Consider the following 72,089-nt stretch of genomic DNA (forward strand, 5'->3'; position numbering starts at 1 on the left):
TTTATACAGGTTTGTAACATCATGAGGGTGAGAAAATGATGACAGAATTTTCATTTTTAGGTGAACTGTCCCTTTAAATTGAATGTGTGTGTGTGTGTGTGTGTGTGTGTGTGTGTGTGCGTGTGCATGCGAGACAAGAATATGGCTGTGCTTGCAACTCAGTGGTTTTTTATTTTTATATTTATATTTGTTTTTTATATATATGTGCATCCCCATAAACGATCCATAGGCTTTTCACTCAAAGCCTAACACTGAAGACCAATTATAAGTGCTATTCCAAAAAAGCTGACATTTCCACATAAACAGTGACCAACCATTTACACTACATTGCGCTTGCAAAGAATTTAATTTGGTAGAACTTTGTCATTCAATTGTGAGCGATGTGGTCACATACTGCTGTTCTTCTCTTCTCATCTTGCACAAAATCCCGGTACCCGAAATTAATTATTTTTGGTGTCGCGCCTTCCAAGTTTCGTCACGACTGTTAAGGTTTATTAGTGCGCGCGCTCCCTCTGCTTGCCTGCTGCGTCACGTGGTTAGATTACGCTCTGGCGTGCGTTTAAAAACAGATTAAAAAACAAAAAAACAAGTTATTTCGAGTCATTTAACTCAAGTCCGAGTCAAGTCTCAAGTCATGAATGTCAAGTCAAAGTCAAGTCGAGTCTTTTTTTAATATTTGTCAAGCAAGTCTCAAGTCTCAAATGTGCGACTTAAGTCCGACTCGAGTCAAGTCATATGACTCGAGTCCCCCATCTCTGCAAATAACTGTTGTGCGTCCGGTAAGAGAGTTTACTTTAGAACTTTTGTACAATATACAGCAGCAATAGTGTGTGTAACATATACATATAATGCTGATGTAACCGAGCGTTTAACATCTGGTTCGCCTATACTGAAGTGCCACTAAAATAAATAAGAAGCGGAGGCTCATCGTTTGATCATCAACTCTTTGTTTTATTATTATTATCCAACGTGGTCCGCCATACCAAACTTCCCGAGAACACTGCCCTCTTGTGCGCATGCCCACACGCCATCTACGGCGAGCCCCGAGGGGAAAATGTATTACACACACAAATCACAATGCTCAGCATAACATCAACATGCACTCCAACTCACAGATTAGGTCTGTTACATACGTCCCCCCGACAAAATAAACGTCCCCGTTTACACCACTGAACAATAAACATTATACATAAACAAAACACTGCTGTATTAAAGTGCATAAGGAGCATATTGCAAGGCACAGTTCCATACTTTAACATTGCATCACTTTCAAGCACTCTTCAAACAGTACAATACTTTGAGCAAACGCTCAAACAATTGCAAACCAGGAGCATAGCACCACTATACCACTATAACAGTATTACCAGTGATATTAATACAGAACAAAATGCTTGAAATGACCCGGAGGTTTCAAAACCCTCCCTGCTCGGCTCACATTTGGTTCTGACTGTCTGTCCACACAGTGCTCTTCAGGCAGAGCACTCAGGTCACTCTGAGGGAGAACACACTCCTGTGTACCCGGCATATACACCTCCGGGGAGGATGATTTGGGGAAGGAGTTAAACGCATTAGGCAATGTCTGGTTCCGCGTCAGAGAAGGAATAGTCAATGTATAAGGCCGTATCCTGTCGTAATGCACAACCTGCGCCCTCTCATCTGAGTCCAGAGGATTGACAATCCGATAAGTCAAGCCCCGTTCACCGCACGAGCCCATGACCTGCACAACTTTATAAGGTCCCTTCCAATGGGGTGCCAGCTTCATGCGACTTTCAACAGGATTGTTAAGCCACACCAAAGCACCCACAGTGTAAGGTTGGTGACGCACTCCTTGATCATGATACATTTTCTGACGTTCATGAGCAGCCTCGCTATGCATGCGCGCACTGCTGAAAGCAGAGTCCAGTTTTTCTCGCAATGAATGAAAAAATCAGTATGGGATCCTGTCATGTTGGGGGCAAGTGCCCGAGTTGGTAACAGTACGTCAGCAGGCACCCGCGCCTCCCGCCCATGGGTCAAAAAGTACTGTGTAAAATGAGTGCTGTAGTGAGGTGACGTGTTGTAAGCGAAAGCAACATGTTTCACATACTCATCCCATTCTCCTCCATGGGCTAGCAGTGTCTTAGCCAACTGGTCAGTCAGTGTCCTGTTAAAGCGATCAACCATACCATCCGACTTTGGGTGGTAGGGAGTGGTGCGTGTCTTTTTAATGCTTAGCCACTGGCAGAGGCTCTGGATTACCTCCGCCTCGAACTGGCGGCCCTGGTCTGAATGCAAAGTCTCCGGAACACCATGCGTCAAAATGTAATCCTCAAACAGGCAGTGTGCAACAGTTAGTGCAGTCTGGTTAGGTAATGCATACAAATTGACAAATTTCGTGAAATAGTCCTCAACAACTAACACATACCGATTGCCTTTAGTGGTCACCGGCAGCTCTAGAATGTCCATAGCCACTCTCTCAAAAGGACGGACAGTCTGGGAACCTCCCATAGGTGCTCGGTGGGACGGAACAGGACCCCGACGTGTCTGACATGCTCTGCACTGCTCACACCATGCTCTGATGTCCCTGTACATGGAAGGCCAGTAACAGAATTTCCTTGCCTGTTCCCACACATGCTCAGAAGAGAAGTGGGCGGAGGCTGGGGCCCCATGCAGCTGTAAAAGTATGTCAGGAATCATAGCGGCGGGTACAACAATTTGTAATATAGCATCACCGGTGAGTGAACAGATGACAGAGCGGCACAACAGTCCATCAATAATTGAGAGGCGATTGAACTCAGTCCAAAGTTTTTTAAGCACTGAGAGGCACCTTGTAACTGTCTCCTAGCAGGCTTCTGTGACTGCTCCGCCCAATCCAAAACAGTTCTGATGTCAGGATCGGCCTGTTGCGAGGCCCTAATGTTCCGTGTATTGAAAGATAGCGCGTTCATGGAAATCGTATCTAAATCAGGAATGTCAGATAGGTGCACAGCAGTACCTTCCTTTGCAGAATCAACAACTTTAAAGGGACATAAATTGTCACTACTCAGTTGACCTGAACTCACCACATTGACTTCTGCCATCCCATCATCATTGGACTCCGCGCCAAACTGGTTGGCTGCTACCGGGCGACGTGATAGAGCGTCTGCATTCTTGTGACGATTCCCTTCCTTGTGAATGATGATCCAATTCAGTGGATCGAGTTCCATAATCCATCGACCCCTCCTTCCTGTAGGGTCGTTTTCAATAGACATACGTCGCAAAGCCAACAGGGGCCGATGGTCTGTGATAATGGTAAACGAAGACAGTCCAATGTAATGCCTGAATTCTCTTACCGCCCACACAATGGCCCACAGCTCCCGGTCGAAAGTGGACCACCGCCTCTGTGTGGAGTTCAACGCCCGGCTGGCATAGGCGACAACATGCTCCAAGCCGTCTCTATCCTGGGCGAGCACAGCACCGACAGCCAGATTGGATGCATCTGTGTGAATTTTAAACGGCACGTTGAAGTCAGGCAGAATCACTATAGGCTCAGATGACAACACATTTTTCAGGAAATTAAAAGATTCGTCACATTCAGTAGACCACACAAAGGGCACATTCTTACCAACAAGCTGGTTCAGTGGAGCGGCATATTTCGAAAAGTCTCTGACAAAGCGCCTGTAATATGAACAAAGTCCCACAAACGCTCTGACTTCAGATGGGGATTGGGGAACTGGCCAGTCCCGAACCTTCTCCGTGTTCCTAGGATCAGGCTGGAGACCTTTCCGAGAAATAACATGACCCAGAAAAACCACATGATCCCTCGCAAGGTGGCACTTTTTCGGATTTAATTTCAGGCCGGCAGACTGAATTCTTGAAAACACTTCCTGTACGCTCGACAAGTGTTCGTTAAACGTTTTGTTGTAAATCAGAATATCGTCCAAGTATACCATGCAGACGTGCCATGGGAGCCCCATGAGGACTAATTCCATCAAACGTTGGAATGTAGCAGGAGAGTTTGAGAGGCCCATTGGCATGGACCGCCACTGATAGAGTCCCTGTCCGGTCGTAAATGCTGTTTTTTCTCTGTCCTCCTCAGCAACCTCCACCTGCCAGTACCCATTAGAAAAGTCCAAAGTACTGAACCACACCGCGCCTGCCAACGCATCCAGTGTATCATCTACACGAGGTAGAGGGTAAGAGTCTTTCACAGTCACGCTATTTAAGCGTCTATAGTCAACACAGAAACGCCAGGTGCCACATTTCTTTTTAACTAACACCACTGGTGATGCCCAGGGGCTGCAGCTCTCCTCAATTACACCATCTGCCAGCAGCCCCGCCACTTGTCTCTCTATTTCCATACGCTTCTCAGGGGACACACGATATGGGCGCTGTTTAATAGGAGCCTGCTCGCCCGTTCTAATGTGATGTTTGATCAGTTTGCATTTCCCTGAATTTTCCCCGGAGGAGCTAAAGATGTCATTGTATTTTAGCAGCAATTCGGAAAGTGCCATTTTTTCCAACTCCGACATTGGTGACTCATCCAGTGATACCGGGGGTGTTACTCCCATTGTTGATGTTGCAGCCACGTCGACCGGAGCCAGAAGCAACTGAATATCAGCGCCATCCACAGAGTAAAACTCGCCCAGGTGCATACCTTGTTTTAATGAAATGTCCTGTCCTGTAGGATTTATAATCCGAGCTTTCGTTAGTCCATTTTTAACCGAGGTTACTGTATGAGCCACCACCAAATTGGACGAATCTGCCACATTAGGCTCCAAATAGCCATCGAAGTCCTTAAACATTTGAGCCACATAAGGTGAAGAAACTCTAACAGGTACCACTGACTCACTGAGGGGAGGTAAGGAAATTGCGGTTGCCAGGGACACATTGCAGCATAAGGGAACAAAGTCTTTGCTGGTAAGGAGAGGAACAGAAATGCCCCACAATTGTAACCTGGCCCGGTTGAGGTCCAGTAAAGCATGATTCTTCAACAGAAAGTCCCACCCCAACAGCACCGTCTGAGTAGTTTCTCTCACCACATGAAATATGTGTTGCCATGACTCCGTGCCCAGTTGAAATGTCATTGTTATAGTGCCCAACGTATCCAGCATCTGTCCATTCACGGCACGAGCAGCTACATACTCCCTCTTCAGTGGACGATTGCGCAGTGCTGGGATGGACATGCGAAAATTAGCACTAATGAGAGACACACTGGAACCAGAGTCTACTAAAATTTGAACCTCCATGCCTTCAATTACTCCCCTCACATATGACACCATCAGGCCTAGTTCAGTGTTAGTGGCTTCATCAGAGTCTTTGAAAATAGAGTTACTGCCAGTAGTATTGTAAATTTGGGAGCCCTCAATCAACATAGCTGGTGTTCGGGCCTTAACATCAGCTACAGTCCGTTTCCCGGCCCATTATGTCGTTCCCCTGCACTAGGAGAGATAAAAAGTACTCCACGCTTACGTGAGTCATCCTCATAGCTGTTCCGTCTGCGTGGACTAGGACTTGGACTGCGTCTAGGAGGGTACCGTGCAGAGTACGAGTCATTAACATAATCCGTACCTGACCTATACTTGTCGCTGTGTTTGACCCACTCTCTCTCAGGTGAACGACCTCTCCGTGACTGGCATCCACGGCCCCCACAGCAGCACTGACATATTCCATTAGATTGAGAGCGGCCCCAGTGCCAGTCCTCCATCGTTTTAGAATTCACTTTGGCATTGAGTTTCTGGTTTTCATTCCCTAAACGTCTCAATTCTACCCTCATGTCCCTCATTTCGTCTGCCAATCTTTCTACTGCTCTGTACAGTCCAACATTGTCTCTCCCAGACTGAATAGCAGCCACTGCCCCTTCGTCACCATCGCTATGAGCGGCATTCACAGCCATATAATCAGTCTTTATCACATCTCGGGCATTTTCACACCGACCTGCAATTATGACGGCCTCCTCCAAATCCGTAGCTCCTTGCTCATGACATTTAGTTCTGAGCACCGGATCCAGGCCAGCCAAGAAACGACGAAATTTTTCCTCCCTTTGAGCTCTCTCTCCATATTCCGGAAAGGCGTCATCGACAAGCCTGCTAATCTCAGCTGCATACACTTCCAAACTTTCCCGCGGAGCTCTGGGCCGAGCTGAAAGGCTGGCTCTGAAGCGGTCCATAAACTGTCTTTGCCCGAATGCCTCTTTGAGTTTATCTTTAACAGCTGTGTAATCCGACTGAACAGCACCAGGGAGGCTGTCCCACAGCAGAAACGCCGCACTGGACAAACGTGTCGGTAGAATTCTCGGCAGTTCATAATTGTAGGATGCAGCGCCATCATCCTCCGCGAGCGCTCTGACCGCGACTTCGAACTGACGTGCCCAGCACAAAAAAACTCTGCTTTTCATCACCGGAAAACGGCGACGGTAACTCGATCCTAACGTGTCTGCTGCTTTGTTCACGTCTCGGATAAACACCGAACTCTTCCTTACACCACATGATGTTCTCTGTGGTATGAACTCGTGCACCCTTACTCACTAAAACTTTGAAAGCTAAGCTAACTAATAAAACATGCGTCGCCACACTGTACCACGCGAACACTACCACAAAACAAAACCGCTGCCACCAGTGTAACCGAGCGTTTAACATCTGGTTCGCCTATACTGAAGTGCCACTAAAAATAAATAAGAAGCGGAGGCTCATCGTTTGATCATCAACTCTTTTTTTATTATTATCCAACGTGGTCCGCCATACCAAACTTCCCGAGAACACGTGCATGCCCACATGCGCATGTGCGCATGCCCACACGCCATCTACGGCGAGCCCCGAGGGGAAAATGTATTACACACACAAATCACAATGCTCAGCATAACATCAACATGCACTCCAACTCACAGATTAGGTCTGTTACACTGATAATCTCACTGCATTTTTACTTTTTATGTTTAATATCAAAATTACAATTTATTTTATTTGATACTAAATTTATTCTTAGTGTCTGCACTTTTATTTAGAGTTATTACATAGAATTATTATTACTTTTTAGAAATACTGATAGTTATTATTCTTTTGTTATTATTAAATCAAATCTCAGAATCAAGACTCAAACCGTGATCTCGTATAAATGATTAAATTCTATTAATTTTATTCTTTATATTTTCCACAAATCACAAATCATTGTTATTTAATACATTTTAAGGCAAACCTCTGAAGTGCTAAATTATTATTATTGTATGTAATATTATTAATTATTAATAATATAATACATTATATATTATTATTATTATTACTATATATTCATTTTCTACCGCTTATCTGAACTTCTCGGGTCACAGGGAGCCTGTGCCTATCTCAGGCATCATCGGGCATCAAGGCAGGATACACCCTGGATGGAGTGCCAACCCATCGCAAGGCACACACACACTCTCATTCACTCACGCAATCACACACTATGGACAATTTTCCAGAGATGCCAATCAACCTACCATGCATGTCTTTGGACCGGGGGAGGAAACAGGAGTACCCGGAGGAAACCCCCGAGGCACATGCAAACTTCACACACACAAGGCAGAGGCAGGAATCAAACCCCCAACCCTGGAGGTGTGAGGCGAACGTGCTAACCACTAAGCCACCGTGCCCCCTTCATTAGTTATCAAAGAACATAAAATCCTTAAGCACTTTGTGACATTTTCTCTGTTTTTGATGACTTGTAATTCTCTTTGTTCTGTTTTGAATTGTACGTATTTGTCATCCCACTTATATTCTTGTTCGATTCCCATTTAATTATTACTATGTTTCCTTTCTTTTTTATCCTTTACTTTTTTTCAGTTGCAGTGTTCTGAATGTCTGCTTGTCTAGATGTTGTGCACTATTTTCTGTTTCCCAAGCAATAAAAAAACAGCAAATGTAACAGCATAGCATATACATCAATATGTTCAAATTCAAATTAATTTGTATAGCGCTTTTATCAATTGACATTGTCTCAAAGAAGCTTTACAGAACATAAACATAAAACAAAAGTTTGATATATAGATAAATATAATACAAAAATTCAAGATTAATATTAGATATATTTAAATATGTGTTACTGATTATATAAATAAACTGAAATGTCCACCCATTGGCTACAGCGCATATATATTAAACCAAGCAGAAAAGGAACAACACATCTTTATTTATAATTTTTGCTTTTACAGCCCACTCTGTCATGTGTGCTCTATGTCGTAGTGAGACATGTTATTATACAGGTGACTTCCTGCTTTCACTTTTGAACTCGCAACAACAAGAATTGATGGAAAATGGCGTCAAACAAAGGTAGGGATTTATTTATTCCTTAATGAAACTACTTTTATTACATTTGTGAACCGAAAAAAACAGGAAGATCAGGTGTAGAGGAGAGCTTGTTATAACATGACCATAGATAGACCATAACATTACAATCCCCCCTAACAGTTATTATATTGTGGGGCATGTACTAACAGCCCTGTGTCAGCACACCTGAGGTATGGACATAAATACTCAACTCTCTAGTTTAGGATTTAAACTGAGAGATTTTAGATTAAAATTAATTTAAATTTGCCTTATTTCAAATTAACACTAAACATAGAGCTGAAAATGAATGTATCATGAAATTTTGCTTACTATGATTCTATTCTTAATATCATCAGAAGGTTTGTTCTTTTACACACACCATTGGTATATGCAAGCAATAAGAACAGTGAGTTTCATCGTACCAGTGTGTGTAGAAATTAGACTATGTGACAAGTTTTTTTTGCACATAAGTGCATAAGTACATAAGTGGTGCAATGTATTCTGGTATACTGGTGTTAAAGAGGGCAGAATAAGAAACACTATCAGCTCGGGTATGTCCATGTTGTTATTAAAATCTTTTGTAGTCTTAACATAGAAAGCATAAACAGCTAATAAGAATAACCAAAGATAAACTCTTGTTCGAGTTTACAAACTGAGCATGTAGTGTCATTTATAAAGTGTTCCGTATGTGGCGGGAAGACATGTTATTATACAGGTGACTTCCTGCTTTCACATTTGAACTTGCACAATTGATAGAAAATGGCGTCAAACAAAGGTGGGGATTTATATATCCCTTAATGAAACTACATTTATTACTTTGTCCTAATGGTTAATATGCCATTCTTTTGCTAGATAAAATGAAATATTTAGTCTATTTTGGAAAAAACAGATTCGTAGTGCACTTTTATGAACCACTAAAAACAGGAAGCTCAGGTGTATGGGAGAACTTGTTGTAACATGACCATAGATTATTTTACAATCCACCTCCAACAGTTATTATATTGTGGGGCATGTACTAACAGCCCTGTGTGCACATCTGAGGTACGGACATAAATACTCAACTCTCTAGTCTAGGATTTAAACTGAGAGATTATAGATTAAAATTTGCCGCATTTCAAATTAACACTAAACACAGAGCTGAAAATAAATGTATCAGTGAAATTTTACTTACTATGCTAAAATGAACTATTAAAATCCTCCAAAGTTTTGTGTGATTTATCTTTATACACAGTGTTGGTAATGCAAGCAGGAAGGACAGTAAGTTTCATCGTACCAATGTGTGTTTAGAAATTAGTAAATAAAGTCTGCTACAACGTGCTCCATGTTAGATTGTACCCTGATCATCTGCCATGCTTCCATTCTATTAACTTAGATCTCCACCATTTTCTATGTTTCGCTTGCAAAAAACATGATCCTTTTCCTGTATTGCAGTTTTTTTCTATATTTTAACTAAAAAAGTATATACTAAAATTTAATACAAAAATATCAGAAAGAATATCCATTCATGCATTTGATTTTAAATATATGGGTACTCTGTTTTAAGTTTTATGTAACAAAATATTTTTTAAACATAAGTTTTTTTTTTCATTATTGCATTTTCCCCCGGGTTAAAATGATCAGGATTAAAAAAACAAGGTTGAAGATTACTTGTGGCAAATAATAACTTTGCAGTGTCAGGTTTAAGTGTATGATAATAATATTACATAATGTTATGTTTATTAAAGTAATATGTAACTAAACATCTGGGCTAGACATTACATTATAATAAATAGGATGTTCACAGTACTGCCTAACTGCCATTATATCAAAACTATATAAATCAATGTTAAAGAATTAGACCTCTGATATTTTGAGTAAAGTGTGGTCTGATTTTTGCATTGTTTGATTTTTACACAGATGCAGCAACACCTAGGAGTAAAAGAAGTATGAGTCCACCCCCTGAAAGTAAGTGATACTACATTCATTTTGAAATTCTCAGGCCAAAAGTATGTATGCAAGCAGTGTTGTAAAATTATTTCACAATTAAACCAACATTCCAAAAGATAATATAATAAAATTATTCACTGGGGCTGTCTGTGTGGTGGAACAGAAGAGCATTTGCCCTGTTGAAGTGTGATGATAAGTTGAGACTTATTTCAAACTGTTGACCATCTTCAGTGTTTTTAAGCTCAGGTAAACTATATGGCATAATGTGTACAACCATGCCTAGAGCAGTGTCTGTGTGCTAATGTATGAGGTTTAATTATATTGCCTTAGTTGAGACTGCCTTATATAGACCATTTGTTGTTGCCTCTCCTGAACCTGGCTCAAATTCTCTCTCAGTAAGTGACCCATGTTTGAAGCTCTGCTTTAGGTCCATATCCAGTGCACCCTGGAGCTTTTGCTGATGTATTTTCAATATTCAAAATAGAAATACTCCGGGAAGGCCTGGGAAACCTCAGACAATTTATGCTGATATATTTAATTATAAGTGCGATGAGGGTCTAACTAAGCTGGTTCAGACCATCTAATCTCCAGTGCATTCTGACCCTCAATCAGCTTCCCAAAACAATCTCTAGTCACAAATTTAGACAAAACGGTCACGATTGACTGAAAAAGACTTATTTTGTGTAGCTGACTGCTTTGAATTATACTGTGATTTTCTCAACCTTATTTCTGCTTCTGATTTCCACAAATTAAAGTCTATCCAAGTTCCTGTCACTTTGTTTTTTCCTTTTGTTTTCATTGTCTTTCTCTATTTGTGCTAATCTACTTTTTAATGCAACGGTCTCATACTGACTCACACTCAGTCACACACCACATCTACTGTGACACAGACTCAGTACCTTAATTCTAACAGTGCTAAGGGACTAATTTATTATTTATAGAAGGGGTTCAATAGCTACTGAATATCAGTTTAAAGAAACCTGTAGGTAAGGGATCCAGTATGCAGGTGGATAATTTTGAGGAAGAAATCAGTGAAATTAAATCAGTCTGTCACGTGCGAATAAAACGTGGGAATAAAAACGTGCGAATAAAAACGGACCCAAATGCAGGATAGCTTAACGAAACAGGATTTTAATAATTAAAAAACCACATAACACACAAACTAGCACACCGACTAGACAGGACGACAACCGAAGACAACAGAACAAAACAAAGGCTTGACTAAATACTAATAATAATTAGACACATGAGGGACAGGAGTGCAGAGGCAGGTAGGAAGAGACAAGGGCGGGGCAGACACGTGAACATGGAACGTCAACAAAAAGCACACGGCCAAAGTCCGGGCTGAGTCCTGACACAGTCTCTTGAAGGGGAGTAAATAAATTGTCTGAATTTTCTGCCTGATATTCTGAATTTTTCCACTGAAATAATTTAAGAAGTCTTTGCTGCTGCACAGTGTTGGTGTGTGTTTTTACAGTGTTTTATTACTAGTAAATTTTGCTATAGTATTAAGTAATAAAATTAGAGACTTTTAAGTGAAGCTACAATATCTAAGGTGTAAAGAAACACTGACTTTGTCTGATCATATTCTGTGGGGTCAGACTGTGATCTATGTATGGATTATAATTTTAGGAGACTATTGGTAAATCTCTCTGCAGTACAAGATGTAAATATATGCTTAACACAGTAATGTGGCAAATTGCTTATATTTTGTTCAAGATGCAATTTAAATGAAATGACATAATGGTCTGGGATTTAGTCACACTTCTGATTGTGGACGTGTGATCATATTTTATATGTTTAATCCCAAGTTTAGAATGAAATTAAGAGTATGACCTCCATCATGAGTGGGTCCTATTTCATTATGATTAACCCCTACTGAATCTAAGATGGACATAACTGCTGCTCTCTGAGGATCTTCTAACTTATCTAAATGAATTAAATTATTCATATTAGATATTAGATATTAAATTCTCCCTCAATTAATAATCTAAAGAAACAACTAGGTTTGAAATTAAATCTGCAAATTCAGAGAGGAATTCAGAATATGACCCCAGAGGTCTGTAAATAACAATTAGAGGAATTGACTCAGTCGACTCAGTACAGGCTGGAATAGGTACACACATGGACAAAATTGTTGGTACCCTTCGGTCAATGAAAGAAAAACTCACAATGGTCAGAGAAAAAACTTTAATCTGACAAAAGTAATTCTATGAATGTTAACCAATAAAATTCAGACATTGCTTTTCAACCATGCTTCAATTTCAATTTGAAATTGGTTTTCAAACCAAAATTCAATGGTTTCAATTTCAACCATGCTTTTCAACAGAATTATTTAAAAAAAATAAACTCATGGAACAGGCCTAGACAAACATGATGGTACCCCTAGAAAAGACTGAAAATAATGTGACCAAAGGGACATGTTAATTCAAGGTGTGTCCACTAATTAGCATCACAGGTGTCTACAATCTTGTAATCAGTCAGTGGGCCTATATATAGGGCTCCAGGTAGTCACTGTGTTGTCTGGTTACATGGTGTGTACCACACTCAACATGGACCAGAGGAAGCGAAGGAAAGAGTTGTCTCAGGAGATTAGAAAGAAAATTATAGACAAGCATGATAAAGGTAAAGGCTATAAGACCATCTCCAAGCAGCTAGATGTTCCTGTGACTACAGTTGCAAATTATTCAGAAATTTAAGATCCATGGGACTGTAGCCAACCTCCTTGGACGTGGCCGCAGGATTAAAATTGATGACAAATCAAAGAAACGGATAATCCGAATGGTAACAAAAGAGCCCAGAAAGACTTCTAAAGAGATCCAAGGTGAACTTCATGCTCAAGGAACATCAGTGTCAGATCGCACCATCCGTCGTTGTTTGAGCCAAAGTGGACTACATGGGAGACGACCAAGGAGGACACAAATCATAAAAAAGCTAGACTGGAATATGCCAAACTACATTTTGAGAAGCCACAAAGCTTCTGGGAGAATGTCCTATGTCCTTTGGACTACTTTTTGCAAAGGCACATCAGCTCTATGTTCACAGATGGAAAAATGAAGCATACAGTATCAAGAAAAGAACTCTGTCCCTACTGTGAAATATGGATCTGTTATGTTCTGGGGCTGCTTTGCTGCATCTGGCACAGGGTGTCTTGAATCTGTGCAGGGTGCAATGAAATCTGAAGACTATCAAGGGATTCTAGAGAGAAATGTGCTGGCCAGTGTCAGAAAGCTTGGTCTCAGTCACAGGTCATGGGTCTTGCAACAGGACAATGACTCAAAACACACAGCTAAAAACACCCAAGAATGGCTAAAAGGAAAACATTCTAAAGTGGCCATCTATAAGCCCTGACCTCAATCCTACTGAGCATCTTTGAAAGGAGCTGAAACATGCCGTCTGGAAAAGACACCCTTCAAACCGGAAACAACTGGAAACACTTATTCAGGAAACACTTCAACTAGCACTTCTTTCCCTATCTAAAAAAACTTTTGACACTTTTTCATTGTAACTTTGAACAAATGTTTTAAACTCATGGTATCTTAAGTATGTAACCTTGTGAACCAGCATTAATGTATTCAATGCTAGAGATTTAAGCACTTATGTACATCGCTCTGGATAAGGGGGTCTGCCAAATGCTGTAAATGTAAATGTAAACTGGAGCAGTTTGCTCATGAGGAGTGGGCCAAAATACCTGCTGAGAGGTGCAGAAGTCTCATTGACAGTTACAGGAATCGTCTGATTGCAGTGATTGCCTCAAAAGGTTGTGCAACAAAATATTAAGTTGGGGTACCATCATTTTTGTCTAGGCCTGTTCCATGAGTTTATTTTTTAAATAATTCAGTTGAAGCATGGTTGAAAAGCATTGTCTGACTTTCATTGGCTCAGATTAAAGTTTTTTCTGTGACCATTGTGAATTTTTCTTTCATTGACCGAAGGGTACCAACACACACATTCTCAGCTCACTGAGGAAAGAAAAGAAAGAGTGAGAGATGAACCTATGTTAATTAGGTCATTCTCCCACACTCCTGCAGTGAAGACCCCCGCTGCGCCTGATAAACCAAGCATCCACCTGCTAGACAAATTATCAATCATTTTTTTCACATATGTCCAGTTATGAGTCAAACTGAAAAATGTCTAATAAAGAAATAATTAAGAAAAAAAAATCATCAATTCATGACTAAATCTGGGAATCCATCTGCCCAATACTTTATTTAATAAAACCATTTTAACTATTAACTGCCCTTTTTATTATGTATGTAACTAATGGATTGACTTTATAATAAAACATGCTGGTGTCATGCATCCTGGTCATAGTTTTTATTCGTTTGTTTGTTTGTTTAGGTGATTTCTGTTGCCATTTTTCAAACTCTGTCTGAATGTGGCTTTAATAGTTATGGACTTGTAGCTTATGTATTTTTAATATCATTTGTACAGTGTCTGAGCTGAGGATCGTTCTGTTGGGGAAGAGACTCCAACACACCAGTATGGTAGGAAATTTTATACTGGGAAGAGATGCATTTGAGACTGAAGCTCCTCCAGATTCAGTAAAGCAGCGCAGTGAGAGAGCCTGTGGACATGTGGAAGGAACGAACATCACCATCATCAATGCAGCTCATTTATTTAACTCACCATTAAAACCTGAGGAACTGAAAGAGTGTGTAGATCTTTGTGCTCCAGGACCTCATGCATTTTTACTTGTGATAGAGGCTCATGACTTCACAGAGGAAGACAAGAACCAACTGGGATCATTACTAAATTGCTTCAGTGAACAAGCAATAAACTATGCCTTTGTGATTGATATAACACAGGATTCTAAAATTGAAAAGTCTGGAGGACAGTCAGACGCTTCTCAAAAATTAATAGAGGAATGTGGTCAGAGGTATCGTAAATATTAGCAACTACAGAAAAATAAGAATTCACATGGTCAGATTTTTGATGACATCAGAAATGTGGTCAAAGAGAATGGAGGAAATTGTCTCATATGTGAGCGTTTTAAAGATGTGCATGAGAAATATTTCCAAACTGATGAAAACCTTGAGAGAGAGGGAGAGAGGACAACACAAGATCTTTCTGATGACACAAAGGAGAAGCCATCTCTTATGAGAATTGTCTTGAATAAAATTGGTAAGTTCACAAATCTATTTTGTCATAAGCATTAAGCCAAATGAATCTTTAGGAAAATCCATTTTCCAAATACAGCTGTGCTAGAATGTGCAGTACTGTCTTGGGTTTATTTATTTATATATAACGTAATGTGTTAATGTTTATCTTGTTATTTATTTAATTAAAGGTTTTAGTAGATGGCATTCAGAGCAAAAGACTGGAGAACACTCGAAAAGGAGTGAGTGTTTATTAATATAATACAATACATTTTCTTTAGTCAGTTTGTTGGACTTTTCACTTTAATAGATACACCTGTTTATTTATTAATCATCATGTAACAGCACAATACATAAAAGCTTGCAGATGAAGGTCAGATACAGGATTTTTCCCATTTCAGGATTTTGGTTTTTGCCTAAATTATTTAGACAATAGAATGTTTTACATGAGCGCTTCAGTCAAAACAAAAGCATGTACATCACAGCAGTCCATAAGGTTAATTAGCTTAATTGACAGAAATCTAAAAAGAAATCTAAAAAGAAATCTTAAAATCTAAAAAGTCTCTTCTATTTCAGTGCAAGGAAGTGATTCCTCATTGCCACTGTTGAACTTGGTCTTGTGTGGAAGTGATGAAGCACTAAAGACCTCCATATCAGAGCTCATATTGAGCCAGAGAGACGTGAAGACTGGAATAGTCGACAGATATCGTCTCAGGCTGGAGGTGATGCCAAGTCTCTACAACACTCATCTCTCAGATGAAGAAGTGATGCAAGAGATTCTTCGCTGTATCTCTCTTGATAATCCTGTCCACACTTTTCTTTTCATCATTCCTGTTGGTCCTCTCACAGATGATGTCAAAGGAGAAATAGAGACGATTCAAAGAATCTTTGGTTCAAGAGTCTGTGATCATAGTTTAGTTCTTTTTACCAGAGAGAATTTTGATGAAGCTGCTGCAAGTAAATTTGTAGAGAAAAGTTCAGAAATGGAAGAAATTCAACGTATGTGTGGGGACAGATATATGATCTTGGAGAAAGAAAAAAAAAGGAGATACAAACAGGTGACAGAACTGATAGAGAGAGTAACAAATATGAGGAAGATTTATACTCTCCCAATGTATATTGAGGCACAGAAAGATGGAGCTAAACAGCCACTAGAGGATGAACTGGCTGAAATGAAGAAGCAACTTAAAGCAAAACAACAGGATGCAGGTGAGTAGTTTAATATCTGTGTAGACATTAATTAAACATATACATTACTTATATATATATATAATCTTGTAATTACTGTATAGTAGATTATTATATTTTTGTTACTCTATTTATGTAAATATTTACAGGAGAAAGACACTGATTCATAGTGAAGTCTTTACATATACCAAAGTTGTCAGTTTTATTCTTCTCAATATATTTGTAGTTCTAATAACCAAACACAACATTTTAATTTAAGCCACAATTTACATTACAAGAACAATCAATCAAACAACAACATAAACAAATAATTGACCCAACAAAGTCAAAAGTTTCCTATCAAGGATATTTGTTTCACACAAATAATAATTTAAACAAACTAATACAAATTGTAGATTTTTCTTTAGAGTATTATAAATGTTTAAATAAGAAATAAGTCATTTAATTAACAAGCCACTGTCATTTTTTAGGTGCAGAGGGTGAAAACTCCAACTGTTTGAGATTATTACTGATTGGGAAAACAGGAAGTGGAAAGAGTGCAACAGGAAACACTATTCTAGGAAGAGACGAGTTTGAGAGTGACCTGAGCATGAATTCTACGACAGGAATGTGTCAGAAGGGATTTGGAGAAGTACAGGGCAGATCAGTAGCTGTTGTGGACACTCCAGGACTCTTTGACACCACACTCTCAAATGAAGAAGTAACACAAGAAATTGTGAAGTGTGTCTCAATGGTGGCACCAGGACCACATGCCTTCATCATTGTGCTGAGTTTGGAAAGGTTTACTGAGGAAGAGAAGCAAACACTGAATCTGATTAAGAAGATGTTTGGTCCTGATGCTATAAAGTACAGTATGGTGCTGTTTACTGGAGGAGATAATCTGCAAAATAAAACACTTGAAGATTATCTTAAAGCTGGTAATAATCCACATGTGAACAATGTAATCAGAGACTGTGGTGGAAGAGTTCTCTTGTTTAATAACAATATAGAAGATACCAAACAAGTTAGTGAGCTTCTCCAAATGATCGAAGAAATGATAAAGTTCAACAGGGACAATTACTTTACTAATGAGATGTTTGAGAAGGCAGAGATGTCGATACAACAGAAACAGAAGGAAATGCTAAAAGAGATAGAGGAGCATATGCAAGCTGAGAGAGAGGCTCTGAAGAACAGATATGAAGAAGAACTGGAACAGATGAGAAATAATATGGAGAAAGAGAGAGAGAGATTGGAAGAGGAAAGATGTAAAAGGGAAAACATGTTTAAGGAGAGGGAAGAAGAAATGAGGCGAGAATATGAGAAGAAAGAAGAAGAAGAGAAAGAGAAATGGTTAAAAGAGAACCAAAGAAGAGAAGAAGAGGAAAAACAACAGACTGCAGAAAATAACCGCATGATGGAGGAGATGAGGAAAGAACTAGAACATCAAAAAGTTACATTTCTCCAACAGCAAACTGAAAGAGATGAGGAGGACAGAAAAAGGGCAGAGAGAGAGAGAGAGGATAAAGAACGCTTTGAACAACAACAAAAGGAAACAATTACACAAATAAAACTCAAACAGGAAGAAGAAATCCAAAGGAGACATGAGGAAGAACAAAAGAGAAGAAAAGAACAGGAAGAAGAGAGAGAAAACTGGAAGAGAAAAATGAAGGAGGCAGAAAATGATAAAAAAGAAATTAAAGAAGAAATTGAAAGGAAACTGAGAGAACGGGAGATTGAATGGAAAGAGCAGATGGGAGAGAGAGATGATGAATACAGGAGAACAAAAGAGAGACACGCTGAAGAACTGAGAGCACAAGAGGAAACTCAGGATCAAATGAGGAAAAGGTTTGAAAAGGAAAGAGAAAAAGAGAGAAATGAGTGGCAGGAGAGAGAAAGGAGGAAACGAGAGCAAATAGAGAGAGAGTATGAGGAAAGTAAAGAGAAAATAATGCAGGAGTATGAGGAACGGGAAAAAATAAGAAAAGAAGAATGGAATAAAAGAATCCAAGAAGACAATAAAAGAAGAGAAGAGGAGCAAAAGAGTCTACAGAGACTGAAAGAAAGGATGGAAGCAGAAAGGCAAGAGGAAATGAAAAGGAGAGAGAAAGAAGATAAAGAGAGAAAAGAAAAAGCAGACAAAGCCTATGAGGAAATGAAAAATGACTATGAGAAGAAAATGAAAGAAATGGACAGTAAATATAAAGATGAAGCTAGAAAAAAAGCTGAAGAGAGAAATGATTTAGAGAAAAAATATAAAAAAGAAATAGAAGAATTAATTAAAAAATATAATGCTTTAGGTTTTCTCAAAGCTCAATGCAATATCTTTTAAAAACCTAATTATACCTGAATGTTTACATTCACACAAGACAAAATAACCTACATTATTGAGAAATCATACTTCATACACTTTTTATCACAAGAAAGATAGAGACTTTTTATAGATAAGTTGGGTTAATCATTTAGCTCTATTTCACTGATCCTAACCACCAGTGAAACCTTTAACAAAGTCATCAGATGCTACACTTTACTGCTTCTTAGCCTTGTACACAGAGGAACTGTAGCCCAACACTGCACACTGTCACGTCTTCAACTACTGATACCTCTGAGGATATACGTCATGTCCCTGCTTTAGCTGTGCAGGTTGCTTTGCTTGTAGACTTCAGAACAAAGACACATTCCTCCTGCTGTTATCATGGAGATTTATATGCTTTTGTTCCTGGTCTGAACTCAACTGAAACAGAGAATCTGAATGGTTCATGAATTAAAAGGAGAAATGAAGTGACATTAATGTGAAATGAATGGTTTATCATTGAGTAATACAAGAAAAACTTATGACGAGAGTCTGTGTAACTCTGTTAATCATATCTGTAAATATTGTAATGTGTCATTATACTGTAGAATTAGAACCCTTTCATATCAGGCCTGTTATCCAGGAGGAGATACACTGTACTATGCTTATATTAACTATCATCATATTTCATTTATATGTGAGGGTCTTGTGCCAGAGTAAACATGTCTGATGCTCCACTGCATTTTGTTCTTGGGGAGTGTTTTGAGTGTTGTTCAGTATATTTTTATTCTATTATAATTTGGTATTATGCAGTATATGGGTATTATATTGTTGTTTAGGGGCAATGTCAATCAGGAAGACAAATCATGTCAATTTTATAGTTGACTATTAATACATGGTATATTCATTATTCTGTTTTAATAAATCATATTAACAGATGACAAGCACTTCTATCTGTTTTCCTTTACATACTCTTTAGTCTCTTTAAGCTAGTGCCTCTGACTTAGCTGAAACATATAACTCTGTGTCATCAACTTAACAGTGTAAACAAATACTATAAGTTTGTTATACCGCAAGATTTTTCTTTGTGGTGAAAAAGGACAGCCTTATTCCATGTATTGATTACCAGGGCTTGAACTCAGTCATGGTACGCTACACTTATCCACTCCCATTAGTCCCAGCAGATCTCGAACAACTACAGGAAACTTGGATTTTCTTGGAAACTGGACATAAGGAATGTGTATGTAGACATCGGAGAGGGAGACGTTTTCTGCATGTCGATTTGGTTGGCTGAGTATTAAAGATACAATTATTCTACTTCCACCGTGTCTGTAAGTTCATTACACATATATTCAATTCAATTTATTTGTATGGTGTTTTTAACAATTCACATTGTATCAAAGCAACTTTACAGACGTATAGAAAAAGAATAAAAATAAATACATAAATACATACATTTTAAGTTTAAAATAAATTAAAAATACTAATTTCAAATACTATGTATCTCTAACATCTCTATCCTTAATGAGCAAGCCTGAAGTGAGGGTGGTGAGAAAACACTTCAGGAGATGAGGAAGAAACCTTGAGAGGAACCAGAATCAGAAGGGAACCTATTTCACATTTGGGTGACACTGGACAGTTCTTCTTTTTCTTCTTCTTTCGGCTTTTCCCTTCAGGGGTCGCCACAGCGAATCATCTCTCTCCACCTAACCCTATCTTCTGCATCCTCAACACTTGCACCCACTAGCTTCAAATCCTCATTAATTACATTCATATACCTCCTCTTTGGCCTTCCTCTTTGCCTCCTGCCTGGCAGCTCCATGTCCAACATTCTCCTACCAATATACTCACTCTCCCTCCTCTGAACATGTCCAAACCATCTTAATCTCGCCTCCCTAACTTTGTCCCCCAAATGTCCAACATGGGCTGTCCCTCTGATGTACTCATTCCTAATCCTGTCCAATCTTGTCACACCCAAAGAGAACCATACAGCACGGCTGGTCTCACCACTGTCCTGTACACCTTCCCCTTGATTCTTGCTGATATTTTCCTATCACACAGAACTCCTGACACCTTTCTCCACCCAATCCAACCTGCCTGCACTCGCTTCTTTACTTCTTTACCACTCTCTCCATTACTCTGGACTGTTGACCCCAAGTACTTAAACTCCTGTACCTTCTTCACCTCTTCACCCTGTAACCTTACTATTCCACTTCCCTCCCTTTCATTCACACACATGTACTCAGTCTTACTACGACTGACTTTCATTCCTCTTCTCTCCAGCGCAAACCTCCACCTCTCCAGGTTTTCCTCCACCTGCTCCCTGCTCTCACTACAGATCACAATGTCATCTGCAAACATCATCGTCCAAGGAGACTCCTGTCTGACCTCCTCTGACAACTGGTCCATCACTATAGCGAACAGGAAGGGGCTCAGAGCCGATCCCTGATGCAGTCCCACCTCCACTGTAAACTCCTCTGTCTGACCTACAGCACACCTCACCACTGTCCTGCTCCTCTCATACATGTCCTGCACCACTCTGACATACTTCTCTGCTACTCCTGACTTCCTCATACAGTACCACAGCTCTTCTCTTGGCACCCTGTCATACGCTTTCTCTAAGTCTACAAACACACAGTGCAACTCCCTCTGACCATCCCTATACTTCTCCATCAACATTCTCAGAGCAAAAATTGCATCTGTTGTGCTCTTTCTCGGCATGAAGCCATACTGCTGCTCACAAATTTCCACCACCTTCCTTAACCTAGCTTCCACTACTCTTTCCCACAACTTCATTGTATGGCTCATCAACTTTATCCCCCTATAGTTGCTGCAACTCTGCACGTCACCCTTATTCTTAAAGATCGGCACTAACACACTCCTTCTCCATTCCTCAGGCATCCTCTCACTTTCTAATACCCTGTTGAACAAACTAGTTAAAAATTCCACTGCTGCCTCTCCTAGACACTTCCAGACCTCTACCGGGATGTCGTCAGGACCAACTGCCTTTCCGCTTTTCATCCTCTTCAAGGCCTTCCTGACTTCATCCTTTCTAATCTTATCTACTTCCTGTTCCACAGAGTTCACCCCTGCTACTCTTTTTTCCCTCTGATTTTCCTCATTCATCAGCTCCTCAAAGTATTCCTTCCATCTCCTCTGTACACTCTCCTCACTTGTGAGCACCCTTCCATCTCTATCCTCAATAATTCTAACTTGCTGCACATCCTTCCCATCTCGATCCCTCTGTCTAGCTAACCTGTACAAGTCCTTCTCTCCTTCTCTAGTGTCTAACCTAGTGTACAACTCATCATATGCCTTCTGTTTGGCCTTAGACACCTCCCTCTTCACTCTGCGCTGTAACTCCTTGTATTCCTGTCTATTCTCTTCAGTCCTGTCCATATCCCACTTCTTCTTGGCTAATCTCTTCCTCTGTATACTATCCTGAACTTCCTCATTCCACCACCAAGTCTCCTTATCTTCTTTCCTCCTTCCAGATGACACACCCAGCACCTTTCTCCCTGTCTCCCTGATCACTTCTGCTGTAGTTTCCCAGTCATCCGGCAGCACTACCTGACCACCCAGAGCCTGCCTCAACTTCTGTCTAAATTCCTCACAACATTCCTCCTTTTTCAGCTTCCACCACTTAGTTTTCTTCTCTATCTTTGACCTCTTCCTCTTACAGACCATCAGAGTCATCCTACACACCACCATCCTATGCTGTCTGGCTACACTCTCTCCCACTACCACTTTACAGTCACTAATCTCTTTCAGATTGCCTCTTCTACAAAGGATGTAGTCTACCTGTGTTCTCCTACCTCCACTTTTGTAAGTCACTCTATGTTCCTCCCTCTTCTGAAAATACGTGTTAACCACAGCCATGTCCATCCTCTTAGCAAAGTCTACTACCATCTGTCCTTCAAGGTTAGTTTCCTTAACTCCAAACTTGCCCATCACCTCCTCATCACCTTTATATTAAGTCTACTGTGTTCCCCTCACCAACATGTCCATTAAAATCCGCTCCTATCACCACTCTCTCACCCTTGGGAATACTCTCAATCACCTCATCGAATTAACACCAGAATCTCTCTTTCTCCTCTAACTCACAACCTACCTGCGGGGCATAACCACTAACAACATTCAACATCACCCCTTCAATCTCTAACTTCAGACTCATCACCCTGTCTGACACTCTCTTCACCTCCAGAACATTCCTCACAAACTCCTCCTTCAGGACCACACCTACCCCATTTCTCTTACTATCCACACCATAATAAAACAGCTTAGTCCTGCTCCTATACTACGAGCCTTGCTACCCTTCCACTTGGTCTCCTGTACACACAGTATATCCACCTTCCTTCTCTCCATCATATCAGCCAGCTCTCTACCAACAGGTATCATAGTACCAACATTCAGAGTCCCTATTCTCAGTCCTACACTCTTACCTTTCCTCTTCTCTCTCTGTCTGTGCACTCTCCTCCCTCCTCTACTCCTTCGACCAACAGTAGCCCAATTTCCACCCGCGCCCTGTAGGTCAACGGCGCCGATGGAAAAAGTCTTCAAATGTTTGCTGATAAAGACCAGACCATACAGCTGACTGATGCAACATTGGTTCAAAGAAGGCATGATAGTCTCCAGGCAGCCCCATCCACAGCAATCCCATGAGTCACTGGCTGACCATGAAGATCAATACCTTGCAGGGTCACCACCGGGCGACTAGACTCCAACCAGGGGTAGAAAGTCAGGATTGACGAAGTAGATCTGTAAGAAGAGACGACAGAGAAAGAGAGAGAGAGAGAGAGAGAGAGAGAGAGAGAGAGAAGAGAAAAATATTAGTTCTGATTGTTATCATTTGATGGACAATGTACATTATGTGTAGACAGGGACACCGGCACGACCAGCTATTACAGCATAACTAAAATGGAGAGCCAGAAGGTGACACAGACATGAGGGCTTCCTGGGATGTAAAGTGTCCCATCACTCCAAAGTCTGCAAACCTGGGAGAAATTAAGCATTTCGAAGACATGAATAAATTGAACCGATTGCTTCGCAAAACGATTCACTCTTTTGAAACTTTCGAAACACCACACGCTGACGACACCTGCTGGTCAAAATACTGTAAGGCAACAAGATCTAGGCCCAAATATAATGACACATTTACAGCATTTAGCAGACGCCCTTATACAGAGTGAGATACAAAAGTGCTTTTAATTCTATTTCATTGAATACATTAACAATATTAACAAAAAAATTTTTTTTAAATACACACATACAACAAACAGTGGAGAAAGTGCTAGTTCAAGTATTTCATGAAGAAGTAGGTCTTCAACTGTTGTTTGAAACGAGTGACTCAGCTCTTCGGACTCCTGGGGAAGTTCATTCCACTACCTCAATGCCAGAATAGAAAAGAGTCTTGTTGTATACTTACCTCTTACCCAGAGAGATGGTGGGACCAGTTGAGCAGTGTTGGTAGCTCTGAGGTTGCGAGGTGCAGTGCAAGGAGTGATGAGGGTACTCCTATGAGGTAAGAGGGAGCTGGTCCATTTTTGGCTTAATAGGCAATCATCAGTGCAGTTACCAAAAGCCAGTGATGGGAGCGCAGCAGTGGGGTGGTATGTGAGAACTTTGAAAACAGTTTGAAAACAAGTTGCAGCTGCATTTTGAATCATTTGCAGATGATGAATTGCATTCACAGCTAAACCAGCCAGCTGTGAGTTGCGGTAGTCTAGTCTTGAGATGACAAGAGACTGAACAAGTACCTGAGCAGCCTGTGTGGTCAAAAATTGCAGAATCCTTCTAATGTTGTAGAGAAGGAACCAACGTGAGTGAGTCACATTAGCAATATGCGAGAGAAAGGACAGTTGTTTGTCCATGGTTACCCCAAGGTAGCAAGCTGTGACTGAAGGGGAGATCAGATCGTTTTGAAGGGATATTGCAAGATCATGACCTGGGGATGAATCACCTGATGATCAGCAGTCATCCAAAATGGTATGTCTACCAGACATGCTGAAATCCGAACAGAAGCTGTGGTATCTGAGGGTGGGAAAGATAAGTTGAGTATCATCAGCATAGCAGTGGTAAGAGAACCTGTGTGTGGAAATATCTTTACCAAGAGAGTCAGTATACAGGGAGAAAAGAAGAGGCAAACTGTCAATTCCAGAGCCCACCTACCATCACTGTTTGAGACTCAGACAACAGAGGAGGGGAGATGAGTTTACTGGAAAGGTTACTGTACACGAGAGTGCCTATGACAGTACGAGGTGACTACAGAGATGGGTTTGAGGCACATATCTGCCGTCAACCAAGAGTGAGATTTAAATTATGCTTTCTATCAAAACAGTTAGAGGTTTTAGGGATACTTACAAACCTTCAATTTAAATGTGTAAACCCTGCCCACAATTCACACCTTAAAGGGACAATGAAATTACTCCTCATTAATCAGCTGAGAGATCTACTAAGCAAAGACTAACACTATAATATCAACAATGCTATTCAATATAACAAAATTCAAATCACACAACTCTAGAACAAAGCAAGTTAAGCAGATAGTACATAAGTCAGAATCCTACCTTGCCAGAAGACAATATATTTAAATAAATAGAGTTAAAGCACACTGGAGAGTGAGCTGGTTCACCTTCAGTTTAAATGAGTAAGCCCTGCCACTCCTTTTACAAAAACTTTTTTACCTTTTTACCAAAACCTATTTAATTTACAAAACAATCAAATCATTAAATAATATTAAATATTAATGTTTTTGTTATGTTTATTGTGAAGATCAATTTACATGCAATTATTATCACTAATTATTATCTCACGTCATTAAAGCTGCCTATAAAACATGCAAAGTGAAGGTGTAATGTTATGACTAAGGGAGACGGAGAGGAGATCTCTTGGATTATAAGGTGCTTTTTTGCATGTTGTTTCAAGCCTTATAAACCTGTGTGAAAGTGAAATTATGCTTTACAAAAATAAATCTGAGGCAAGAATAAAAACAAGACAAATATATCATTATGAATTTTTAAGTTAAATTAAGTTAACTTTTAAGTTGAAATTTTAAAGAGTTTTAGCACTTAAACAATTTGTTTTCTTGCACAAAACTTCTCCTGCTTTAGAAACAACTCTTTCACGTGGCATAGATGTAGCTGGCATATTGACAGATATTCTTTTGGCAAGTTGAAAGTGATGAGGTAAGAAAGGTTGATGTTTTGCCCAAAACTCCAGTGGATCACTTTTTGTCCTCCCCCTGTCCTCCTGCTGAAGTGGCTGCAGATAAGGTTGATGGCCGGTTTGATGCGAATGGTGGAAGCAGTTTTGATGTTTAGCACACATCTCACAATATTGTTTTCCAAATTGTTCATAACAACTGACCTTGGTCTTTTTACTCCACTCATTATAAAATATAATTCAAATGCCAAACTATCCACTTTTTCCGCCAACTCAATACCCCACATCATCTGGCCTTGGTTTGTTTGTTTTATTGTAGAATTTCATGTAAGGTGAATACGACTCATCCTGAAGAGAGCACTGATCATGGATCAGCACAAACACTCCCCCTAGTGGTAGCCATCGGGGTTGTGAAACTTTTCGAAAGATTAATGACGAAACGAAGCCTCGTTTGGTGAAGTCACGTGACTTGTCCAACTTAATACACTGAATCAGTGATTCAAAAGAAAAGATTTGTTTGATCAAACTAGAGCTACTGCATGTTATTACACATGTAACGTCCTGCTTTTACCTTTAAACTCGCAAGTTTGATAGAAATGGCTTCTCAAGAAGGTATGGATTAAATTTATCTTTAACTTAACTAACTTCAGAAAAGTGAAACTTATTCTTAAGGGATTTTATATAAAACACTAAAAAGGGTATCAGCTGTGGGAGATTTTACAAATGTAGCCTATTTATATAATGCAAAGGATTGTTCTGTTATCTATAGAATAAACAAACTGTGTAAAAATCTATATGGTTCATTATTTATTTAAAGATATATAATGTGTCGTTTATAAAGTGTCCTGTATATTTTAAGCCAAGCAGAAAAGGAACAACAGGCTTTTATAAATTCTGTGTTTAAGAGTAACCAGAGATTTCACACACTCTTGTTGTTTGCTCTATGCGGTGGTGAGACATGGTATTATACAGGTGACTTGGTGCTTTCACTTTATAAATAAGAGGAGAACTTATTGTAACATGATCATAGATAAACCATAACCTTACAATCCCCCTCCAACAGTTATTATATTGTGGGGCATGCACTAACAGCCCTTTGTGCACATTTGAGGTACGGACATAAATACTCAACTCTCTAGTCTAGGATTTAAACTGAGAGATTATAGTTAATTAAACTCTCTCTTTAATTAAAATTAATTAAAATTTTAATTTCATTTCAAATGAACACTAAACACAGAGCTGAAAATGAATTTATCAGTGAAATTTTACTTACTATGCTAAAAGGGACTGTAAATATCATCCAAAGTTTTTTTTGTAATGCAAGCAGGAAGGAGTGTAAGTCTTATCGTACCAGTGTTTGTGTAAAAATGAGTAAATAAAGTCTGCTACAAAGTTCTCCATGTTAGATTGTACTCTGATCCTCCAGTGTAAACATCCTTAAATCTATTCTAGCAAACTCAACCCCATGCTTCCATTCTATTAACTTACTTCCCCACCATGTTCCAATGTTTTCTGTTTGGAAACTGTATGTTTCATTTGCAAATAAAAAACAACAACAACAGAAAAAAACAGTATGCTTTGCCTGTACTGCAGTTTTTTTCAATTTATTTATTTACCAAAATGATATAAAAAATACTAGGAAGCATATCCATTCATGCATCACATTGATTTTAAATATATATGTATAGGTTTTTGTTAGAAAATATTTTTTAAACATCAGTTGTTGTTTGTTTTTTCATTATTGCATTTTCCCCATGGGTTAAAATGATCAGGATTACAAAAACAAGGTTGAAGATTACTTGTGGAAAATAACTTTGCTGTATCTTGGGTTAAAGTGTATGATAATAATATTACTTAATGTCATGTTTTTTAAAGTAATATGTAACTAAACATCCAGGTTAGACATTACATTATAACAAAGAGGATATTCACAGTACTGCCTACAGTACTACGGCAGTACTGCCTAACTGCCATTATATCAAAACTATATAAATCAAACTATGTTAAAGAATTAGACCTCTGATATTTTGAGTAAACTGTGGTCTGATTTTTGCATTGTCTGATTTCTACACAGATGCAGCAACACCTAGGAGGAAAAGAAGTAAGAGTCCACCTCCCACAAGTAAGTGAGACTACATTCATTTTGAAATTCGCAGGCAAAAAGTATGTATGCAAGCAGTGTTGTAAAATTATTTCACAATTAAACCAACGTTCCAAAAGCTAATATAAATAGAATTATTCACTGGGGCTGTCTGTGTGGTGGAACAGAAGAGCATTTGCCCTGTTGAAGTGTGATGATAAGTTGAGACTTATTTCAAACTGTTGACCATCTTCAGTGTTTTTAAGCTAAGGTAAGTTATATGGCATGACGTGTACAACCAAGCATAGAGCAGTGTACTGTGTGCTAATGTATGAGGTTTAATTATATTGCCTTAGTTGAGACTGCCTTTATAGACCCTTTGTTGTTGCCTCTCCTGAACCTGGCTCAAATTCTCTCTCAGTAAGTGACCCATTTGTGGAGCTCTGCTTTAGGTCCATATCCAGTGCACCCTGGACCTTTTGCTGATATATTTTCAATATTCAAAAATAGAAATACGCCAGCAAGGCCTGGGGAACCTCAGACAGTTTATGCTGATATGATTAATAATAAGTGTAATAAGAGCTTTTTATAATCAGTTTACACTTTTCTACCACATCCCCCTACATAAGAGTAAACTGATAAATTATGTTTTCTGTGCAGAAACATATGTATGTTTGTTTCATACAGTTGTGGAAGTTTGGAGAAAATAGCACACTCGTATTCACAGGCAAGCGTAAAAGGTTCATAATTTATTATGCTTCTGTACAACCGGAATAACGCTCTTTGTTTGTATAGACATTTTTCTAAACACAGAGACTAAGCAAGAAAAACATTGTCAGTCATTGGCTACATTACAAGGCCTGATCAGATAAGGTGCAACCTTTAGTCTAACTAAGCTGGTTCAGATCATCTCATCTCCAGTGCATTCTGACCCTCAATCAGCTTCCCAAAAAATTTCTAGTCACAAATATAGACAAAATGGTCAGGCTTGCCTAAAGAAGACTTATTTTGTGTAGCTGACTGCTTTGAATTAGATTGTGATTTTCTCAACCTTATTTCTGCTTCTAATTTCCACAAATTAAAGTCTATCCAAGTTCCTGTCACTTTGTTTTTTTCCTTTTGTTTTCATTGTCTTTCTCTATTTGAGTCCCTTGAAGGGGGTTAAATTAATTCATTCATTCATTCATTCATCTTCTACCGCTTATCCGAACTACCTCGGGTCACGGGGAGCCTGTGCCTATCTCAGGCATCATCGGGCATCAAGGCAGGATACACCCTGGACAGAGTGCCAACCCATCGCAGGGCACACACACACTCTCATTCACTCACACACTACGGACAATATTCCAGAGATGCCAATCAACCTACCATGCATGTCTTTGGACCGGGGGAGGAAACCGGAGTACCCGGAGGAAACCCCCGAGGCACGGGGAGAACATGCAAACTCCACACACACAAGGCGGAGGTGGGAATCGAACCCCAACCCTGAAGGTGTGAGGCGAACGTGCTAACCACCAAGCCACCGTGCCTCACGAGTAAATTAATTTTCTGCGTGATATTCTGAATTTTCCATTGAAATATTTCATGAAGTCTTTGCTGCTGCACACTGTGTTTTTTACAGTGTTTTTATTCCTAGTAAATTTTGCCACAATATCAAACAAAAAAATTAGAGACTTTTAAGTGGACCTACAATATCTAAGGTGTAGCAAAACTGGTCATGTTCTGTGGGGTCAGACTGTGATCCAAGTATGGATTATAATTTTAGGAGACTATTAGTAAATCTCTCTGCAGTACAAGATGTAAATGTATGCTTAACACAGTGATGTGGCAAATTTAAACAAAATGAGAATGGTCTGGGATTCCACAATCAGAAGTGTGACTATATTTTCTGTTTAATCCAAAGTTTATAATATTAAGACTCATGACCTCCATCATGAGTGGTTTCTATTTCATTATGATTAACCCCTACTGAATCTAAGATGGACATTACTGCTGCTCTCTAAGGATCTTCTAATTTATCTAAATAAATAAAGTCTCCCACAATGAATAGTCTAAAGAAACAACTAGGTTTGAAATGAAATCTGCAAATTCACAGAGTAATTCAGAATATGACCTGTAACATATATGAGGTCTGTAAATAACAATTAGAGGAATTGACTCAGTCGACTCAGGACAGGCTGGAATAGGTAAACACAATTAGAGAAGGCAGAGAAACACACATACACACACACACACATTCTCAGATCGCTGAGGAAAGAAAAAGAGAGAGCGAGAGATGGACCTATGATAATTTGTTCATTCTCCTACACACCTACAGTGAACACTCCTGCTGTGCCTGATAAACCAAGCCTCCACCTGCTACAGAAATTATCAATATATTTTTTCACATGGGTCCAGTTATGAGTCAAACTGTAACATAATTAAGAAAAGCTGTGAATCCATCTGCCTGCTACTTCATTTTATAAAAAACATTTAACTATTAACTGCCTTTTTTTATTATAGATATAACTAATGGATTGACTTTATATTAAAACATGCTGGTGTCATGCATCCTGGTGTCATGATTCAGCCTGGACTTTTGGCCATGTGCTATTGTTGTCGTTCCTCGTCACGTGTCTGCCCCACCTTCGTCTTCTCCTCCCTGTCACCACACCTGCTCCTTGTTGTGTCTTCATTGTCTTGTATATTTAAGTGAGCCGCGTTGCCGATGGCAGCGTGGAATCATTAGTTACGTGTACCCCTCGTCATGTCTAGTCCTTGTTAAATGTTGTCATTTGTATTGTTTTAGTTATCGTCATTTTGTCTATGTCTTATTTATTTATTAAACCCCCTTCATTTGAAGCTATCCTGCGTACGGGTCTGTCTCCTTCCATCCCGGTTGTGACACCTGGTCATAGTTTTTATTTCTTTGTTTGTTTGTTTGTTTGTTTGTTTGGGTGATTTCTGTTGCCATTTTTCAAACTCTGTCTGAATGTGGCGCTAATAGTTATGGACTTGTAGCTTATGCATTTTTGATATCTTTTGTACAGTGTCTGAGCTGAGGATCGTTCTGTTGGGGAAGAGACTCCAACACACCAGCATGGTAGGAAATTTTATACTGGGAAGAGCTGCATTTGAGACTGAAGCTCCTCCAGATTCAGTAAAGCAGCTCTGTGAGAGGGCCAGTGGACATGTGGAAGGAACGTACATCACCATCATCAATGCAGCTCATTTATTTAACTCACCACTAAAACCTGAGGAACTGAAAGAGTGTGTAGATCTTTGTGCTCCAGGACCTCATGCATTTTTACTTTTGATAGAGTATCACAAATTCACAGATGAAGACAAGAACCATCTAGGATCATTACTAAACTGCTTCAGTGAACAAGCAATAAACTATGCCTTTGTGATTGGTATAAAGCAGGATTCTAAAAAGAGAAAGTCTGGAGGACAGTCAGACGCTTCTAAAAAGTTAATAGAGGAATGTGGTCAGAGGTATCGTAAATATAAGCAACTACAGAAAAATAAGAAGTCACGTGGTCAGATTTTTCATGACATCAGAAATGTGTTCAAAAAGAATGGAGGAAATTGTCTCATATGTGAGCGTTCTAAAGATGTGCATGAGAAATTTATCCAAAGTGATGAAAACCTTGAGAGAGAGGGAGAGAGGACAACACAAGATCTTTCTGATGACACAAAGGAGAAATCATCTTTAATGGGAAGTGTCTTGAATAAAATTGGTAAGTTCACAAATGTTTTTTGTCTTAAGCATTAAGCCAAATTAATCTTTAGGAAAATCCACATTCCAAGTACAGCTGTTGTAGAATGTGCAGTACTGTCTTGGGTTTATTTATTTCAATTAATGTGTTAATATTTTTCTGTATCTTGTTATTCATTTTATTCAATGTTTGGATTTTGACTAAATTATTTAGGCAATAATTTCACCAATGCAACAATTAGATATTCATCAGCATCTCTGAATTTGAATACGTGAAATTTAAATTTAAATAATTGATTGCGGATTCAAATCGGACAGAGATTTTTTTGCATGAAAGCTTAAGTCAAAACAAAACATTTTAGAAAGCATCACAGAAGTCAATAATGTTAATTAGTTTCACATATAGAAGTCTAACAATTTTATTTTCTCATTTCTCTTCCATTTCAGTGCGAGAAAGTGATTCCTCATTGCCACTGTTGAACTTGGTCTTGTGTGGAAGTGATGAAGCATTAAAGACCTCCATATCAGAGCTCATATTGGGCCAGAGAGACGTGAAGACTGGAATAGTTGACAGATATCGTCTCAGGCTGGAGGTGATGCCAAGTCTCTACAACACTCATCTCTCAGATGAGGAAGTGATGCAAGAGATTCTTCGCTGTATCTCTCTTGATAATCCTGTCCACGCTTTTCTTTTCATCATTCCTGTTGGTCCTCTCACAGATGATGTCAAAGGAGAAATAGAGATGATTCAAAGAATCTTTGGTTCAAGAGTCTGTGATCATAGTTTAGTTCTTTTTACCAGAGAGAATTTTGATGAAGCTGCTGCAAGTAAATTTGTAGAGAAAAGTTCAGAAATGGAAGAAATTCAAAACATGTGTGGGGACAGATATATGATCTTGGAGAAAGAAAAAAAAAGGAGATATAAACAGGTGACAGAACTGATAGAGAGAGTAACACATATGAAGATATTCTCTTCATTTGAATATATTGTCTTCTGGTAAAGTAGGTTCCTGACTTTTGTATACTATCTGCTTAACTCACTTTGTTCTAGAGTAGTGTGATTTGAATTGTTATATTCTATACCATTGTTGATTTTTATAGTGTTGGTCCTTGTTGTTCTCTCAGCTGATTAATCAGGAGTAGTTTCAGTCTACCTTAAGGTGTGAATTGGGGGCAGGGCTTACCTATTTAAATTGAAGGTGAACCAGCCTACTCTTCAGTGTGCTTTAACTCTCTTCATTTGAATATATTGTCTTCTGGTAAAGTAGGTTCCTGACTTTTGTATACTATCTGCTTAACTCACTTTGTTCTAGAGTAGTGTGATTTGAATTGTTATATTCTATACCATTGTTGATTTTTATAGTGTTGGTCCTTGTTGTTCTCTCAGCTGATTAATCAGGAGTAGTTTCAGTCTACCTTAAGGTGTGAATTGGGGGCAGGGCTTACCTATTTAAATTGAAGGTGAACCAGCCTACTCTTCAGTGTGCTTTAACTCTCTTCATTTGAATATATTGTCTTCTGGTAAAGTAGGTTCCTGACTTTTGTATACTATCTGCTTAACTCACTTTGTTCTAGAGTAGTGTGATTTGAATTGTTATATTCTATACCATTGTTGATTTTTATAGTGTTGGTCCTTGTTGTTCTCTCAGCTGATTAATCAGGAGTAGTTTCAGTCTACCTTAAGGTGTGAATTGGGGGCAGGGCTTACCTATTTAAATTGAAGGTTCTCCGCTACAGACGCTAGCGTCTGTAGCGGTTTGTAAGTATCTCTCTCTCTCTCTCTCTCTCTCTCTCTCTCTCTCTCTCTCTCATTGTAAACTTTGTGTCTAATACTGTTTTGCTATATTCTACCATACCTTAATTCTCACTCTTGACTGCAAATATGTGCCTTAAACCCATCTCTGTACTCAATTCCTACACTCGCAGACACTCTCGTCCACAGAGCAGAGGTCACAATCCCAGTAACCTCATCTACCCTCCTCTGTTGTGTAAGTCTCAAACAGTGGTGGTAGGTGGGCTCTGGAATTGCCAGTCTGCTGTGAAAAAAGCTGATTTTATCTCTGCTTTAACTTCCCATTACTCCTTTGATTTTCTTGCGCTAACAGAGACCTGGATATCCCCACAGAACACTGCTACACCAGCTGCTTTATCCTCTGCCTATGCTTTCTCTCACTCACCACGAGAAACAGGCAGGGGTGGTGGTACAGGTTTATTGCTGTCAAAGAAATGGTGCTTTACACCTCTCCTCTTGTCTCATTTAACCATCTCCTCTTTTGAATTCCATGCCATTTCAGTTACCTCTCCAATTAACCTTGTTATCATTGTTGTTTACCGCCCTCCTGGTCCCCTAGGTGACTTCTTGGAAGAAATGGACACACTGCTTAGTGCTTTCCCTTCTGATAGCTCCCCCCTGACAGTGCTTGGTGACTTCAACCTCCCCTCTGACAAGCTACATTCTTCTTCCCTCCTGTCTCTTCTTGACTCATTCACACTCACACTCAACAGCTACATCCCCACACACAAAGGAGGCAATGTGCTGGACCTGGTTTTCACCCGTCCTTCTCCAGCTACAGACGTGACTGCTACCCCACTACACGTCTCTGATCATCACCTGGTATCCTTTACCATCACTCTCCCTACCCTACCTAAAACTACCTCTCACCCCCTCGCTCTAACCCGCCGCAACCTTTACTCTGTCTCCCCTTCTTCTGTAGCTTCTGGCACTCTTTCTTCCCTTCCTGATCCTGAGTCTTTTTCCTCACTGCCCTTGGACTCGGCCACAGATACTTTCCTCTCATCTCTTTCCTCAACTATGGACTTCCTCTGCCCTATGTCCACTAAACCCAAGAAAACTTCTTGTTCTGCTCCTTGGCTTTCAGATGTGCTGCGCAACAATCGAAGAGAGCTAAGATCATCAGAGAGAAAGTGGAAGAAATCACAACTTGATGCAGATCTTGATTCTTACCGAACACTCATGGCCAAGTTCTCCTCAGATGTGACTTCTGCCAAGACTTCCTTCTACAAGGAAAAGCTTGAAGCTTCCTCACATGACCCTCGGAAATTCCACAACATCATCTCTTCTCTGCTCAACCCCCCGGCTCCACCTTCTTCATCCTCCCTGACTGCAGAAGACTTTGCTTCTTTCTACCAGGAGAAGATTGAGGAAATCTGCCGGACCTTCACTTCAGCCCCGACTGCACTTACATCTCAGAGTATGGACTCCCCTACACCTTTGTTGTCACATTTCTCAACTGTAACAGCAGAAGAGATTCTAAAACTCATCCAGTCTTGCAATCCTACCACCTGCCCATTGGATCCACTCCCTTCCATTTTGCTGCAGACCATCTCGCAAGACCTTCTGCCCTTCATTACAACTATCACCAATAGATCCATAGCATCTGGTCAGGTACCAACTACCTTCAAGAGAGCAAGGGTTATTCCCATCCTGAAGAAACCTGCTCTGGATCCATCAGACATCAGTAACTACAGACCGGTATCACTTCTCTCGTTTCTTTCAAAAATTCTTGAACGCATTGTCTTTAATCAACTGTCTGTCTATCTCTCACAGAACAACCTCCAAGACCCCAACCAGTCTGGCTTTAAAGCAGCTCATTCCACAGAGACAGCCCTTTTAGATGTCTCTGAGAAACTACATGCTGCTAGATCAGCCAATCTCTCATCTGTCCTTATCCTCCTTGACCTTTCAGCAGCGTTTGATACGGTCAACCATAAGACTCTCTTAGCCACCCTCAGGAGTCTTGGGATATGCGGATCAGCTTGGGAATGGTTCGCTTCCTACCTGGAAGGACGCTCATATCAGGTAACATGGAGGGGAGTGACATCTGCTCCACGCAGACTCTCCACTGGCTTCCCACAAGGCTCAGTACTTGGTCCTCTTCTTTTCTCCCTGTATACTCACTCTCTTGGTGAAGTTATTTCCTCACATGGGTTCTCTTACCACTGCTATGCTGATGATACACAACTTATCTTCTCTTTCCCACCCGCAGATGCCACAGCTTCTGACCGGATCTCTGCATGTCTGGCAGAAATTTCATCATGGATGACTGCTCATCAGTTAAAGCTTAATCCTAGCAAAACTGAGCTGCTCTTCATCCCAGGTGATTCATCCCCAGGTCATGATCTTGCTATATCCTTGCACAACGATCTGATCTCCCCTTCAGCCACAGCTCGCAACCTTGGGGTAACCATGGACAATCAACTGTCCTTTTCCTCTCATGTTGCTAATGTGACTCGCTCATGTCGGTTTCTTCTCTACAACATTAGAAGGATTCGACCATTTCTGTCCACACAGGCTGCTCAGGTACTTGTTCAGTCTCTTGTCATTTCTAGACTGGATTACTGCAATGCACTGCTGGCAGGTCTACCTATGAACGCAATCCGTCCTCTGCAAATGATCCAAAATGCAGCTGCCCGGCTTGTTTTCAACCTGCCAAAGTTCTCTCATACCACCCCGCTGCTGCGATCCCTCCACTGGCTTCCGGTAGCTGCACGCATCAGATTCAAAACACTGATGCTGGCCTACAAAGCCAAAAATGGACCAGCTCCCTCTTACCTCAAAGCCCTCATCACTCCTCGCACTGCACCCCGCACCCTCCGATCTACCAGCACTGCTCGACTGGTTCCACCATCTCTCAGGGTAAGAGGCAAGTATACTACAAGACTCTTCTCTGTACTGGCACCAAGGTGGTGGAACGAACTTCCCCTAGAGGTCCGGACAGCTGAGTCACTGGCTATTTTCAAGCGGCGGTTGAAGACCTACTTATTCAGGAAACACTTCAACTAGCACTTCTTTCATTATCTTTTGCATTTAAATTAAAAAAAAAAAAAAAAAAAAAAAAAAAAAAAAAAACCACACCTTTGACACTTTCATTGTAACTTTGAACAAATGTTTTAAACTCATGGTATCTTAAGTATGTAACTTAGTGATCCAGCATTAATGTATTCAATGTTAGAGATTTAAGCACTTATGTACGTCGCTCTGGATAAGGGCGTCTGCCAAATGCTGTAAATGTAAATGTAAATGAAGAAGATTTATTCTCTCCAAATGTATATTGAGGCACAGAAAGATGGAGTTAAACAGCCACTAGAGGATGAACTGGCTGAAATGAAGAAGCAATTTAAAGCAAAACCACAGGATGCATGTGAGTAGTTAAATATCTGTGTAAACATTAATTAAATATATACATTACTTATACACTGTTAGCCCGGATTTAGTTTCTACTTAAATATTCAAGCATAATACACTAAAACAAAAAAGTTTGATGACATCACTTTATAATTTTAAGTATATTCTACTAATTTGTTGGCATAGTCCAATGTGCAAATAATTTGAAGTACAATGAGCTTAAATTGGGGCGTGCTTAGTGGTTAGCACGTTCGCCTCACACCTCCAGGATCGGGGTTTGATTCCCGCCTCCACCTTGTGTGTGTGGAGTTTGCATGTTCTCCCCGTGCACTCCGGTTTCCTCCCCCGGTCCAAAGTCTGTATACGTGAGTGAATGAGAGTGTGTGTGTTTGCCCTGCGATGGGTTGGCACTCCGTCCAGGGTGTATCCTGCCTTGATGCCCGATGACGCCTGAAATACAGGCACAGGCTCCCCGTGACCCGAGGTAGTTCGGATAAGCGGTAGAATATCAGTGTGTATCAAGGTATCAGTGTGTGTGTTTTCCTTATTTTAACAGTCTTTATTGCAGCTTGCTCTTACACACAAATACATACAGACATATAATACAAAACAAAAACAGTCCAAAACTGATTTCAGTCACGTACTGAGTCGAAGTTTTCTGTCTTTGATGCGGTTGTGTGGATTCAGGCACTGTTGGCGAGGAACTGGGATGTGAGTATAACTCCGAGAGTTGTAAAAACCTCATTTAAACTTTCGCCATTTCGACGGGCATTTTTAGACACTGGCTAACTTACCTGTGTAATGTATATTTAGCTAACTGTGGGGGGAGGGGTTTTGGGGCAGCGGTGGAATTTTTTTTTTTAACATTTACCGGTTCGTTGGCTTTTTATCCACAACTAATCGATATCTAACGCTAGATCACTTTCTCACGCGAGTTGCTGATCACAGGCAGTAAAAACACGATTTTAACCAGTTACACTGCCTTTAGGCTTTCACCTGGCCGGCTGCAAGCAGCGTTTTTTCCAAGAAGATAGCGGGAACACGTGCGGCTGTTTTTTACACGGTTTACCACAGCCTATTGTATCTGGTAAGTTCCTTTAAGACAACGTAAGCGAATATGTGTATCTTAAGATGTGTATGTGACTTAAAATGCCCTATATTAAAGCTAATTCGCCGTAAACTAGCAAAATAAGTGTGATGTCAGTGTTCATACTTTTCCAGTCTGTTAGGTTTCATAAGGTAAATGTTGTTAATGTTTGCTCATTTGCAGGAAAATAAAGAGAAATGCTTAGAGTTAAGTCTAAAGAAACATTAAATAATGGTTTGGAAGTGCAAGTATTGTCCTTTTAGCTGTGAAAAAAGAGCACAATTGTTTAAACATTACAGGCTAAAACACGGAGGTTATACCAGAACCGAGCCTTTTCCTTGTTTACATCAGGAATGTCTGTGCACATTTAAATCATTAACTGCACTAAAAGTCCCGCATTCACACAAAAACTCCAGATCAGCAACAAAGTACAGATATACCAACTAAGTTTAGTTGTCTGTCGTGTGGATTTACAGTCTTGTTCAGAGAGTGACTTTTTCACTCACCTGCATCGTGCACATCTAAAAGTTAATCATAAAGTCAGATGCCCTTATGAAGACTGTAATTTTGAAAGCAGTGTTTACTCCACATTCAAAGCACACAAGAGTAAAGTACACAAACAACAGATCTCAAAGAGGTTTAAATCAGAAATTGTTGGAGACAATATTATAAGCCATGACAGTAATGCTTCACAAGAGCAGAAGTCAGATGCTAATGATATTGAGGACGCAGAAGAGTTGAATGAGGTAACTGAATGTGATCTGTACGATTTAGAAAAACAGCTCGAGCACAGCTTGGCATCTTTACTACTAAAGATGCACACTGTTTTGCACATACCAGAGAGTGCAGTGCAAGATGTGATAGAGCAGCTCTGTCAAATCAATAAGCTCTCACAACCACTTGTACAACACAGAGTCAGGGGCATATTAAACAAATATTGTGCTGACATGGATGAGACTGTTATTAAAGAGATTATCAGTGCTGTGTCAGAAAGTAACATGATGACACATTGTTCCAAAGATGGAACTTTAGGAACTGCCAAAAAAAGAGCAGCCTATGTGCGTAGAGAGTTTCCACTGGTAAATCCAATTGAATATGTTGTGGAGAAAGGCAAAAAAACTCTTGCATATGTTCCCATTGTTCCTATGCTACAGAAGTTGCTTAACAAAACAGATGTTTTAGACAAAGCTATGTCAGAAAAAGTACATGTCCCTCAGGAATTCAGATCATATGCTGATGGGCAATACTTTACTGAAAATCCATTTCTTGCAAAAGATGAGTTCACAATTGCTCTTGTACTTTACATTGATGACTTTGAAGTCGCCAATCCTCTTGGAACATCAAAGCTAAAACACAAGATGTGTGCAGTATACTGGGTTATTGCAAACATACCTTCAAAATATCGGTCAACCCTCAGCTCTATCCAACTTGCTCTACTGTGCAATACCTCCACAGTCAAGGAGTGTGGTTATGCAAAAGTTTTCCAACCTTTGATCTATGATCTAAAATTATTGGAGCAGAATGGCGTTTACCTGGAGCAACTAGGTGCCAGTGTGAAAGGTACACTCTTGTATGTTGCAGCTGACAATCTTGCTGCCCACTCTCTTGCAGGTTTCCTGGAGAGTTTTACTGTCGACAAATTCTGCAGATTCTGTTTGGCAAGCAGTAGAGACACTCAACAACTACAGGTATGTTCTGGTTTCTTTCAACTCCGAGACAAAGAGTCCCATGACAGGCAGGTGCAGGAGATGAGAGAGGACCCAGGAATGACTCGAGCTTATGGTGTGAAAGGAGCATGTCCTTTAACTGAGAACCTTGAGCACTTTCATGTGGTCAGTGGGTACCCTCCTGACATCTTGCATGATATTTTGGAAGGTATTGTTCCAGTTGAATTGTCCCTGTGCCTTACAGACCTGATAGGCAAATCTTATTTCACCCTAGATATGCTGAATCAGGCCATCAGGTATTTTAAGTACTCATTTAGTGACAAAACAGATCGACCTCAGGTTATTGGAAAGGGATTTTCCAGTAAAGGGACCATTGGTGGAAATGGCCATGAGAACTGGTGTCTCATAAGGCTCCTTCCATTTCTTATTGGTCACAGTGTCCCTGAGGGTGACAACACTTGGGAAATTCTCATGCTTCTCAAAGATATTACTGAGCTAGCAGTAGCACCAAAGCATACAGAAGAGACACTTAACTTTCTGGACTGTAAGATATCAGAGCACAGGCGCTTGCTGCAGTCAACATTTCCAGATTTTCGTTTAAGGCCAAAACATCACTTTGTGGAACATTATCCTCAGCTTGTAAGGAAATTTGGTCCCCTGTCTGAGGTTTGGACAATGCGGTTCGAGGGGAAGCATAAATTCTTTAAGAGGGTAATTCGCACTGCTCAGAACTTTAAAAATGTTGCCATGACACTTGCTACAAAACACCAGAAGGCAGTCAGTTACCATCTCGATTGTAGCTCATTTTTCAGACCATCAGTTGAGATGTCAAAGGTTACTCCAGTTTTGCTTGCCACCTTCCCTCACTGTGTGCAGACAGCAATTGCTCAAAACTTTACAACACCAGAGTCGGTGCTTGTAGCGGCATCTGTCAGTGTAGATGGAATCAAGTATCATCCAGGCATGATACTGTCTTCTGGGTCATGCTCTGGACGATTTGTAATTTGCTAAACAGCTGTCTGTCATTTTTTTCCCCCAGATGGCTATGGAACAGAAATTAACAATGCGAGTTATCGTCTCCGAGGGAGATATAAGAAAGATGACAATGAACCCTCGACCATACATACTTGAAGATTTGATTAGCTGGCTCAAAGGCACTCTCCAAACAAACTACAATTTTACCTTACAGTACCAAGATCCTGAATTTAATAATGAATTATGCAACCTCACAGACTTGTCTGAGCTCCCAGATAAACCAACAGTTAAAATCATCCCTATCGTTGAGCTTGTACCAGTCCCTGGAGGTTCTGAATTATGTAGTGACACAGGCAGCCAGGCAGACACAGAGATCCTGTCCATCTCTTTGGATAGAAGTTCTCAGTGGCCAGAGGTATTTGAAATTCCCAAATTTCAAGTCGATGTAGAGTATAGACTACGCCAAGGTAACCTGCAGTATCTCAGGGATGCAACCTTTCTTAAAGTCACAAAAGAACTAAAGCATGACATACTCGAGAAATTGGCTGAGACCATGTATGCATTTAAAGCATACCCAACGAAAGAAGATTTTGAGACTGTTGCTAAGGCTTTAGTGCAAACACACCCATGCCTTAAAGAAACCGGGTCACCCTCTGGCTGGAACGGTTGGAAGAATAGCCTTAAGTTCAAAATGGGTAATTATAGAACCAAAATGCGGCAGCTGGGTCGACTTGATGTTACTGTCAATGGTGGCAAGCGAGGAAGTGACACTACAAATGGCGATCCTCCCAACACACAGATCAAGAAGCCAAAGAAAGGGGAAATAAATTTCCTGCCTGATTTTCCAGAGGGGATGAATGACCAGACCATGGAAGTAGCTCGTGAGGTTCTGGTCAATGAAATGATGAAGACAAAGCCAAAGGAATCCCTGGTTAAGAAAGAGATGGATGTGACATTTGCTTTTCGCAGAAAGGAGATTGTCAAAGAGAAGCCTGCCATCAGCCAGCTGGTGCCAGCCAGCTCTTTTTACAGAAAATCAGGTTTGTGTTAAGTGTCTACATATCATGTAGTGTTGAGTATGTCAGATTAAAACAGTGTGAACATTGACTGATTCATTGTTTGCCATGTTTCAGGTTTCTTATGAATTTGGCAGAGTGGTAGGGAAAAATCTCAGAGAAAACTTCTTGGATGCACTTGACCATTTGACTCCAAGCCTCATTAACCTCTTCAAAAAGAAGAAAGGCCTTACTGGTCAGCTTTTGGCTGAACTTTTATGCCAGACAAAGGTAAGTTAACATATCTACATCAGTCCTGTTTTCCTATGAAGCATTTCCTTTTTATGAATTTTTTTACCTCTGCATTCTGTATTCTCATAATTTTATCTCCTATTTCCAGTTTATTTTTTCCTAATCTCTTCTTTTCATTTCTTGTAAATTACAGTCAGTATCCTTATAAAGTGTTTTATTCAATGTCCACTATCGTCTAGACAACTGAGCCAACAGACGTCAGATGCCTTTGTCTTCGGGGACTTCCGGTCATCTTGGGCGATGATCCTTCTGCTTTCTTCAAGACCTGCTTTGTAAGCAAATTAATTTTTTTATAAATGTTGCAGATGCATGTTCTTTGTGTTTATTTTATTTTCAAACCATTAATCAGGACTATGTGCTACAGATTTATTCAGTATTTCAGACTTGGACTTTTTTTTTTATTTATTTTTAACCATAAAATTGTCTGTATGTTTAATCAGTAAACTAGACCTTAATCATGAAATTAACTGAAAAAACTTGGCTGAAAGAATATGGGTTCAGTTAACAATAAATATTTTGCTGTAATTGTACAGTGAAAAGGAAGCTGAACAAGCCAGGCCTCATATCTTGTATGAAGAGAGTGTCTTTTACTATATGTCAGTGTACAGTGTTTCTTCTTAGGGTATTTTTATTGTTAACATTTTGAAAATGTATGTGCTAACTAACACACAATTGTACATTTGTTTCTCCGTAAGGACACAGCTGACAATGACTTGTACAGGCAAACTCCAGTGGGATTGCTTTTCATCGGTGAAGAGAACCTTAAGCTGAACCCGTCCAAAGTGGGAATCATCTTGGAAGGGAATGTGGTGATGTATGACCTGGCCAACCTTCCTCAGGCCTTCTGGGTCCTTTTTGGACTGATATATGCCCTGCACCTGGACTATCCCAAATACATGAAAAACACTTTTTGCTTTGTTCAGCAGGTGATGTTAAACCTGGGTAAAAGTGAGCTGGCACCCAAAATTCAGACTCTGAAAAACCAACTTACAGTGTAAAGAGGTGTTGTTACACTATTTCTCCAGATATGAGAAATATTGTTTGTTCTTTTAGAAAAGCGACTTGTTTGCACTGTTATGCCCTTTTTATATTTTATGTTATTGGATTGGCACTGATATGTCTGGTTTCATTCAGATTAACAAACCAAAAACTGAGGAAAATCAGTTTGCAGTGTTAAGTGGTGTTCTGAATCGTTGCACTACTGCTCCTGATACCAGGTGCCTAGTTTTGTGCTTTTAGAAAAACAACCTGTTATGTGTATGTTCACAATAAAGCATTTTAACCCTAACCAGGGTGTTTTCAACAAATGTTTCATCTGATTCCTTGATCGGAATAAGTGTTTATAATGCACCAGATTAAAAACTGAAATAATAATTTAATGATGATACCTGAACTAGGGGAAGAAAGATAAGTAAGCTACAACTAGGTATTTGGTACATTATACTTAAGATATTAAGTGTATTAATTGTGCAAAGGAGTTAAGTTGGCAAAACATGTCGAGTTAAATCAATTTTGAATTGAGTGTAATGTACTTAACATTTTAAGTTAAATGTACTTAGGTTTTCATTACACATTACTTATTTTTTTAAGGCAACCGGTTTCCTCAAATTTTTTTAAGTAAATTCAACTTATCCGGGTTTACAGTGTATATATTTTATCTTGTAATTACTGTATAGTAGATTATTATGTTTTTGTTACTCTGTTTATGTAAATATTTACAGGAGAAAGACACTGATTCATAGTGAAGTCTTTACATAAATTGCCATTTTCATTCCTCTCAATATATTTATATTTCTAATATCCAAACACACAATTTAAATTACAAGAACAATCAATCAAACAACAACATAAATAAAATAATTTTCCCCACAACATCAAAAGTTTCCTATCAAGGATATTTGGTTCACACAAAGAATAATTTAAACAAACTAATACAAATTGTATTAATATTCAGTAAATGTTTAAATAAGAAATAAGACATTTAACAAGCCACTGTCATTTTTTAGGCACAGAGGGTGAAAACTCCAACTGTTTGAGATTATTACTGATTGGGAAAACAGGAAATGGAAAGAGTGCAACAGGAAACACTATTCTAGGAAGAGAAGAATTTGAGAGTGATGTGAGCATTAATTCTATGATAAAAATGTGTCAGAAGGGATTGGGAGAAGTACAGGGCAGATCAGTAGCTGTTGGGACACTCCAGGACTCTTTGACACCACAATCCCAAATGAAGAAGTAATACAAGAAATTATGAAAGGTGTCTCAATGGTGGCACCAGGACCACATGCCTTCATCATTGTGCTGAGTTTGGAAAGGTTTGCTGAGGATGAGAAGCAAACACTGAATCTGATTAAGAAGATGTTTGGTCCTGATGCTATAAAGTACAGTATAGTGGTGTTTACTAGAGGAGATAAACTGAAAAAAACACTTGAAGATTATCTTAAAGCTGGTAATAATCCACATGTGAACAGTCTAATCAGAGACTGTGGTGGAAGAGTTCACTTGTTTAATAACAATATAAAAGATACCAAACAAGTTAGTGAGCTTCTCAAAATGATCGAAGAAATGATAAAGTTCAACAGGGACAATTACTTTACTAATGAGATGTTTGAGAAGGCAGAGATGTCGATACAACAGAAACAGTAGGAGATGCTAAAAGAGAAAGAGGAGAAGATTCAAGCTGAAGGAGAGGCTCTGAAGGACAGATATGAAGAAGAACTGGAACAGATGAGGAATAATATGGAGAAAGAGAGAGAGAGATTGGAAGAGGAAAGATGTAAAAGGGAAAACATGTTTAAGGAGAGGGAAGAAGAAATGAGGCGAGAATATGAGAAGAAAGAAGAAGAAGAGAAAGAGAAATGGTTGAAAGAGAACCAAAGAAGAGAAGAAGAGGAAAAACGACAGACTGCAGAAAATAACCGCATGATGGAGGAGATGAGGAAAGAACTAGAACATCAAAAAGATAAATTTCTCCAACAGCAAACTGAAAGAGATGAGGAGGACAGAAAAAGGGCAGAGAGAGAGAGAGAGGATAAAGAACGCTTTGAACAACAACAAAAGGAAACAATTACAAAACTAAAACTCAAACAGGAAGAAGAAGTCCGAAGGAGAGATGAGGAGGAAAAAAAGAGAGGAAAAGAACAGGAAGAAGAGAGAGAAAACTGGAAGAGTAAAATGAAGGAGGCTGAAAATGATAAAAAGGAGGAAATTGAAAAGAAACTGAGAGAACGGGAGATGAGATGGAAAGAGCAGATGGAAGAGAGAGATAAAGAATACAAGAGAACAAAAGAGAGACATGCTGAAGAACTGAGAGCACAAGAGGAAAATCAGGATAAAATGAGGAAAAGATTTGAAAAGGAAAGAGAACAAGAGAGAAATAAGTGGCAGGAGACAGAAAGGAGGAAACGAGAGCAAATAGAGAGACAGTATCAGGAAAGTAAAGAGAAAATAAAGCAGGAGTATGAAGAATGGGAAAAAATAAGAAAAGAAGAATGGAATAAAAGAATTCAAGAAGACAATAAAAGAAGAGAAGAGGAGCAAAAGAGTCTACAGAGACTGAAAGAAAGGATGGAAGCAGAAAGGCAAGAGGAAATGAAAAGGAGAGAGAAAGAAGATAAAGACAGAAAAGAAAAAGAAGACAGAGACTATGAGGAAATGAAAAATGACTATGAGAAGAAAATGAAGGAGATGGACAGTAAATATAAAGATGAAGCTAGAAAAAAAGCTGAAGAGATGAATGACTTTTGATGAGGACAAATATATAAAAGAATTAAAAGAATTGATTCATAATCAAAATGATTATAATGCTCTTAAAGCTCTATATGAAAGTAAAACAAAAGAGTTAGAGGAGCAGCAATGGAAATGCAATATCCTCTAAAACCCTAATGACACTTGAATGTTAACATTCACACAAGACAAAATAACCTACATTATTGAGACTATGATGCTTACTTCACTTTTTATCACAAGAAAGATAGAGACTTTTTATAGATACGTTGGGTTAAGCCAGTGCTTCTCAATTATTTTTGTTACGCCTCCCCCAGGAAGAAGAAAACATTTCGTGCCCCCCAACTGTCTGCCGTGACTGTAAACAATATCATTTGTCTATAAAAATGTTATACGTACACTTCTGCATAACATTGTATCCTTATTAACATTAAAGAAAACAAAAAAAAGAAAAAAGAAAGAAATATAGATCAACTTACAACAAAGAATAACTTTATTAACATTGTTTTTTTAGTCTGTAACAGAAAAGACTTAAAGTGCATCAATTTGCCTGAAATTAAAAAAAGAATTGCAATCCATATTTAAACTGTAAACATTTTTTGACCATTTGATACTGAAAAATAAAATTAAATATAACATTAACACAGGAGCACAATATATACAACACTTTGACCTACAAAAAAAAATTAATAAATCAGTTTGTGCTGATTTTTTTTTATCAAAATGAGGAAGTCATGATTAATGGCTTCAATGAGCACGTTTTGCAGTATGCCACCTTATATGATGCTAACAGTGCTCACTAGTATACTGAAGTAGCATTCACAAAGCGGACGATTGTTGGCAATATTTGGCACGTTTTCACTGAAAAAACTCGTGGCTTATCAGCGTGATTGGTGTGTAATGCCTTTAAGTGATGCCTTAATTTATTTGGCTTTATTAATTTACTTAAATTATTTAGTCCGCTGCCAACATTTTTAGACATAGGAAACATATCGGTCTTTCCTTGTCTCTCACCGTAGTCACAGTGAAGCCAAGCCATACGCTGCGTCATATTTCCTCGTCTTAGCTTAGTCCTGGTCTGAACTCAAACAGAGAATCTGAATGGTTCATGAGTTAAAAGGAGAAATGAAGTGACATTTATGTGAATGGTTTATCATTGAGTAATACAAGAAAAACTGGTCATGAAGAGAGTCTGTGTAACTCTGGAGATTTGTGGTAATCATATTGGTACATTTGTACTGTAAATACTGAAAAACAATGATATGTGAGGGTCTTGTGCCAGAGTAAACCTGTGTGAATCTAAATTGATTAATGAATATAATTATTAGTATTACTGAAAGTTTTTTACTTTGTGGCTGTCCTGATCCTCCACTGCATTATGTTCTTGGGGAGTGTTTGAGTGTTGTTCAGTATATTTTCATTCTATTATAATTTGGTATTATATATGGGTATTATATTGTTGTTTAGGGGCAATGTCAATCAGGAAGACAAATCATATCAATTTTATAGTTGACTACTAATACATGGTATATTCATTATTCTGTTTTAATAAATCATATTAAAGATGACAAGCACTTCTATCTGTTTTCCTTTACATATTCTTTAGTCTCTTTAAGCTAGTGCCTCTCATCTGACTTAGCTGAAACATATAACTCTGTGTCATCAACTTAACAGTGTAAGCAAATACCATACGTTTGTTATACTGCAAGATTTTTCTTTGTGGAGAAAAAGGACGGTGGCCTTTGTGCATGCACTGAACTGGCTTAAAATCAATCATGGTACGCTACACTTATCCACTTCCATTAGTCCCAGCAGCCCTCGAACAACTATGGGAAGCTCGGATTTTCACTAAACTGGACATAAAGAGTGTGTATAACCTGGTAGACATCAGAGAGGGAGACGTTTTCTGCATGTCGATTTGGATTTGTTTGCTGAGTATTAAAGATACAATTATTCTACTTCCACTGTGTCTGTACGTTCATTACATATATATTTAATATAATATATTTATTTATTTGTATGGTGTTTTTAACAATTCACATTGTCTCAAAGCAACTTTACAGGTGTATAGAAAAAGAATAAAAATAAATATATAAATAGGTCTAATGGGTCATTGCAAACTCTGAGTTCAGCACAGACCTAACACTAATTTCTTCCTGCTAAAGTCTTCAAATATTTGCTGATAAAGACCAGACCATACAGCTGCAACAATGGTGTAAAGAAGGCTATTGCTTCGCAAAATGATTCACTGATTCGAAGCTTTCGAAACACCACACGCTGGCGACACCTGCTGGCCAAGATATTATAAATGCAACGAGATCTAGGCCAAACATAATGGCAAAGCAATTGCAAATATCTTAACAGTTTAATGTTTTCAATACAATGTGCAAATCATTAAATAATATTAAATATTAGTGTTTTAGTTATGTTTAATGTGAAGACCAATTTACATGCAATTATTATCACTAACTTTTTAATTACTCTCACAAGTCATGAAAGCTGCCTATAATACATGCAAAGTGAAGGTGTAATGTTATGAATAAGGGAGACGAAGGAGAACTATTGGATGATAAGATAAGGTGCTTTTTTTGCATGTTGTTTCAAGCCTGTATGAAAGTGAACTTATGCTTTACTAAAATAAATCTGTGGCAAGAATAAAAACAAGAAAAATATATCATTATGAATTTTAAGTTTAATTTTTCAAGAGTTTTAGAACTTATATTATTTATCTGTCTGTCTGTCTGTGACCTTTTCTTTTTAAGAGCAATTAATATTTTCTCTTTTTATTGACAGACAAATGCAGAAAGCATAAAACAAACATTTAAGACAGAATTTATATAAAATATTTATAATAAAATTACTAATCTTTAATATTAATTTAAGATTTTACCTAAAATATTATTCTTTTAACCAATTCTGCGAGGAGTGTTTAGGGAAACACCATATAACCAAAAGATTCATATCATATTGAGTTGATTGTTTTAAGTGATAGACATCAGATTATTGATCAGAAGTGATACAAAAATACATATTATAATAAATAACGACTCAGAAGTGTAAAAACCTGTTTATTAGACTTGTTCTGACCAAGAAGCATGAAATATCCTCGAACACGCTCCATCATAAACACATTCAGGTCTACATTCAAACCTCAGATTTTCACCAAATCAGATCAGTTAAATAAATCAAGCTTAAAATAAAAAACACATTATAAACATTTCCCACATTCTTTCTCTTGTCTTTACCTACAAACAGTTTATTTACAAAGTATACAAAAGTCCAGGAAGTGACGGTGAGAATGTGTGAGTCTCTGAGTGTAGAAGAATATACACTGAAAGTGCTGTTAAGCGCGAGTGTGTCCTTACTGCACTCTGTACTTATAGAACCAGCAGAGGCCTTTAGTGAAGTTCCAGCCCAGTGTGACGGAGAGAACGTAGAGGAGTCCGAGCAGAGCGAACGGGTAGAGAAGAACCACCGTGTTCTTCAGAAACGGGAGAGCTGAAAAACACACAAGAGGTTGAAGTTCATAGCATGTGTATCACACCAATGTCTCAAAATTATATACAGTAGTATTTAAAATCTTAGTGGAAAGCTAATATTACTGTCATAAAAAAACTGTCCATCCAGGATTTCGTGGTCATGGTGGTAAATGCTGGATCAAGCAAACGTACAAGCAAGAAATATTTGGATGTGTTTTCAAGTTGTTTATGATTATTGTTGATTAGAGCCAAATTGTGTTGTGTGACATCATAATAAAACATGAATTCGGGGCGTAAACAGGCTTCAAACATCACTACAGCTATCAAAGGATCATTACACATGTGTCTACAGTGGTAGGAGTTTAAAAGAAGAATGCTGTGTTGTGTAGAAATGCTGCGAAAATCAAGCACAAAATGCCTCAAATGAAATCCTAGAGAGACAAAAAAACAGTTTATTTAACAAAGTAAAAGAAAATGTTGTGAGAACTGAACTGTGATAAAAGTGTTATAAAGAATTGTTGATGTTTTATTGTGTTGGAAGTCATCTGCTCCACCTTCTCATTGATTGTGGATTAAAGACATTTTTCCCTTTAGCAAACTGGGGAAAAATCTGATATTCAGTTTTTATGAAAGGTCCAAAAACGTTTAGAAAATCGGTGGCAACTTTCTTGCGTACATGGAAACGTACACACTCCCTGATCATTGGAGAATTAATCATTATGATTAGAGAGTTTGACTCCTAACCTTAAGGTTGTGGATTCGAGTTTCCCCGGCCACGACTGAGGTGCCCTTGAGCAAGGCACCGAACCCCCCCAACTGCTCCCTGGGTGCCGCAGCATAAATGGCTGCCCACTGCTCCAGGTGTGTGTTCACGGTGTGTGTGTGTTCACTGCTGTGTGTGTGTGCACTTTGGATGGGTTAAATGCAGAGAACGAATTCTGAGTATGGGTCACCGTACTTAGCTGTATGTCACGTCACTTTGTCACTTTCCCCCAGTGGGCGGCCTTATCTCCAATAACCTTATAACTGATCAGTATGTGGTTTAAATGCTTTACATTGATGGTTTATTTATTTATATCTTTAAATTCTGGTATATCTGGCACTTTATTACCTGTGGGTAGTGATTATATATTTCTTTTCTACATATATAATGTTAACATTTAGAATTGTGTGTTATTAAATGTTTGATATTGTGTAAAAGGTGGAACAATTTTAAATAGACCTTTATTAAAAATAAAAGTTGTTTAAGTGTAACAAATCACTACAGCATAATGATACGATGCTAAAATTCTAAGAAAACTTTTACTTGTCAACAGCCAGTCCTCTTCCTCACGTTTTATTCCTTGTATATTTTGCTACTATCACATTTGAACGGTATTTAGTTTCATAACATTCGTCACATAGACACACATGGGTGAGAAACACAGACGCATCTGGAGCGCAAAATGGAGGCTCACGGTCGCTTACCGCTATAGCCGAGGAATGTGATGTATACGTAGTATCCGATGGCGATCAGCCACAAGGTGTTGCCCACGAAATATCCAACAAACCAGTCGGAGTTGATCACCACAATGTCTGTAACACAAACACACTCATTTATGTATATCTGAACATCCCAATATACTGTCTGCTTCTTACTGTCAGAAAGAAAGAACGAAAGAACGAAAGAAAGGCATCGCTGCTGTACATGTACAAAAAATTGTTATAAAACAGCACCCTCTACTGCCCTCTCCGGGGTAAGGGTAAATCCACAACGTTCACAACAAGGTTTTCACACGTCAGCTGTTATTAGTGTACACACTGAACTTCCTGTGACTGCTGAAGTAATTCAGTTCAATTTATTTGTTTAGAGCTTTTAACTCTAAAGTTTTTAAAGCTTAAATTTTTAAATTAAGTTAGTATTTATCTCTAACATTTATCCCTAATGATCAAGTCTGAGGTGACAGTGTTGAGAAAAAACACATTTGGTCCTCATTTGGGTGACACTGGACAGGAAATAATGTAAATGTAAATAATGTCCTTTCTACAAGAGTTAAACAAACAAGAGCTTCTGAGGAACTAACAGCTCAGAGTCATTTCTGAGTTCTTTATAGACCCAACACTAAAGTAATCACAACCTCCAGTGTAAAATCTCTTGAATGAGGAAAATGTATTGTATACGCTAATGATCATGTTAAATGTACAGTATTATTGTCCATGAAACATTCATTTCATAATATATAAATATAACTGGGGGGCACGGTGGCTTAGTGGTTAGCACGTTCGCCTCACACCTCCAGGGTTGGGGGTCCGATTCCCGCCTCCACCTTGTGTGTGTGGAGTTTGCATGTTCTCCCCGTGCCTCGGGGGTTTCCTCCGGGTACTCCGGTTTCCTCCCCCGGTCCAAAGACATGCATGGTAGGTTGATTGGCATCTCTGGAAAATTGTCCGTAATGTGTGATTGCGTGAGTGAATGAGAGTGTGTGTGTGCCCTGTGATGGGTTGGCATTCCGTCCAGGGTGTATCCTGCCTTGATGCCCGATGTCGCCTGAGATAGGCACAGGCTCCCCGTGACCCGAGAAGTTCGGATAAGCGGTAGAAGATGAAGTAAATATAACTGAACACCACCACCCCCCAAAAACACACAAAAAAAAAAACACATTTCCAATACACAAAATCAGTCCCTGAAATTAAAATCCACATGTTTATAAAGTTTCTTTTTCTTCTAAAATAGTCCCACATTTCACTCTAGGGGTCTAGTTTGATTGATAGACAAGACAGACAGATGTACTTGAGGGGAAATTTGGATCAGACATATTTTTACACACAGCACGTCCTATTAGAGCAGCATTTTCTCTCTGATATGGTCGATACAACCAGGTCCCACTATCCAGCTACCAGGTGGGAGCACGAAGGCTAATACATACCTCGTCTGTGATCCCTGAAACCAGCAAACTTCATGTATATCACAGGATGCCGGAGAAAAGTGCTGATCTTATAGATGCCTGTGATTGGCTAACATCCCTGTGACAAAGAGTATGCCCCGCCCACTCTGAAAGTACAGCCGATTTTGATTCCTTGGCAAAATAACCCATAATGTCCTGACCATATAATTCTAACCACAGCCCAGTAATGCAACGTGAAATAATTCGTAAGTAATGTAATGCAGTGCGCTCACAAAATCGGCTGTATTACCAAAAGAAGTGTGTAATGAATGAATGAAGACTCACGGTTGATGAAGAACAGCTGGAGGAAGTGTAAGATGACTAGCAGAGGGTAGAAAGCGTTCAGATGCACGTCGAAGGCGTAGCCCCATTCCACATCGTAATCTCTAACGGGATGCTTCATCAGGTATTTATTACTGACAATCCTACACACAAACACACAGTTATAAACACGATAGTGTGCACAATCTGCATTACATGTACACGACTATATATATGACATTATGTTCATATTCAGTTACTACATCCAGATAAATAAATAAATAATGTACCTTAAATTTTTTTTTAGTGCTACATGTTTTATTGTATAATCACAATATCTAACTTTCTCAAATGCTGAGCTTGACCAGGATTTCTGTAAAGTCAGCTAAACTTTAGTATTATATCTTATTAAATCTAGTGTATTAAAGTGACAGTCAGTGATTTTAGCTAAAGTTAACAGAAGTTATTATTTTTTAAAACAGCTGGTGTAAAAGGGTGAAGCTTTCTAAACTGACAGACGACGTGATTGACAGGTGAGTAGAGACGCACACTTTTCTGGACTGGTTGGATGTCAGTGGAGCACGATGTGTGTTTTCTCTGCTGTCTACAGATTTTTTATTTTATGTTGCAGTAATATTGTTAATCTTTAAAAAAAAAAAAAGCAATATGGATGCTGAAGTTTTAAGAAATACTCACTAAAAAAATCACAACTTTAATTTACAAGCTCCCTGTTTCGTATTGTTTAGTGCTACACAGTCTGTCTAAAAGAAATGTGCGTAAATTTTCACGCTCATGTAACGGAGGCGGAGATATGTATTATACAAAATTCAATAAATGAATGAATAAATAAATAAATAAAAATAAAAAATGAAATATCTGGAATGTGTACAAATTATTTTAATATTTCTCATTGTGAGATTGTTTGGACTGTTTTTAGAGGCTTTTTACAAATTTCAAGCTTTCACACCTACTTTTTAGAAATAAATGCTGAAATACACACACACACACACACACACACACACACACACACACACACACACACACACATATATATATAAGCTGCCTATAAGACATGCCTGTATCAGCTTAAAATCAGTTGTAGTGTATGGAAACAGGTTTAGTAATCATGTGTACATCCATCAATCCATCCATTATAACAATTCAATTGAAGTGAACAGTCAAACAGAGTAATTTAAAAGGGAAAGTAAAAGATTTGCAACACTGTAAGAAACATCATAAATAACATAAATATAAACCCAGACTCCCTGCCTGTGCCTGACGCCCCCCTGGTATTCAGTGTGCTCCGACTCACCACATGAGCGTGGAGATGAGCAGGCCGACGCCGATGCAGTCGATGAACACGACCCACAGTAAGAGCTTCAGCGTCTCCACAAAGCCCATGTCTAACACCAGACCGAAGCCTACAGTGGACACTGATAGGAAAAATACACATTGAATAATAAATTTAAGTTTCTCTCTCTCTCACACACACACACACACACACAGCCATTTTCAATCCAATAATTTTGGAGATGTTAATAAGACTGAAAATAAGACTACTCTAATTTGATTCCCACATATTATTTCTTCCACTGAAATAAAATTTACAGTGGAATTATTGGGTTGGAATTTTCAAATTATGATCAGTGTGTGTGTGTGTGTGTGTGTGTGTGTGTACTGACCGCACAGCCAGATGCTGAGCAGCACGAGAAAGGCAGGGTCATCACGGGCCCACTGGTCTTTGTTCTGTTTGCGGTAGTGGAAGTTTCGGTACACTCTCTGCGGCGAGGTGAACAGGTAGAGCATCTGCCACATGGCAAAATCAAAGTCCATCTGTTTAAAGTGAACAAGGCGCCGCAGGTACTTGTAGCGCTTAGCACCGGCAGTGTGTCGAGCGGCATCGCGGGTGTTCAGGCTGCTGTTGGCCTGTTTCTGAGGGGAGAACACTGTGGTGGGCAACATACTGACACACACACACACACACACAAAATTACAACCAGAAGAGTGATATATTTTCATGCAAGCACATTGTAGCAAGTACATTCCCTCTGTTTACAGCCAACTAAAGTTTATTACTTAATTTGCTTATTACATAGCCAAGATTGCTTTTATTGTACAGTTCATTTGCTTATGACTTAAGTTCCTAATTATTATTTCTGATCTCAGAATCGGAATTAGAATCAGGATTATTGACACACAGAAGGAATTTGGTTCCAGCTGTTTGTGACTCTTAAAATAACACTATACATTTAGTTTGGACTATACAAGACAAAAACAGACAAAACAAGACAAAACAGATGATGTGAGACAATATAGACAGTACGAGTATTAAATATGAATACAGAATATATGACAGTTTAGTAATGTACATACAGCGTGAGAAGTGCATGGTAGTGCAAATAACTGTTGTGCGTCCGGTACGAGAGTTTACTTTAGAACTTTTGTACAATATACAGCAGCAATAGTGTGTGTAACATATACATATAATGCTGATAATCTCACTGCATTTTTACTTTTTATGTTTAATATCAAAATTACAATTTATTTTATTTGATACTACGTATATTCTTAGTGTCTGCACTTTTATTTAGAGTTATTACATAGAATTATTATTATTTTTTAGAAATACTGATAGTTATTATTCTTTTGATGTTATAAAATCAAATCTCAGAATCAAGACCCGAACCGTGATCTGGTATAAATGATTAAATTCTATTAATTTTATTCTTTATATTTTCCCCAAATCACAAATTATTATTGTTTAATACATTTTAACGCAAACCTCTGAAGTGCTAAATTATTATTATTATATATAATAGTATTATATATTATATTAATATAATATAATATTAAATATTATTATTGAATTAATATTATTAATTCTTCTTCTTATTATTATTAGATATTATTATATATTATATTAATATAATTATATATCGTATTATTATACATTATATATTATATTATATATAATATATTTTTATTATTAATATTAACAGAGGTGTCTATAACAGGTGTGAATACTAGAACTTAGTATTTTTAATAACATTAAAAATACTATACACCAGTATAATAATAAACACACCAGTCTGCACTATAGGACAGTTATAAAAGTTTAACAGCAAACACTTTGGTTCATCTGATTATTGTCCAGATCATTGATCATGAGAGCTGCTGCATTCACACCTACAAAGTAAACTGAATTAGTGACACTGTTTCCAGCCTGAGTTACAGGTAGTTTTATACCTTTACTGAACACATCAACAATGAGGAAATGACTGTGTGTATAAATGAGAGTACAGATTGTCCTTTATAACATTAATATAAAAGGTGAGTTTAAACACACGTTACTGATTGTGTCTACAACATTAATATAAAGGTGAGTTTAAACACATGTGACTGTGTCTATAACATTAATATAAAGGTGAGTTTAAACACATGTGACTGTGTCTATAACATTAATATAAAGGTGAGTTTAAACACATGTGACTGACTGTGTCTATAACATTAATATAAAGGTGAGTTTAAACACACACGTTACTGATTGTGTCTATAACATTAATATAAAGGTGAGTTTAAACACACGTTACTGATTGTGTCTATAACATTAATATAAAGGTGAGTTTAAACACATGTGACTGTGTCTATAACATTAATATAAAGGTGAGTTTAAACACACGTTACTGATTGTGTCTATAACATTAATATAAAGGTGAGTTTAAACACGTGTTACTGATTGTGTCTATAACATTAATATAAAGGTGAGTTTAAACACACGTTACTGATTGTGTCTATAACATTAATATAAAGGTGAGTTTAAACACGTGTTACTGATTGTGTCTATAACATTAATATAAAGTGAGTTTAAACACACGTTACTGACTGTGTCTATAACATTAATATAAAGGTGAGTTTAAACACACGTTACTGATTGTGTCTATAACATTAATATAAGGTGAGTTTAAACACACATGTTACTGATTGTGTCTATAACATTAATATAAAGTGAGTTTAAACACACACATGTTACTGATTGTGTCTATAACATTAATATAAAGTGAGTTTAAACACACATGTTACTGATTGTGTCTATAACATTAATATAAAGGTGAGTTTAAACACACATGTTACTGATTGTGTCTATAACATTAATATAAAGGTGAGTTTAAACACACACGTTACTGATTGTGTCTATAACATTAATATAAAGTGAGTTTAAACACACACATGTTACTGATTGTGTCTATAACATTAATATAAAGGTGAGTTTAAACACATGTTACTGATTGTGTCTATAACATTAATATAAAGGTGAGTTTAAACACACACATGTTACTGATTGTGTCTATAACATTAATATAAAGTGAGTTTAAACACACATGTTACTGATTGTGTCTATAACATTAATATAAAGGTGAGTTTAAACACACATGTTACTGATTGTGTCTATAACATTAATATAAAGTGAGTTTAAACACACGTTACTGATTGTCTCTATAACATTAATATAAAGTGAGTTTAAACACACATGTTACTGATTGTGTCTATAACATTAATATAAAGGTGAGTTTAAACACACATGTTACTGATTGTGTCTATAACATTAATATAAAGGTGAGTTTAAACACACACATGTTACTGATTGTGTCTATAACATTAATATAAAGGTGAGTTTAAACACACATGTTACTGATTGTGTCTATAACATTAATATAAAGTGAGTTTAAACACACACGTTACTGATTGTGTCTATAACATTAATATAAAGTGAGTTTAAACACACATGTTACTGATTGTGTCTATAACATTAATATAAAGGTGAGTTTAAACACACGTTACTGATTGTGTCTATAACATTAATATAAAGTGAGTTTAAACACACGTTACTGATTGTGTCTATAACATTAATATAAAGGTGAGTTTAAACACACATGTTACTGATTGTGTCTATAACATTAATATAAAGGTGAGTTTAAACACACACGTTACTGATTGTGTCTATAACATTAATATAAAGGTGAGTTTAAACACACATGTTACTGATTGTGTCTATAACATTAATATAAAGTGAGTTTAAACACACGTTACTGATTGTGTCTATAACATTAATATAAAGGTGAGTTTAAACACACGTTACTGATTGTGTCTATAACATTAATATAAAGGTGAGTTTAAACACACGTTACTGATTGTGTCTATAACATTAATATAAAGGTGAGTTTAAACACACATGTTACTGATTGTGTCTATAACATTAATATAAAGGTGAGTTTAAACACACATGTTACTGATTGTGTCTATAACATTAATATAAAGGTGAGTTTAAACACATGTTACTGATTGTGTCTATAACATTAATATAAAGGTGAGTTTAAACACACGTTACTGATTGTGTCTATAACATTAATATAAAGGTGAGTTTAAACACACGTTACTGATTGTGTCTATAACATTAATATAAAGTGAGTTTAAACACACGTTACTGATTGTGTCTATAACATTAATATAAAGTGAGTTTAAACACACGTTACTGATTGTGTCTATAACATTAATATAAAGGTGAGTTTAAACACACATGTTACTGATTGTGTCTATAACATTAATATAAAGTGAGTTTAAACACACGTTACTGATTGTGTCTATAACATTAATATAAAGGTGAGTTTAAACACACATGTTACTGATTGTGTCTATAACATTAATATAAAGTGAGTTTAAACACACATGTTACTGATTGTGTCTATAACATTAATATAAAGTGAGTTTAAACACACACGTTACTGATTGTGTCTATAACATTAATATAAAGGTGAGTTTAAACACATGTTACTGATTGTGTCTATAACATTAATATAAAGTGAGTTTAAACACACGTTACTGACTGTGTCTATAACATTAATATAAGGTGAGTTTAAACACACGTTACTGATTGTGTCTATAACATTAATATAAAGGGGAGTTTAAACACACGTTACTGATTGTGTCTATAACATTAATATAAAGTGAGTTTAAACACGTTACTGATTGTGTCTATAACATTAATATAAAGTGAGTTTAAACACACGTTACTGATTGTGTCTATAACATTAATATAAAGTGAGTTTAAACACACACGTTACTGATTGTGTCTATAACATTAATATAAAGGTGAGTTTAAACACACGTGTTACTGATTGTGTCTATAACATTAATATAAAGGTGAGTTTAAACACACGTTACTGATTGTGTCTATAACATTAATATAAAGTGAGTTTAAACACACGTTACTGATTGTGTCTATAACATTAATATAAAGTGAGTTTAAACACACGTTACTGATTGTGTCTATAACATTAATATAAAGGTGAGTTTAAACACACATGTTACTGATTGTGTCTATAACATTAATATAAAGGTGAGTTTAAACACACATGTTACTGATTGTGTCTATAACATTAATATAAAGGTGAGTTTAAACACACGTTACTGATTGTGTCTATAACATTAATATAAAGGTGAGTTTAAACACACACGTTACTGATTGTGTCTATAACATTAATATAAAGTGAGTTTAAACACACGTTACTGATTGTGTCTATAACATTAATATAAAGTGAGTTTAAACACACGTTACTGATTGTGTCTATAACATTAATATAAAGTGAGTTTAAACACACACGTTACTGATTGTGTCTATAACATTAATATAAAGTGAGTTTAAACACACATGTTACTGATTGTGTCTATAACATTAATATAAAGTGAGTTTAAACACACGTTACTGATTGTGTCTATAACATTAATATAAAGGTGAGTTTAAACACACGTTACTGATTGTGTCTATAACATTAATATAAAGTGAGTTTAAACACACGTTACTGATTGTGTCTATAACATTAATATAAAGGTGAGTTTAAACACACGTTACTGATTGTGTCTATAACATTAATATAAAGGTGAGTTTAAACACACGTTACTGATTGTGTCTATAACATTAATATAAAGGTGAGTTTAAACACACGTTACTGATTGTGTCTATAACATTAATATAAAGTGAGTTTAAACACACGTTACTGATTGTGTCTATAACATTAATATAAAGTGAGTTTAAACACGTTACTGATTGTGTCTATAACATTAATATAAAGGTGAGTTTAAACACACGTTACTGATTGTGTCTATAACATTAATATAAAGTGAGTTTAAACACACGTTACTGATTGTGTCTATAACATTAATATAAAGTGAGTTTAAACACACGTTACTGATTGTGTCTATAACATTAATATAAAGTGAGTTTAAACACACGTTACTGATTGTGTCTATAACATTAATATAAAGTGAGTTTAAACACACATGTTACTGATTGTGTCTATAACATTAATATAAAGTGAGTTTAAACACGTTACTGATTGTGTCTATAACATTAATATAAAGGTGAGTTTAAACACACACGTTACTGATTGTGTCTATAACATTAATATAAAGTGAGTTTAAACACACACGTTACTGATTGTGTCTATAACATTAATATAAAGGTGAGTTTAAACACACACGTTACTGATTGTGTCTATAACATTAATATAAAGTGAGTTTAAACACACACGTTACTGATTGTGTCTATAACATTAATATAAAGGTGAGTTTAAACACACACACGTTACTGATTGTGTCTATAACATTAATATAAAGGTGAGTTTAAACACACATGTTACTGATTGTGTCTATAACATTAATATAAAGGTGAGTTTAAACACATGTGTTACTGATTGTGTCTATAACATTAATATAAAGGTGAGTTTAAACACGTGTTACTGATTGTGTCTATAACATTAATATAAAGTGAGTTTAAACACACATGTTACTGATTGTGTCTATAACATTAATATAAAGTGAGTTTAAACACACGTTACTGATTGTGTCTATAACATTAATATAAAGGTGAGTTTAAACACACGTTACTGATTGTGTCTATAACATTAATATAAAGGTGAGTTTAAACACACATGTTACTGATTGTGTCTATAACATTAATATAAAGGTGAGTTTAAACACACGTGTTATTGATTGTGTCTATAACATTAATATAAAGTGAGTTTAAACACGTTACTGATTGTGTCTATAACATTAATATAAAGTGAGTTTAAACACATGTTACTGATTGTGTCTATAACATTAATATAAAGGTGAGTTTAAACACACGTTACTGATTGTGTCTATAACATTATTATAAAGTGAGTTTAAACACGTTACTGATTGTGTCTAACATTAATATAAAGTGGGTTTAAACACACGTGTTACTGATTGTGTCTATAACATTAATATAAAGTGAGTTTAAACACACATGTTACTGATTGTGTCTATAACATTAATATAAAGTGAGTTTAAACACACACGTTACTGATTGTGTCTATAACATTAATATAAAGTGAGTTTAAACACACATGTTACTGATTGTGTCTATAACATTAATATAAAGGTGAGTTTAAACACACGTTACTGATTGTGTCTATAACATTAATATAAAGTGAGTTTAAACACAAACGTTACTGATTGTGTCTATAACATTAATATAAAGGTGAGTTTAAACACACGTTACTGATTGTGTCTATAACATTAATATAAAGGTGAGTTTAAACACACGTTACTGATTGTGTCTATAACATTAATATAAAGGTGAGTTTAAACACACGTTACTGATTGTGTCTATAACATTAATATAAAGTGAGTTTAAACACACAAGTTACTGATTGTGTCTATAACATTAATATAAAGTGAGTTTAAACACACGTTACTGATTGTGTCTATAACATTAATATAAAGTGAGTTTAAACACACGTTACTGATTGTGTCTATAACATTAATATAAAGTGAGTTTAAACACGTTACTGATTGTGTCTATAACATTAATATAAAGTGAGTTTAAACACACATGTTACTGATTGTGTCTATAACATTAATATAAAGGTGAGTTTAAACACACGTTACTGATTGTGTCTATAACATTAATATAAAGGTGAGTTTAAACACACATGTTACTGATTGTGTCTATAACATTAATATAAAGGTGAGTTTAAACACGTTACTGACTGTGTCTATAACATTAATATAAAGGTGAGCTTAAACACACGTTACTGATTGTGTCTATAACATTAATATAAAGGTGAGTTTAAACACACACGTTACTGATTGTGTCTATAACATTAATATAAAGTGAGTTTAAACACACGTTACTGATTGTGTCTATAACATTAATATAAAGGTGAGTTTAAACACACGTTACTGATTGTGTCTATAACATTAATATAAAGGTGAGTTTAAACACACGTTACTGATTGTGTCTATAACATTAATATAAAGTGAGTTTAAACACACATGTTACTGATTGTGTCTATAACATTAATATAAAGTGAGTTTAAACACACATGTTACTGATTGTGTCTATAACATTAATATAAAGTGAGTTTAAACACACACGTTACTGATTGTGTCTATAACATTAATATAAAGGTGAGTTTAAACACACATGTTACTGATTGTGTCTATAACATTAATATAAAGGTGAGTTTAAACACACATGTTACTGATTGTGTCTATAACATTAATATAAAGGTGAGTTTAAACACACACGTTACTGATTGTGTCTATAACATTAATATAAAGTGAGTTTAAACACACACGTTACTGATTGTGTCTATAACATTAATATAAAGTGAGTTTAAACACACGTTACTGACTGTGTCTATAACATTAATATAAGGTGAGTTTAAACACACGTTACTGATTGTGTCTATAACATTAATATAAAGTGAGTTTAAACACACGTTACTGATTGTGTCTATAACATTAATATAAAGTGAGTTTAAACACACGTTACTGATTGTGTCTATAACATTAATATAAAGTGAGTTTAAACACACAAGTTACTGATTGTGTCTATAACATTAATATAAAGTGAGTTTAAACACACATGTTACTGATTGTGTCTATAACATTAATATAAAGGTGAGTTTAAACACACATGTTACTGATTGTGTCTATAACATTAATATAAAGGTGAGTTTAAACACACATGTTACTGATTGTGTCTATAACATTAATATAAAGTGAGTTTAAACACACGTTACTGATTGTGTCTATAACATTAATATAAAGGTGAGTTTAAACACACACGTTACTGATTGTGTCTAACATTAATATAAAGGTGAGTTTAAACACACATGTTACTGATTGTGTCTATAACATTAATATAAAGTGAGTTTAAACACACGTTACTGATTGTGTCTATAACATTAATATAAAGTGAGTTTAAACACACACGTTACTGATTGTGTCTATAACATTAATATAAAGGTGAGTTTAAACACACGTTACTGATTGTGTCTATAACATTAATATAAAGGTGAGTTTAAACACACGTTACTGATTGTGTCTATAACATTAATATAAAGGTGAGTTTAAACACACATGTTACTGATTGTGTCTATAACATTAATATAAAGTGAGTTTAAACACACGTTACTGATTGTGTCTATAACATTAATATAAAGTGAGTTTAAACACACGTTACTGATTGTGTCTATAACATTAATATAAAGGTGAGTTTAAACACACGTTACTGATTGTGTCTATAACATTAATATAAAGGTGAGTTTAAACACACACACGTTACTGATTGTGTCTATAACATTAATATAAAGTGAGTTTAAACACACATGTTACTGATTGTGTCTATAACATTAATATAAAGTGAGTTTAAACACACGTTACTGATTGTGTCTATAACATTAATATAAAGGTGAGTTTAAACACACACATGTTACTGATTGTGTCTATAACATTAATATAAAGTGAGTTTAAACACACATGTTACTGATTGTGTCTATAACATTAATATAATGTGAGTTTAAACACGTTACTGATTGTGTATATAACATTAATATAATGTGTTTTTAAACACACAGGTTACTGATTGTGTCTATAACATTAATATAAAGTGAGTTTAAACACACACGTTACTGATTGTGTCTATAACATTAATATAAAGTGAGTTTAAACACACGTTACTGATTGTGTCTATAACATTAATATAAAGTGAGTTTAAACACGTTACTGATTGTGTCTATAACATTAATATAAAGTGAGTTTAAACACACACATGTTACTGATTGTGTCTATAACATTAATATAAAGTGAGTTAAACACACGTTATTGTTTGTGTCTATAACATTAATATAAAGTGAGTTTAAACACACATGTTACTGATTGTGTCTATAACATTAATATAAAGGTGAGTTTAAACACACACGTTACTGATTGTGTCTATAACATTAATATAAAGGTGAGTTTAAACACATGTTACTGATTGTGTCTATAACATTAATATAAAGTGAGTTTAAACACACGTTACTGATTGTGTCTATAACATTAATATAAAGGTGAGTTTAAACACACACATGTTACTGATTGTGTCTATAACATTAATATAAAGGTGAGTTTAAACACACATGTTACTGATTGTGTCTATAACATTAATATAAAGTGAGTTTAAACACACACGTTACTGATTGTGTCTATAACATTAATATAAAGTGAGTTTAAACACACGTTACTGATTGTGTCTATAACATTAATATAAAGTGAGTTTAAACACACATGTTACTGATTGTGTCTATAACATTAATATAAAGTGAGTTTAAACACACATGTTACTGATTGTGTCTATAACATTAATATAAAGTGAGTTTAAACACACATGTTACTGATTGTGTCTATAACATTAATATAAAGTGAGTTTAAACACACATGTTACTGATTGTGTCTATAACATTAATATAAAGTGAGTTTAAACACACACATGTTACTGATTGTGTCTATAACATTAATATAAAGTGAGTTTAAACACACATGTTACTGATTGTGTCTATAACATTAATATAAAGTGAGTTTAAACACACATGTTACTGATTGTGTCTATAACATTAATATAAAGGTGAGTTTAAACACACATGTTACTGATTGTGTCTATAACATTAATATAAAGTGAGTTTAAACACACACGTTACTGATTGTGTCTATAACATTAATATAAAGTGAGTTTAAACACACACATGTTACTGATTGTGTCTATAACATTAATATAAAGTGAGTTTAAACACACACGTTACTGATTGTGTCTATAACATTAATATAAAGTGAGTTTAAACACACACATGTTACTGATTGTGTCTATAACATTAATATAAAGTGAGTTTAAACACACGTTACTGATTGTGTCTATAACATTAATATAAAGTGAGTTTAAACACACACGTTACTGATTGTGTCTATAACATTAATATAAAGTGAGTTTAAACACACACGTTACTGATTGTGTCTATAACATTAATATAAAGTGAGTTTAAACACACACATGTTACTGATTGTGTCTATAACATTAATATAAAGTGAGTTTAAACACACACATGTTACTGATTGTGTCTATAACATTAATATAAAGTGAGTTTAAACACACGTTACTGATTGTGTCTATAACATTAATATAAAGGTGAGTTTAAACACACACGTTACTGATTGTGTCTATAACATTAATATAAAGTGAGTTTAAACACACACGTTACTGATTGTGTCTATAACATTAATATAAAGTGAGTTTAAACACGTTACTGATTGTGTCTATAACATTAATATAAAGTGAGTTTAAACACACACATGTTACTGATTGTGTCTATAACATTAATATAAAGTGAGTTTAAACACATGTGTTACTGATTGTGTCTATAACATTAATATAAAGGTGAGTTTAAACACACATGTTACTGATTGTGTCTATAACATTAATATAAAGGTGAGTTTAAACACACACATGTTACTGATTGTGTCTATAACATTAATATAAAGGTGAGTTTAAACACACGTTACTGATTGTGTCTATAACATTAATATAAAGTGAGTTTAAACACACATGTTACTGATTGTGTCTATAACATTAATATAAAGGTGAGTTTAAACACACATGATGCAGACACATGATGATCCTGCTGGTGTTTTGTACACAATCCTGAGGCCTGTGTTTACATCTCAGACCCACAAGAAGAAACTCCACTAAACCTCAACAATCACATATTTCACCTTTACATTGTACTGTATATAAAAGCAGATAGTTTACACACCTGCTGCACCGACGGTATCGTCACAGCCGATCGGTCGGTTCGGGTTTTTCTTTCCTTGTGCCAACACCACGAAAATTAACACATCACAAATTTCAGCTGAAACACTTCCTGTCGCGACCTGAACACGTAGCCCGTGCGTCTTACGTCGTGGCGCCGTGACGTCATTACGCACGGCAGCTTTATGGGAAATGTGGTCGTGTCACGTCGTTATACGTTAGTTTATGTTCAGATTGTTATAATTTCAGTTTAACTTTAAAGATTTATTAGTTTTTATTAGTAAGTATGTATTTTAGTTTAGAGAAACACATGAATACACGGTGCACAAACATGCAATTTATGCATGGTTTATAGACAATAAATAATACAGCTGTAATAAAGCTGTGTGTTGTGTTTGTGTGTGTGTGTGTGTGTGTGTGTGTGTGTGTAGGTGTAAACATAATAAAGTGCTCACTGAGAGTAAACAGTATAACAGTATATAGCAATTTGTTCACTTTCTACTGTTTATATTATTCAGTGTTGCTAATGCAATTGATATGATCGAACCACCATCTCTGCCACCACCTCTGATATATGATTGTGGGTATCTGATGTATATCGTCGCTGTCGGGCGGAAACCTCGTATGTCCAAATTTGGTCAATTTCATATTTTTTCACATATCGATGCTATTGGTCAGTCCCCACGTGGGTCTGTTATTTTTACAAGTTATTAACCAATCTAAAGTCTTGAAAATAGCTTGAGCGCAAATCTCATGCTGTACTCAACTGTCCACCTCTTCCTCACTCCGCGGGAGAGCTTTGCGGCATATTTCTCCTTAATAAGAGTTGCAACGAATCAACACGTCTTCTGAGGTAAATGTCTTCAAAACACTAGGCTCAAATAAAAAAAAATCTTGACCCCCGCTAGTTCTGGTGCTCGTCTGAGGACAGGAATTTAGCGCAAGACAATCCACTGCAACGCGGACTAAACCCTGTGCACTGCAGATAAGGTACGCCGTTTTTTTCATTTCCTGAAAAATAACGGTTTTGGAGATATGAGGATTCCGCCCGACAGCGACGATATGCTGGTCACATTTACACCATTTCAAGATGTCACAGTCCTTTTGATGATGTTTGGTTAAGTTATAAATGATCCATTACAAAGATACATAAAGATAACATTCGAGGTCTACCTGTTGTTTTGAACTGTAGGCGGTCACATAAGTTTCTACAGACTGACACATTGGACTGAGGACTTTGATGTTTTGTTCCAGGTCATGGAGCTCTTGGTAAGGGAGACTAACTTACGTAAGTACAGCACTAAAGAGAAGGAGTGTGTGGCCATCAAATGCCCAGTCCTAACCCTAATTTTCCGAACCACCATTAAATCATTTCTGTGGAAATATATTTTTTAAAGTAGTTAGGTTTCAGTCTGAGAATATAATCTGCAGAGGAACCACCAACAGGTCCAGCAATGTGAGCCCAAGGTATGTAAAATTGTTTTAAATGATGGAAAAGTCTTTCTTGTCTTTGATGAAATAGTAATTTTGTAGGATTGTTATTGTGGTGTTTTAACCCCAGCATAATGAGTGTTTCTGCTAACGACATGTTCTGCATTTGATCCTGTTCCTGATCTAAAGGTTGTGAGGTCAACACCCAGGACCACCATCTGCCACTGTTTTGCCCTTGAGCAAGGTCCTTAGATGTAACAATGTAAGTTGCTCTGGATAATAATGCCTGCTAAAGGCTGTCAATGTTTCTACTTATCATCCGTCCGTCTGTCTGTCTGTCTGCTGTCTATCTATCTATCTATCTATCTATCTATCTATCTATCTATCTATCTATCTATCTATCTATCATTAATACATGATTAATAATTACAAAGAAATTAACAATCTGACAATTAACAGTTAATAAAGACAGTTTGTCGTCCTCTTGGCAAGCGACCCATTTCTCAGCACGGCGAGCACTATTTACGTTCAAGGTTTATTATTGTCAATGCTACCATATGTGCAGACATACAGAGGAATCGAAATACCTTTCTCTAATCAAGTGTTTACATTGGCAATGCAATATAGAGGGTTTGTATAAAAAAACAGATTATATGGATGTAACAGCAGTGTAATTGTAATAAACAGACATATTTACACCTGTTTGCAATGAAGAAATCACTTAAATAAGACCTGACTGACAAAGTGAAGTAGACCAAAAGATCCTCAAAAGCTACACATCATGCCGAGATCCAAAGAAATTTAGGAACAAATGAAAAAGAAAGTAATTGAGATCAATCGGTCTGGAAAAGGTTATAAAGCCATTTCTACAGCATTTTTCTGACTCCAGGGAACCACAGTGAGAGCCATTATCCACAAATGGCTAACCAAAATTACCCCAAGAGTGCAGCGATGACTCATCCAAGACATTACAAAAGACCCCACAACAACATCCAAAGAACTGCAGGCTTCACTTGCCTCAGTTAAGGTCAGTGTTCACGACTACAAAATAAGAAGGAGACTGGGCAAAAAATGAGTTCCAAAACAAAAAACACTGATGAACTGCGGACTGACAAGACAAAACTTGAACTTTTTGCAAGGTGTTTGTTTCCCATTACATCTGGCATGAAAGAAACACTGCATTTCAGAAAAAGAACATCATACCAACAGTAAAGTATGGTGGTGGTGGTAGTGTGATGGTCTGGGGCTGTTTTGCTGGGGCTGTCAAAAAATCCTGAAGGACATTGTGCGGCCATCTGTTCAATACCTCAAGCTGAAGGGAACTTGGTTTCTGTAGCAGGACAATGATCCAAAACACACCAGCAAGTCCACCACTGAATGTCTGAAGAAAAACAAAATGAAGTCAAAGTCTCGGCCACTCCTCACCTGAATCTCCTCACCTCACTCCTCACTCCACTCCTCACCTGAATCTTATTGAGATGCTGTGGTAGGACCTTAAAAAGGTGGTTCATGCATGAAAACCCTCCAATGTGGCTGAATTACAACAATTCTGCAAAGATGAGTGGACCAAAATTCCTCCACAGCGCTGTAACAGACTCATTGCAAGTTATCGCAAACGCTTGATTGCAGTTCTTCCTGCTAAGGGTGGCCCAACCAGTTATTAGGTTTAGGGGGCAAACACTTTTTCACACAGGGCCATGTAGGTTTGGATTTTGTTTTCCCTTAATAATAAAAACCTTCATTTAAAAACTGCATGTTGTGTTTACTTGTTTTCACACACACACACACACACACACACACACACACACACACACACACACACACACGGTATACTGTCCGAAGGAATTTGTTTCTGAACTTTATTGTGTAGGAAAGGCACTCCTGGACTGTCATGATGATAATTAATCTTTAATTGATTGATTGATTCTAATTTTAAACAGATTCTGAAATAACTTGAAAAGACCAGATGGTGTAATTTTTTTTTCAATTCAATTAGGTCAAGTGAGCTCGGGTGCACCAGTGCAGGCTTAGAGAGCTGTTCAGACTGCTTCAGTTTAATATTTATGCTCAACAATTTCCAGTAAACTTTTATTTTTATTACTGAAATAAAAAACCCTAGCTTTTTTATGTGTTAAAACTTCATTGAAAATCACCTTCATCCCTGTGTATTGTTGCTGCCTGCTTCTGTTTTCCAAAGACTCAAATGGGGGAAGAAATAATCAAACATTTCTAATAAGTGTTCTTAATAAAGTGCTCACTAAGTGTATGTCCGATATAAAATAATTTTACCTATAGTTAACTTTAAAAAAAAATTCTCATCAAAATGTGATTTAAATGCCTAAACTACATTTAAGTTTCTAAATGTGTGTCTCAATTATATAGACTATATATTAATGATATATATTTTTGATTCATTAAATTAATTAATTCCTTCATTAAAATAAACTAAATCAATTACTAAGCACAACATATAAAACTAAAATAACAACAAATCTGTAAGCTGGAATGACATATTTCATTGGCAATGAAAGGCTTGAAATAAGCAAAGGAATTAATCAAATTTATTATTATGTTTGGCCTAAAAGTCTTATATTATTGTAGCCATGATCAGATTTCCAGTTTACTTCAGCTCCACACCAGTATTCACCAGCGTGCTGCTCAGTCATATTTGATCTACACAATCATTTTGATTTGTAAAGCTTAAAGTTACTGTATATGTTTATGTACAGGTGGAGTGGGGGGTGAATGAATGTGTGACTGAATGTGAGACAAGTTAAAACACCAAATTTTCTCCATAATTAAGTCAACACTACTATTTTAAAGTAAATTGGAAAAAATATTTTGTCCCTTTTTTAAATTTCACTTAGTTACATAATAATGTTTCTATTTCCTTTAATCATTGGTATGAAAGTTTTTTCTTTTTATTAAATATTTTCCATGTGCCAATATTTTCTAAAATTTTGTTCCATGTTTTATCTATCTATCTATCTATCTATCTATCTATCTATCTATCTATCTATGTTTCTATTTAATGATTAGTATTTAAAGTATAATGCAAGTTTATTTGTCTTTTTTTTTACATACAGATGCCATCTAATATGTTAATAATGTTTGTAATTCATAGTACGCTACACATATCATGTGGCAATGGTGTACATTTAGAATTTTTACTATAGTATGTATATATTTGTGAATTAAGTCATTATTCTATATTCTATAGGTGAATAGTGCAGATCAGATGTAATTAAATGGGGGAAACTTCCTGTATGTTTACTGTATAAATATTTAGACAGTTTTTGTGTGTATAAAGCTCTAGAGCCGCCAGAGGGCGCCATATAACTGCTGAACGATTAATCAAATCAGGCTTTTGTTCCCTCTAATACTCATTGTAGTCCTGTTTTTCACGTTTTTCACGTGTTAACTTTATGAACGGTGTGTTAAACAAAACGAATCGTTAAATTAAAGAAAGGTACAGTCAAGACAGTGGCTTTGACCAGAAGCTAAACATGGTACTATATACATATTGATAGCTTATGGGAATTAGAATTACAAAATTGTTTTAATATTGATCTATTGAAATATTGTTCTTAATCATCTAAAAGACAACCGACTTTATACACACCCCTACAAAGGGCTGTACCATTCCTAACTAGAGACCCTGATTCTCCACACTGCTATGTCTGATCTGTCTGGATATATAAAAAGTTTAGTGCCTTAAGTGATACATATTTAGTGTTCAGCTGAAGTTTATGTGCACTGAAAGTTCCTTCTCTGTCCTACAACCAGTCTGATTTAAGCAGGGAGTGAAAAAGGATTTTTATCCACTCCAGGTGCACAAGTCCCCAGTTTTTTCCCGTTTGCACCCTTGTAAAACATGTAGCTTGTGAATTTTTAACCATCCATATTTTATACATTTCATCCAATTTTAATGCTTTCGTTTTATAGCCTTGCTGCTTGCTGAAAATTTAAAGCAAAAGTACAGTAAAAAAAAAAAAAAAAATCAAATTTAAACATTTTTCCATTTTCTCCAGATGTACTTGATGAGCCGAAACAGATTTATTTAACTACAGGCTAAAAAGTCATGAAACACACACACACACACACACACACACACACACACGCACAAACACAAACATATACACACACACACACACACACTCACAAACACATACACAAACACACACACGCGCACACAAACACACACACACACACACACAAACATGCACACACAAACACACACACAGTCACAAACACATTGCTAAACTGTCTATATAGAAGCTTGGCCTGTTAGTGCTGTGCCTTATGTCAGATTATTAAGTGTACATGAGAAGGAAACAAGTCTGTGTTGTGTGTAAAGGTCAAACTTTAGACAAGAAGACGGCGAGGTGATGTCAAATTCACAGCTGAGTGTGTAAAGTGTGAGGGAGGACCAGTGTCAGATAATTACTTAGGTAGCATCCCCTTAAAGGAAAATTCACATAAACTTCACACACTTCATTTTACACACTATATTCGTGCTCTCATATTACATACACTCATTTTATTTCTGTCAGATTTATTTCTTATTTTTTGTAGAACCCTCTGATTTTTTCCTCAGTAGCATCTAGGATATTGGCTTTAAACACAAGTGCTTACCTTTAACCTGAAAAAAAAAAATTAGGGATACAAAAAGAGATAAAGATAAAAGAAAGCAATTATTTAAAAATAAATAAAACTCATATGGTGAAATGAATGAGGAATAAAAAGTTTTATTGCTGTTAAATAGCTAAAATACTCCTAATCAGAATTAAGACATAAATTTGCTTTAATTTAGGCATGGCATACGCTTAAAAAATAGCACTTGATCCAGCGCAGCATTTTTTATTATATTTTTGCATTTTATATTTTTACATTATATGTTTTCACCTCCCGAAGGTAGGAACCAAACACACACATGCACTCTGAACCTCCAGAAGTTAAACCACTTCTCATGTCATCCGCTAAGCCGCATGTCTCAATTTTCCGTTTCTCAAAGCTTTACCACTTCAGACAATAACCATGAAAAAAAATACCTTGACTTTATTCCCTTTTGCAGCTCTTTCACCTTTTTTATAATTGATCATTTATTTTATGTGATTTATTCATGTTGTCAACTAAAAGAGCGTTTCAGGACTGCACTCCTAAAAAAGGTCACAGACACAGCATGACAAGTAGACATGACAAGTAGATATAAAAAATACAACTTCCAAATAATAGTTTACAGCCCATAGCTTTGAATATGT

At 37.0% G+C, this 72,089-nt stretch overlaps 5 protein-coding genes across 6 annotated transcripts; 4 read left to right on the plus strand and 1 right to left on the minus strand.

The window, feature by feature from the left end:
* Positions 1-8,201: 8,201 nt before the first annotated feature.
* On the plus strand, positions 8,202-19,662 carry LOC132844014 (GTPase IMAP family member 8-like). Its single transcript, XM_060867169.1, is given in 7 exon segments — positions 8,202-8,261; positions 10,155-10,202; positions 14,619-15,336; positions 15,384-15,400; positions 15,475-15,525; positions 15,860-16,492; positions 16,942-19,662. Coding segments are annotated over 7 exon segments (3,321 nt in total). The 5' UTR covers positions 8,202-8,245; the 3' UTR covers positions 18,780-19,662.
* A 6,740-nt stretch (positions 19,663-26,402) lies between these two features.
* LOC132844234 (GTPase IMAP family member 4-like) lies at positions 26,403-33,451 on the plus strand. Its single transcript, XM_060867460.1, has 4 exons — positions 26,403-26,513; positions 27,976-28,023; positions 31,011-31,700; positions 32,126-33,451. The coding sequence occupies exons 1-4, from the start codon at positions 26,498-26,500 to the stop codon at positions 32,677-32,679; spliced, it is 1,308 nt and encodes a 435-aa protein (XP_060723443.1). The 5' UTR covers positions 26,403-26,497; the 3' UTR covers positions 32,680-33,451.
* A 3,268-nt stretch (positions 33,452-36,719) lies between these two features.
* LOC132844233 (uncharacterized) lies at positions 36,720-43,097 on the plus strand. 2 transcript variants are annotated; one of them, XM_060867459.1, is made up of 7 exons: positions 36,720-36,840; positions 37,813-37,911; positions 39,523-39,599; positions 40,618-41,593; positions 41,687-41,839; positions 42,040-42,132; positions 42,556-43,097. In XM_060867459.1, the coding sequence occupies exons 1-5, from the start codon at positions 36,720-36,722 to the stop codon at positions 41,695-41,697; spliced, it is 1,284 nt and encodes a 427-aa protein (XP_060723442.1). In that variant the 3' UTR covers positions 41,698-41,839; positions 42,040-42,132; positions 42,556-43,097. The 2 variants fall into 2 exon arrangements, with proteins under 2 accessions (XP_060723442.1, XP_060723441.1); XM_060867458.1 differs by lacking the exons at positions 36,720-36,840; positions 37,813-37,911 and having other exon boundaries at positions 39,029-39,599.
* A 1,187-nt stretch (positions 43,098-44,284) lies between these two features.
* LOC132844015 (golgin subfamily A member 6-like protein 22) lies at positions 44,285-45,607 on the plus strand. Its single transcript, XM_060867170.1, has one exon. The coding sequence runs from the start codon at positions 44,510-44,512 to the stop codon at positions 45,605-45,607; it is 1,098 nt and encodes a 365-aa protein (XP_060723153.1). The 5' UTR covers positions 44,285-44,509.
* Positions 45,608-48,637: 3,030 nt separating this feature from the next.
* unc50 (unc-50 homolog (C. elegans)) lies at positions 48,638-65,559 on the minus strand. Its single transcript, XM_060867461.1, has 6 exons — positions 65,402-65,559; positions 53,933-54,213; positions 53,563-53,683; positions 52,275-52,414; positions 50,533-50,640; positions 48,638-49,084 (listed from the first exon to the last, which is right to left on the minus strand). The coding sequence occupies exons 2-6, from the start codon at positions 54,210-54,212 to the stop codon at positions 48,948-48,950; spliced, it is 786 nt and encodes a 261-aa protein (XP_060723444.1). The 5' UTR covers position 54,213; positions 65,402-65,559; the 3' UTR covers positions 48,638-48,947.
* Between the last annotated feature and the right edge of the window lie 6,530 nt (positions 65,560-72,089).

Source organism: Tachysurus vachellii, chromosome 4 (genome assembly GCF_030014155.1).
Source record: "Tachysurus vachellii isolate PV-2020 chromosome 4, HZAU_Pvac_v1, whole genome shotgun sequence".
In the NCBI taxonomy this organism is placed as follows: domain Eukaryota; kingdom Metazoa; phylum Chordata; class Actinopteri; order Siluriformes; family Bagridae; genus Tachysurus; species Tachysurus vachellii.

Coding starts and splice junctions, on each gene's coding strand:
- LOC132844234 (XM_060867460.1), top strand. Junction 28,024..31,010: donor TAAGAGTCCACCTCCCACAA/GTAAGTGAGACT, acceptor TCTTTTGTACAG/TGTCTGAGCTGAGGATCGTT. Junction 31,701..32,125: donor AAGTGTCTTGAATAAAATTG/GTAAGTTCACAA, acceptor CTTCCATTTCAG/TGCGAGAAAGTGATTCCTCA.
- LOC132844233 (XM_060867458.1), top strand. CDS start 39,057: ATGCTACAGAAGTTGCTTAACAAAACAGATGTTTTAGACAAAGCTATG. Junction 39,600..40,617: donor GAGACACTCAACAACTACAG/GTATGTTCTGGT, acceptor TTTTTCCCCCAG/ATGGCTATGGAACAGAAATT.
- LOC132844015 (XM_060867170.1), top strand. CDS start 44,510: ATGCTAAAAGAGAAAGAGGAGAAGATTCAAGCTGAAGGAGAGGCTCTG.
- unc50 (XM_060867461.1), bottom strand. CDS start 54,212: ATGTTGCCCACCACAGTGTTCTCCCCTCAGAAACAGGCCAACAGCAGC. Junction 53,684..53,932: donor GCTCAGCATCTGGCTGTGCG/GTCAGTACACAC, acceptor TTTTCCTATCAG/TGTCCACTGTAGGCTTCGGT. Junction 52,415..53,562: donor CTCATCTCCACGCTCATGTG/GTGAGTCGGAGC, acceptor GTTTGTGTGTAG/GATTGTCAGTAATAAATACC.